General features: G+C 41.5%; 1 pseudogene; it reads right to left on the bottom strand.

Annotated features, from left to right (window-relative positions):
* Nucleotides 1-15,855: 15,855 nt before the first annotated feature.
* Nucleotides 15,856-69,187, bottom strand: LOC138089592 (hydroxyacyl-coenzyme A dehydrogenase, mitochondrial pseudogene; annotated as a pseudogene).
* Between the last annotated feature and the right edge of the window lie 2,902 nt (nt 69,188-72,089).

Below are 72,089 nucleotides of genomic sequence, written 5' to 3'. Positions count from 1 at the left end.
GCATCACCACCCTTGTGCTTTGGGGCCATTATTAAGTAAAATAAGAGTTCCGTGAACACAAGCACCTCAGTCCTGTGACAGGGGCTCTGATAATGGAGATGACTGCTAAGTGACTGATGGGTGTGGATGCACCAGACAGAGGGAGGGTTCATGTCCTGGGTGGGAGGGCATGAGATTTCATTATGCTACTCAGAACCATGCACAATTGAAAATGTATGAATTGTTTATTTCTGGAATTTTCCATTTAATATTTTCACACCATGGTTGATTGTGGGTAACTAAAACCTCAGAAAACAAAACCAAGGATAAGAGGGGGAGCCACTGTATTTTGAGAAGAAGTGTTTTTCCAGGTAGTTAGGTATGTGGCACTCATTGTCAGGGAGAAAGGGAATCTCTCTTGGGTCGGGGCCCAGGGCCTGGCTCTCTATCCACAGGCTGTAAACCAGGTTTCTCTGGAGCCTGGACATGCTGCTGGAACACAGACTCTGCTGCTGGGGGCGGGGCAGACTTTCAGCTTTCAGTTTAGTTCAGTTCAGTCACTCAGTCGTGTCCGACTCTTTGCGACCCCATGAATCGCAGCACGCCAGGCCTCCCTGTCCATCACCAACTCCCGGAGTTCACTCAGACTCACGTCCGTCGAGTCTGTGATGCCATCCAGCCATCTCATCCTGGGTCGTCCCCTTCTCCTCCTGCCCCCAATCTCTCCCAGCATCAGAGTCTTTTCCAATGAGTCAACTCTTCGCACGAGGTGTCCAAAGTACTGGAGCTTCAGCTTTAGCATCAGTCCTTCCAAAGAACACCCAGGACTGATCTCCTTCAGAATGGACTGGTTGGATCTACTTGCAGTCCAAGCAATTGGTATTATTGTCCTTGTTTTAAAATCACCAATTAATTTTTTGAATATCATTTTTTTTGAGTTGCTTAGACAAGAACAATAATTCTATAAACTTGGAGGAAGAACATTGTTTTGCAGAAGACTAAAATATAAATATTTGTAGGTCAGTTCTGCTATAAGATTTATGTTGAAATCATGAGTTTGTTCCAGTGCTAGCGATCTGTTAGGGAGTGATTTGAACACAAAGTGAATTTCGTTCATGTCGGCTTAAGTGTGATTTCATCAGGAAGAAACACTACGTGAATGCAGAAAGCTGCACCCAACTGAACCAAGCCTTAGACCCAAAAGGCACATGACTCAAAAAGTGGCCAGCCAACCTTGTCCACCACGTGTGTGATGGGCCACAGCCATGCACAAGGTGATCCATGTCACAACTTTCCATCTTGTTCCAATAACCTCCCTGATACCACTTCACAACAACTCACAAACAGCAGCCTCATGAAGCACACAACCTTAGGTTGGTAGTGTGCCATATTTATTGTATATATAACTTCTTAACCTTTTAACATAAATACTAATGTTTTATATAGGTTCTTATCTTCAAATTTGGAAAAACATGTCACTCAGTTTTTGAGTCTTGTGCCCTAATCTCATTTTCTCCATAAACCTTATATTTTTTTATTGTGTGACTTTGCATAGTACGATGACATGGTGATATTTAGGAGCACGTGTCACCTTATGGGCTTCCCTGGGGGTTCAGATGGTAAAGGATCTGCCTGCCACGTAAGGGACACACATTTGATCCCTGGGTCGGGAAGATCTCCTGGAGAAGGGATGGCTACCCCCTCGAGTATTCTTGCCGGGAGAATCTCATGGACAGAGGAGCCTGGCAGGCTACGGTACATGGGGTTGCAAAGAGTTGGACTTGACTGAGCGACTAAGCATTCACACGTGTCACCCTACAGTAGAACTGACTGTATTTGTGACAGTAATTCAGTAAAAACTCATTTTTTTCCATCTCTCTTCTTCAAAAAATGTGTTTTCTGGGTTTAAAGCCCCTTCTAGTTTTAATATAGAATAATATTCAGTATCATATGGATATTTAGCTTTGTAAAATCATAGATCTCTTCATACTGAGTGATCTGAATAAATGTTTGTTGAAATGATCTGAATTGGCTTATTCACTCTTTAAATAATAGAACCTATAATTATGGATGCTAAGATTCCTGTCTCAGATATCTATTCAACCTCACTACTCTCATACCCATGAATTTTCCAGAGCTTATTTGCAGAATTAAAATTCTATGGAGATAGCAATATTTCCAGATTGAGTTTAATAATGATATATTGAAAGCAAGATTTTAATAAAATCAGTTAAAGGATCAATTCACTTTCTCTTTGTTCTGTGAATGTTGTTGTTGCTAAGTTGTCTCCAGCTCTTTTGTGACCCCATGCTCCTCTGTTCATGTGATTTTCCAGGCAAGACTATTGGAGTGGGTTGCCATTTTCTTCTCTAGGGTATCTTCCTGATCCAGGGATAGAACCCAAGTCTTCTACATTGGCGGGCAGATGCTTTACCACTAAGCCAACCAGGGAAGCCTGTAAGTGTTACTAGTTTCAGCTTAGTCTAGGAGTGGGTTGATCAGACACTCTTGGCATGGTCCTTCCTATGCTAATTTCACTCTTACATTGGAAGTAGTTGCATTGGAGGCCCGGTCACAATGCCAGCACTGCAGATCATATTGACAAGGGCAGTTTACTTGCTGAATTACTGAATACAGGGCTTATGAACAGATCTCATTCTCTACTTATTTTCAGTTCTCTCATAATTCCCTTCTTTCAGAGGAAGAAAAACAAATTACAGTATGAAAATTCCCAGTACAGCAAATACAAGTTTCTAATCTTGGTACAGGAAGAAAGAAGTATTTTTAAGTAGATACTGGAGGTATTCTGAATTTTGAATTTGATGACCACCTTCTTCCACTGAGGTTGTATCAAGTAGCATTTAGTGCACTCCTGGAGCAGATCAAAATGCTCTATTTGGTAGAAGAATTTTGCAGGACTGATGCCTTTAAAGCACTGTATCCCCTCTCACTGAAATTTGAAATATTCAAAAATATTTCTGTGAGAATTTATACTTAAAATTTTTTAAATGTATTTTTGAAATTAAAAATTACCTGTATCTCTTGCATCTCACTGCATTGGTAGACAGATTTTCTTTTTACTACTAGCGCCACCTGGGAAGCCCTTAAAAAAATTGCTCTTGGGTCATTTTAATTCCTGGCATTGCTTTTTCTTGATTCTTTTATTTTTCTTTGCTACTTCATTATTTTTTGTATAGCTTCTATGCTGATTCTTTTTTTTTTTTTTATTGTGCCTAACTCTTTGTAAGAAATTATGGTGACTCAGAAATTAAGAATCTGCCTGCAATGCAGGAGACCCAGGTTTGATCCCTGGGCTGGGAAGATACACTGCAGAGGAGAATAGCTACCCACTCCAGTATTCTGGCCTGGAGAATCCCATGGACAGAGGAGCCTGGCTGTCTACAGTCTATGGGATCACAGAGTAAAAGACACGACTAAAGAGGTGAATCAAGTGAAGAGGTCAGAATCATGTTTGTTAGGAATTCTCATTTCATAAGGTCGTGTGTGAGAGGAGATTCTTTTATCCTTACTTCTCTTCAGCTAGCAGAATTTGGTAATCATAAGCCTGTTTACAATCTGACTTTCTCCATCACCGTTATCATTTTGACAGATTGCTTCCTGCAAATATGGCTTGTTTGTGTAATTCTTTGTTCAGACTCAGCTATTCTGCACCTGATAGAATGATACTGGAGAGGAAAACTCCAACAACAGGAAGCCAGCATGCAATTGGTGGTGAAGAGGGATGGATTAGAGGTAGGCATTCAAAAATACAGTACTCACATAACTTGGACCTAATTATACTTAGACTCTAAAGATAATTCTCCAAATTAGTTTAAGCAGTATTTCTTAGTTCCCCAATATTGAGACTTCATCAGAGTAGTCACTACATAAAAAAGGGACTGACGGTTCCAGAAATTCCTTTTGTCCTTTCATCACTCACCCTATGAAAACAGAGGTGACATTAGGCAATAAGAAGGCTGCAGGTAAAGGGAAATCAAATGCAAGTCACTAAGTCGTGTCTGACTCTTTGTGACCCCATGGACTGTGGCCTACCAGGCTGCTCTGTCCATGGGATTTCCCAGGCAAGAATCCTGGAATGGGTTACCATTCCCTTCTCCAGGGGATCTTCCTGACCCAGGGATCGAACTGGGTCTCCTACATTGCAGGCAGATTCTTTACCATCTGAGCCACCAGGGAACCCCAGGTCAGGGGAAATTGCAAAGTCAATAAACTAAACCCTAGTTGAGTTTAAAAAATGGACAGGTGTTATAGTCAGGAAATTTGAACCAAAAAATATGAGGGCAATTGAGATAATGTGTGACTCTTGGAATTAAAGAGTTGCAGATCATTCTTGTTATTCTGGTCTTAGTTTTGCTGTAGTCTTGAGTAAAAATCTCTTCTTATCCTCCTTAACATATATACCTTGGTTTTTACAGCCAGATGTTTCTCCCTCTAAAAACAATATATTGCTCTTGGTTCATGTGATAAACATGTAATAAAGTAGTTCTAGAGATTTCAAAAATCGAAAGTCCTAAATATCCATCATAAAATATATATATTGAAAAACTATGTTAGGTAATGATCTCAAATGTTCAGAAAAGAAGAACAGTAGGCAGTGGATGTTCAGAAATCGCAAATAAATTTCCTCAGCCAGGCTTGTTAACTTCCTCCTAGTTTGCTGAGCTCTCTTTTTTTTTTCCCACAGACTGAGAGAGAGAAAGACCAGCAGATAAAATCATTTTGCAATACAGAAGCAATCACACCAACATTGTGCCAGATAATAGCCCTGTTTAAGTCTGCAGGTGGGTCACTTTATTGACTGTAAACTCCTAGAACCTACGCACAAATATTGGCAGGCAGGTAACCAGTTAACAGCTGGAAAAGGTAGGCAAATAGATGAAGTAGAATCAGTCTGAAAAAAAGATCTTCACTGTTACAGCCACGTAAGCGGAGGATATTTTTGCTTATTCCTCTGCTTCTACCTTACTCCTTGGTCATCTTTCTTGAGTGATTACTTCTGGGCACACCTTTGGTCTACACCAGTGGTTTTCAATCCTGGCTGCATGTAAGCCTCACTTCGGAGGTTTTGAAAAATACTAACATTGGGCTGGCGCCTTGGTAGAGTCTGACTTCTTTGGTCTGGAGTGGGGCCCAGGACTGGGTGGGTTTTAAAGTTACCCAGGTGATTCTAATGTGTGGTCCATTCTGAGTGGCAGTGGTCCCATCTGTTTCCTGGCAGTGTAGCAGTTCTTGGGTCTAGAGAAGTGACTCTTAACCTTGGCTGCAGATTAGAATCACCTGCACCAGCTTTTTAACATGCCAGTGTCTAGGGCATGCCTCTGACCAATTAATTCAGACCCTCTGGAGTTGAAATCCAGGAATCATTATTTTTTAAAACTCCATGATTCAGTTGTGCAGCCAAGGTTAAGAACCGCTGATGCAGAATGCTGTGGGGGCCACGCAGGAGAATGGTCCAGGTGTGAGCGTACCTGTTTGTGGAGAGTTGTGCTTTGAGGGGATGACTGGCTCTGTCCGGAGGCAAGGAAAAACCCCCGACACCTAACAGAAAATGGAGAGCTGAATTGGCTTCCATAGTCTGTCCTTTAGGAAGCTGGGATTTTAAGGACTTTAAGAGGGCACCTGAGCTCCTTGGGGAGGATGATGGAGGAGGACAATGGGGGATGAGGAGAGAGAATCTAGCAGGTGTGGTTTCCCTGGGGGCTGCACCGGAGAGGCTGGGGGAGGCTGGGGCTCTCCGAACCCGAGGGCTGCGAGCATTCATTGCTCCCGCACCCTCACTGCTTCTCGTTCCATGCAGCACCCTTCTCCTCATTCCAGAAGATGTATGGCTGCCCCCAGTTCCCAAACGGCCCTTGTCACAAATGTGTCTCTAGAATACCCAGGTACCTAGATCAAAGCTATGGCAAGCCCTGTAGATGCATATTCATTAAAGAGTAAACAACCACGACCTCTCAACAAAAGAGCTTCCAAAGTCTGTGTGTCGACATAGGAATTCCTCACAAGCTGGTCTGACTTGTGGCTTCCTGGCTGCCCTTCTTGTGGATCCTCTCAGCCCATCTGCAAGGGCCCAGGATCTGCGTCTTGCAGTGGGCATCCAGGCTATCCCAATGGCCTCGGTTCTCCAACCTCGAGCAGAGACAGTGTAGCAGCACCTGTGGGTCTTTGACTTTGAGGGGAAACGGCTGATCACCCAAACGAAGATCTGCAAGTTTTTCCCTTATACCACATTCAACTTTATTTTTAACATCTGGCTGTTTCTGCGGGACAGGGTTTGAGCCCATATCTGTTGTGTATTTCTATGACATTTGTGGTTGTCTTGAGTCATAAGCTGTGTATCATGTGAGTGTAAAACAAGTCCTTGTCCCCAACCCCCCGCCCCCGATTCCTTAATGATGAGCCTCTCTTCAAAAGCATGGTTGGACAAACTGTACAGAGGCCTCACTAAAATTCTTGTGAAACACAAAAGTGGGGCAATAATGTAATTTTCTCAATAGTATGGTTCTCCCATACTATAGATGGATGGTTACATAGCATCACCAACTCAATGGACATGAACTTGAGCAAACTCTGGGATATAGTGGAGGACAGGGAAGCCTGGTGTGCTGCAGCCCATGGGGTCACAAACAGTTGGACACAACTCAAAAAGATCAACAAACGGTTCTCCCAGGCATGGTGGGGGGATGCCTAACAGAACTGACTCCCATGCTGGTCCTTGGACTGACTACCATGAGTGACGTCACTGGTCCTTTATGTGTAGATCTCAAAGATGTTTAGGCTTGAGAACATGGGCTGGGCTTTTCTTTGACGCGTGATCTTAGCCCCCTTCAGTCCATGCTAAACTTCTCTATATCTGAGGTTGGGTTTTCTTTAGCATGACTGGGGTCCGAGAAAATTGAGTGAAACTTGAGACTTTTTTTTTTACAGTCAAGTATATTAATATGAGGACTCTAAATCAGTATCACCAATTTTGGAGTGCCTGCTGTTGACCAGCCTTTGTAACAGAGGGATTTCAAGTTCATGTCTTGTCTACTCAACAACTCAGGATTACTCTAGTTTATTCATGAGAAAATGGAAGTGCAAAGAGGAAAGTAACCAGTTCAGTGTCAGGTAGATGACAAGTGGTCAAGTCATGATTCAGATCCAGATCTACCTGCACACAAGCCTGTGTTCTCTTTCTACTACCCAGTTTCTCTGCAAACTGCCCTGAATGAATGGAGAGTGGAAGTCTTGTTGTTTTTCAGTCTCTAATTCTTGTCTGACTTTTTGCAGCCCCATGGGCTGCAGCACAGCAAGCTTCCCTGTCCTTCACTATCTCCTGGAGTTTGCTCAAATTCATGTCCATTGAGTCAGTAATGCTATCTAACCATGTAGAATCTGAAGTCTACTCTAGACCGATGGAATTAAAATCTCCATGTTAAAAAGATTCCCATGAAATTCGCACACATGTCAAAGTTTGAGATTTCTTGCTCTTAAGTAACAGTTACTGGAAAAAGACTGGAATGTAGAATCAGAAACCTCTGATAGAACAAGAGAGTGGTAGATTTGTCTTAGATATCAGATTGTCCCACAAAACCAAATGAATTTTACGGTGTAAAGCTTAACAATACCAAGGATAGAGTTTACCTTCCAGTGCAGTCCCCCTCCTTTCCTCCTCTGCTTCCATCATCCTAATCCATAGGCAGAGACTTTCTGGAATGCCCAGATAGGTTGTTGTGATGTGGAACTCAATGTTGCGATATAAGGGTGGCTCAGTGAGGAAGATGAAATGTTTGGGACTGGCGAGGGCAAGGGGCGGAGAAGGCAATGGCAACCCACTTCAGCACTCTTGCCTGGAAAATCCCATGGATGGAGGAACCTGGTAGGCTGCGTCCATGGGGTCACTAAGAGTCAGACGTGACTGAGTGACTTCACTTTCACTTTTCACTTTCATGCATTGGAGAAAGAAATGGCAACCCACTCCAGTGTTCTTGCCTGGAGAATCTCAGTGACGGGGGAGCCTGGTGGGCTGCCATCTATGGGGTTGCACAGAGTCGGACACAACTAAAGTGACTTAGCAGCAGCAGCAGCAACAGGGCAAGGGAACAGGGTATCACCCTGGCTGTCAGTCACTTTTCAGTGTCTGAACAGCAAACCCAGGTGGAATCTGGTCTGAACCTGCAAAAAGCCTGGCTGCTTTGTTAGCAATAAATCATCACAAAGAAGGCAGGCCCTTAGTACCTGCAGCTGAGTGGAACTGAGGCCGGCCAGGCTGACTCTAGTCATTGGTGAGCATTAGTCAAGAGCTCACATGACTGGTGTGGGAAGAATGAGTCAAACTAGTCGCTGTAACAGACACTCCCTCTTGTCAAGATTTAACCTAATGGAAGTTTACTTCTTGCTTGGGTCCCAGCCTACCGTGGGTCAGGTGGCTAGCCCAGGCTTCACACTGGGGACCAGGACTGTTTCCTCTCTGTGGCTGTGCCATTTCCTGGCTTCAGGCCTCCTTGACCTCATTCAGAACTCAAGACAGGATTGTGTGGGATGCTTTCATGAATCAGACCTGAATTGGCATCTGTGGCTGCAACCTACACATCATCCAGAGTTTGGTCATCTGGTTCTACAAAATTACAGGAGAGCCTGGGGAAATGGCAGAGAGCAACTTGGCTTGGTGGCCATCCAGCAGAAATCTGCCTTTGTCTGAATTCATAGAGGAACCAGGACTGCCTCACTCATCGGGAAAGTGATGAAAAAAGTCCCCTCCTCTCCCTGTGTTTGTTCAGGTGAAACCCGTTTGTCTGAGATAATATGTATTTTTCTGCCTGTGTTCTATATAAATGAGTGTGGGGAATACAAATTTGACAATGTCCTACAACTGATGGATAAAGATTACATCCTGGGAAATTCATCCAAAGACCTGAAGGAAGAGAGAGGGACCCAGTTAGCATCCTTCATGCCCTTTGACATGCCCTTTAAAATCAAGAGGCCCCACTCTGCGTGGGCCTTCTTTAAGAAGATCATCTATGTGTTTCAGTAGTCAGAGGAGGGCAGGAGGCACAGGAGGAAAGGAGGAAGGTGGGGAGGAACGACTTCCAACAAGCTGGCTGGTCCAGCATGCTGCCCAGGAGAATCCCCGTGGCTGAATCAGGCTGGCCAGTCTTTGGCTCCTGGTTCTTCCTGGTTGTCGAGCGTGGCCTTGGTCCTGTGCTTGCTGTCTGCCTGTCTGCTGTGTCTCACACAAAGCACCAGACATACTTTCTGCCCCAGCTCTGTACTGCCCTTAGCTCCTTTTCTTCTCCTGGATCTCACCCTGAATTTCTCGTTTTCACACGTGGACTAGTTTAATGGCAGAAAGAAGGAAACCAGTCCTCACTGAGCACCTGTCATGTTCTGCCTCTGTGAAACTGGCATCATCATACCATCAGTCTTTGACATGGGTGTTAATACTCCCATTCAGAGGAAAATAGGGAAAAAAAACACACCAAAATCCTGACCCAGATGAAGGTTAAATTGTTTTTCTATGTCACCCTTCTAGTGAGGGCTGGAGTTAAACTTTGCGCCAGATGTTTGACTCCAGACACTGCCCTTTTCTATCCCAGTTCCGATCAGCCTGCCATGAACCCTCATTACCCCATCACCCCTACCCTGGAATTTGTCTTTATCAGTATCACCTTTGAAGCTCGGTTTTGATAGCCAGCTTTCTCAGCTGACAACAATAGAGGCAGAGTCTGGCCTAGACCAGGGCAAACACTCTGATGCTGCTGGAGACTCAGAAAAGAAGAGATGAAAAATCAGGCATGGGAGCTAGAAGGAAGAGGCCAGAGCCTTTATCTTTTGCTTCTTCTCATCTTCACTTGATTTTCTGTGGGAAGCACTCAATAAATTGTTGTTCAGTGAATGGACCCAAATCCCTGTGATGTTAGCCGTGGGGCTGACCAGAGGTGAATACCGGGATTTCCTGTCTGGGGCTTTGTTAGTGACCGACAACCAGCACTGAAGCTGTGGCGATTGGGGACCCAGAAAATCCTGACAAGGTCATTGCTTTCGGGAAGCCCTTCTGTGTGCTGCCCGGGGCAGCGGAGCCTAGCAGAGGAGCAGCGTGGTGAGAGGAAGCACACGGGTCTGCAGAAAGACAGATGGGTTTGAGTCTCGGCCTGACTCCTTGCTGACAGTGTGGCTTTGGGTAAGTCACAGAACAGGTGTGAGCCTCTGTTCCCTTATGTTAAAATTTTAATTAAGTAACAACTGTATTGAAAAGGCTATTGTATGGAGTGTGTGTGTGTGTGTGTGTGTGTTGGCAAACAGCAAGCTCTCAATAAATTGTAGCTATTATCTTTTTTCCAAGCAGATGCAGCCTCTGCCCTGTGGAAATGTGTTCTCTGAACCAGCTAATATTTACTCTGATTCCTTACTGAAATGATAAATGGCAGTGATCGGGAAAGGTCCACTTTATGTGCAATAGGAGCTGGTGCCATCTAAGGCTTTGCTACTCAAAATTTGGTCCATGGATCAGCAGCAGAAACATCACCCGAGAGCTTGTAAAGGCTTCAGACTCCCAGGCCCCACCCCCGGCCTCTGACCCGGAAGCTGCCTTGTAACAAGAACTGCATGTCATTTATAAACATATTAAAGACCCTGGCAGCATCTACAGGCTTAGACCCCTATCTTTAAACTGCAGAAAGGACAATGCTTAATTCATAGCACAAGGAAGAAATGTTGGCATTTTTCTAATTTTCTCCTTGGGGCACAGATTTGCTGTGTAGCCGGGCAACATCTGATGGGTTCTCTCCCACCACATGGAAGAGGTATCCACCCTGTGTGCAGTGCTCAATCTCGGTGTGGTAGAGTTACAGGGAAAGAAGCTTCTCGCCTACATTGACTCTGGGCCTCAATCTGACTGATTGCTTTTGGCGGCGCGTGGCTGGGATGCGTGGCCTCCGATGCTGAGTCAGGGCGTGCTGAGGAGGGAAGAAAGGCTTGGGTCTGCTGGTGGTGGCATCTGCAGTGGTGACCCGTGGCCTCCACGGAGCACAGTGCAATGGTTGCCATGGTAACGGCTGTGCATGGCCAGGGGTGACTGACTGAGCCGCAGGAGCTGGACCAATGGCCCCGCTGTCGCTGACACAGCAGTGTGAGAGCGGCTTGGGCTCCGCCCACAGGGGAATTTGACAGAGAGGCACATTGGAGCCTTCTTGTTCCTTGTTTGCTGTATGTCCTTCATTCTGGGGAAAACCCGGAGATCTAAAACAACTGAAATGAAAACAATATGAAATTGAAAGTATTCTGTGCTAAGCACGATGAACACAGAGCACATAATGGGGGTAGGAACTGAAGGCACAGAGGCAGGGGCAAGCCTGGCACCCCTGCTTCAGAGCTAATCAAGCTGAAAGCTCCCTGGGAGCTGCTGGGACCGCCTCCTCACCCCTCATTCTACAGATGACAAGTCTGAAGCCCAGAAAGGGTCAGCGATTTGCTCAACATCACACAGCAGTGGGTAGAATAAATAAAGGCACCTTATGGACGGAGGAGCCTAGTAGGCTGCAGTCCATGGGGTCGCGAAGAGTCAGACACGACTGAGCGACTTCACTTTGACTTTTCACTTTCATGCATTGGAGAAGGAAATGGCAACCCATTCCAGTATTCTTGCCTAGAGAATCCCAGGGACGGGGGTGCCTGGTGGGCTGCCATCTATGGGGTCGCACAGAGTCGGATACGACTGAAGCGACGCAGCAGCAGCAGCAGCAGCAGCACCATGGTCTTTAGAGGGCTTCCCTGTGGCTCAGCTGGTAAAAAATCCGCCTGCAATGCAGGAGACCTGGGTGTGATCCCTGGGTTGGGAAGATCTCCTGGAGAAGGGAATACTCCAGTATTCTGGCTTAGAGAATTCCATGGACTGTATAGGCCATGGGCTTGCAGAGTCGGACATGACTGAGTGACTTTCACTTTCATGGTGTTTAGAAGCTTTTGGTTTTGAGAAGCTTAAGAGAAGGGCCGATTCTAGAGCTCAGGGGTCCTTACTCCTAGTGCAGTGCTCTTTCCAAGGTAACACACTGCCTTTTTAAATTATGATTTATGTTTTTTGGATCTCAGTGTTTCCCAGGCAGAAAAGAATAACGTCACCTGGATCTGCTTTTCGGTGGTGTGGGCCAGAGGAGTGTAGGCCTGTAGTTGTGCTAACTTGGATTCTAGCCATGGGTGTGTTACCTACTAACAGTGACTTTGAATCAAGTTATCTTCCTCCTCGCAAGTCTTTATGTACACAGTGGAAATAACCAAAACGAGAACATCTCACTCCTAGGGGTGTGAAGATCATATATGTAAAGTGGCTGACGTAGTCAGTGTTCAATAAATGTTAGTTTTCATTCCTGACCTAACCTTGAGATGGAAGGGGCTTCCCCTTTGTGTACCTGACCTAATGACTAGGGAAAATTTGCAATGTTGAGTGGAGTGCATATTAAATGTATATCATTAGTGTGTGATTTCAGAAATGATGAAGTGAAAGGCAAAGAGTAAATGGGTGATAACCTCTAAACCTACAACAGTCTGTGGTTCCTATGTGACAATAGCTAGCACTTGAAACCATGATGATAAAGCCATACAGAAACGTACCAACAGCTTTCAGAGGTGTGAATAGAGTGTATTGAATTTGAGTCAAAGGGAATTCTTCTACCATTATGTAAAAGGACTAGCGGAGTCTCATTTAGAATATCATTTTCAATTCTTATCACTTTGGTGTAAAAAGGATGTTGTATTGAAGGAGAAGGTAAAGAAGAAGCAATGAAAATGATTCAGGGACAAGAGGAACCTGGTCAGATGGAAAAGTCAGAGAATCCAGGCTTGTGTTGAAACTAAGGTGATGTCAGAGAGGTGTAGGCAACCCTTTTGCGATCGTGATGAATCACCACTGCACAGATACTGCATTTGTGCTTCTGAGAGAAGGGATCATGCAGGGGGCAGAAATTAAGTTTTGTGCTACATCCAAGCAAATTCCCAGTGATTCTAGGGTTTATATGCATGGTATTAAATGCATTAGTTTCCTAAGGCTGTTTGAACAAAATGCCACAAACGGAAGACTGAAAACAACAGAAATTTAGTATCTCATAGTTCTGGAGGCTAGAAGTCCAAAGTCAAGGTGTTGGCCGGACCAAGGTCTTTCTGGAGGATCTAAGAGAGAAACTCCCTTGTCTCTGCCAGCTTCTGGTGGTTGCCGGGAATTCTTGGCGTCCCTGTGCTTGCATCTGCATCCCCTAGTCTTTGCTTCCATCTTCACATGGCCTTCTTCCCTGTGTGTGTCTGTGCGTCTCCTCTTCTTATAAGCACGCCACTCATATAGGCTTAAGGGCCCACTCTATTCCATTATGATTTCTTTTAACTAATTGTATCTCTGATGTCTCTATTTCCAAGTCAGATCACATTCAGAGGTCCCAGGACTTGAACATATATTTTTTGGGGACACAATTCAACCTGTAATACATAGAGATCATTCACTGAATAGTCCACTGAAAATTACTGTCTGTTCTCATGAGGGTGACCATGGAGATTTCTGAACACAAGATTTTTTTGTTTTACTTGAAAAACTTTTTATATTTTAAAAATTGTGGCAGAAAACACAGAACAGAAATTTTGCCATCTTAACCGTTTTGAAGTGTACAGTACAGTAGCATTACTACATGTAAAGACCACCGGGTGTCTGGGGGCCAAGTGGTGGCCAATGGGAGAAGACTCTGGGATGTGCCAGAGTCCAGCGCAGAAAGCATGGACAGAAAACCCCACCAACTCTATAGCACCGGGCAGCGCAACTTCACTTTTGAGTGAAAGTTGCGGAGTGGGCAAGAAAACACACTCATCTGGAGATTAAAAGGAAAGAGCTGGCAAAAACAACAGCTGAAATTCATTGAATGGGGAGTAGAGGTGGGTTGTTCGGCTGTGATTCCAAAGCAGAATGGAAGCTGAGAGCAGCGGGGGCTGGAGTCACTGGTTTCTTGGCTCCAGAAAGTTTCCCCCCCTGGGCATTCCCACATCCAGAGGACGTGTGGCACGCCACCAAGGAAGACAAGGGGCTTCCCGATGGTAAAGAATCTGCCTGCAATGTGGGAGACCCAGGCTCAATCCCTGGGTAGGGAAGATCCCCTGGAGGAGGGAATGGCCACCCGCTCTAGTATTCTTGCCTGGAGAATTCATGGACAGAGGAGAGCCCTCCATGGGGTCACAAAGAGTCGAACACGACTGAGCAACAGACACACACACACACAGACACACACACACCCACCCACCCACCCAAGGAAGGCAGGGGGAGAGAATGGAATCCTCCAAGATCCATACCAGCTTCTGAACTTTCTGCTGTGGTTTGGTGGGGACGGCAGGGAGGAACAGCGGGCAAGGATCCCCCGGCAGAGAAACCCCTCCTCCCCTTGACTGGAAGTGGGGGGCAAGAGTGAGGACCGCAGAGGGCGACCAAGACTAGGACTGCGTCCTCCATCTGCTTGTCCCCGCTCTGCTCTCCTTCCCTCTAAATCAGAAGCCTGCCATCCTTTTCCAGGGAGAGGGGGAGAGAAACAGGAGTCTGTCCACCGCCTCTTTCCCTTCCTTTATTATAACTGGGTTGCAGGAGGCAACCCTCATTATCTCATGAAGCTGGCTTGAAGGCTGTCTGAAGAGGAGGCAGGCACTCTGCTGTGTGTTGGGAGGCGAGGGTGCCTAGCACCCCTTCAGAGGGGTGTTAGGGACAGAAGGTGCAGGTCTGTATGGGAGAGGGCCCGGTGCTGGGAGCCCCGAGGGTGTATGTCCATCTGGTGGATGAGGCAGGGGCCCGAGTTGTGAGCAGGAGTACCCAGGTGAAGGAGGAGGCAGGGGTCGTCCCGTGTGAAGGGATAGCGCGTGTGTCCGGTGCGTGGAGTGTGGGGTGTGGGGGCGGTGGGCAGCCCCTGAGGCTGGAGGAGGAGGCGGCCTGGATGGCATCCGGGTGATGAAAGTCCACTTCTGTCAAGAGGGCGATGGTGAGAGAGATCAGATGACTTAGATCACAGGCAAAAAGCAAGGCTGTTCCAGTATATTGTCTAATGGCAGGCAAACTCTTAACAGGGTATTATGGACTGAATGTAGTATCCCCTCAAAATTCATAGTTTGAAGCCTTAACCTCTGATGTGATGATATTCGGAGATGGGGCCTTTGGGGATAGTTAGGTTTGGATGAGGTGAGGCTGGAGGTCAGTGTTCTAGAAGCACCCTCTCTCTCTCTCTCTCATATGAGGATAGGGGGAGAGGAGCTGTCTGCAAGTCAGGAGGAGGGCTGTCACCAGGAACCGTGTCTGCCTGCACCTTGACCTTGGACCCCTCAGCCTCCAGCCTGGTGAGAGGTAAATGTCTGTTAACACATTTTGTTACTGATCCCCTGAGCGGTTTGTGAATTGGGTCTAATGCAGAGCTCAGATTGTAATGGAGAATGCCCAGATCTGTCTGAATGGGCAGAGAGAAGAAGCCCCTGGATGTCCCCAGTGCTGAAACCCTGTGGCTTTGAACCTCATCTGAACAGTTCCCAGTGGAACTGCCCCCACCCTGTACTGCGAGCTTCTGCATCTCTGCTCTGTGTGTCCGGAGTCAGACCTGCCTTTCCCGGTCAGCGGGTCGGTAGCATCCGCTCCTCGCCCACCGCGGCCACAGTGCGTGGGAGGCCAGGTCGCGCCTTTAATGCACATGGCGTGGAGCCCTTCCATAGACTCAGATGAGATGGCTCCCTCCCTCTCCTCCTCTCCCTGCCTCTCTCCCTTTCCTTCAGTTCTGCGGTCTCGCTGGTCTCAACTCCTCACTGACCTGCCAATGACACCTCCCTCCCTGCTCTCCTCATCTGAAGCTTCATGCCCAAGGTGCTGGCGCTGCCTTTTCAAACCCTAAGCAGAGAACGGGTGCCGACCTGGTAAACAAGCCTTTCCTGCAGCGTGGAGGAGAGAGCTCGCCTCGCTTCCAGAGGCAGCCGAAAGCCAGCATCGCTGGGCTGCCCGGAGCCCTGATTTCCTGGTGTGTTTTTGACAGTGAACACATGAGTGCCCAGCACTTGCTGACATCGGGAGCTGTAAACGTGCCCGGAGAGGGGAGAGGCAGGCCGGCTGGGGAGCTGGGAGCCGGGCGGATAATACTGCAGCGTCGTGAATTATTTTTACGTGGATAATTAATATTGGAGAAACAATGCAGCGACACAGAGCCTCCCACGAGAGAACACTGTCAGTCTCCGTATTCATTTATTCTTTTCTAGCCAAATTGATGGGCCAGTCGACCGCCTTTCTAGATCCACGCGGATGATGAAACTGCAAACAAGTTTCATTTAAATAATGGGCAAATCTTCCAATTAGTCAAAGCCTAATCCTCATGCCTTAAAAATGACAAACTGCTCTTACCACGGTTTCTGTTTGTTGAAAAGGTAGAAAAAAAAAGTTGTGTGTGTGTGGGGGGAACCCAAATGAAAACATTGATTGAAAAAAAAAATTTAGATGCACAGATTCTATTGCACATTAATCTAGGGGGAGCTTTACAAAGTCAATAATTGTCATAAAGATTCATTGGTCAACATTTAGGGCCTAATTAAAAAATATATATTTTGATGGTTTTATTCCTTGAGCATCTGCCTTTTTTAAACTATTGGGATATTTTAATTTCCTTGTAAAACCATAGAGTTTTCAGTACAGGAGCATGTGTAACTGATATAAATAAGTAACTTTAGAAAATAAGTACCTTAAAGTGAATTAATTTACTATCTATATGTTTAAAGTTTTCTGCTGCTGATAAAGATAAAATGAATCCTTTACCAGATAACTGCTTCAGTTCTGGTTTAGAAATCATTCCTAAATATATAAGAACAAATACCCTTCAACATGTTCATCACTCCTCATCTACTCAGCAGGCATCTCTGAAACACCTAGTAAGTCACAGGCCCTCCTAAGAAACTTAGCAACACCAACTTCCTGTCTTCTAGGAGACTGATAGGTAAATAAGCAATTGCTGTACCTTTAAGTTGGCCAGTCCCCTGACTTGTAGTGCTTGGCAAACCTTAATGAGAATAGGGATCACTTGAGGTCTTGTTGAAATGCAGCTTCCAAGGTAGTTGGTCTGGAGTAAGACCCAAGATTCCACACTCCTAACAGAATCCCTGGAGATGCCAGGGACCACTCTTGGAGAACACAGTCCCCAAAGAGGCACAGGGGGTTGTAGGATAATGGAGAGGAGGGCACTTCAGCATGTGGGTTGGGGCTTGGCCACGGCAGTGCTCAGGAAATGGCCTCCTGGAAGAGTATACAAGTGAACTGAGAGGTGAAGGAAGGAGGCGGCAGGCCTAGTTGGGGAGCTCTTGGGAAGAGGGTATGTCCTCACATTCTAGCCTCAGTTTCAGAGGTCAGAAAACACCTGTGTTTGGAAAATCCCAATTAGCTTGACGTGGCTGGAATACAACCGAGTTAACCAGTTGCATCTGCCAAGGAATTCGTATCTCTAAATATATAAGCTTCATCAATATAAATTTGCCCTGGATAGGTTGATTTTCAAAGTGTGACCCTTGGGACTCCCCAAGACTGTTTTGGGAAGTCTGTGGGGTCAAAACTGTTTTCATAATAACATTAGATATCATTTGCTTTTTCTCACTGTTACAATGTTTGCAATAATGGTGCCAAAGCAATGATGAGACAGACTGTTGGTGCCTAACGGTTGAATCAAGGCAGTGGCCCCAAAGTGTGCTGGTATTCGTCCCATTCCTCACCACCAATGCCAAAAATTAAAAACAAATCTAGAGAACCAAAGAAATCCCAGTTCCATGTGAAAACATCTTGTGGATTCTTTGCCATCTGAGCCACCAGGGAGGCCACTAATATGGCATTAAAAAATTACTAACTTTATTAAAGTTTGGCCCTCGGTGCACTTCCATTACACCGCAGAGCCCCAGGGTTGTCTGTAGGAAAAGCAGTTGTGTGATTGAGTTCTGGGCTGAACTAGCTGCTTTGTTCCCGAAACACTGTTACTTGAAAATGTCTGACAGACAAACTGGTTATTCAGACTTGGATATTTGGCAGATGTTTTCTTTCAAAAATGAACGAAGGGAGCCTGTCACTTCTAGGAAAATAACTAACAGTATTTGTTGCCAATGATAAAATCTGAGCTTTCAAGTGAAAATCAGAATTTTGGGAAACTTGAATCTGCCTCTATGAGTTTGACAGCTTCCCGATGCTTATAGACATTTTTGGTGAGGTTCATGGTGATATTAATGAAGTTTTAAAAATATTTATTTATTGAAGTATAGTTGTTATACGATATTATATAAATCCGACTCTTTGCAACCCCATGGACTCTAGTCCGCCAGGCTCCTCTGTCCCTGGGGATTCTCCGGGGAAGAATACGGGAGTGGGTTACCATGCCCTTCTTGAGGGGAATCTTCCCAATCAGGGATCAAACCCAGGTCTCCCACATTGCAGGCGGATTCTTTACTGTCTGAGCCACCAGCGAAGCCCATTATATAAGTTACAGGTGTACAGTATAGTGATTCACAATTTTTAAAGGTTATACTCCATTTTATTTTGTTGTTGTTCAGTTGCTAAAGTCATGTCTGATTCTTTGCAACCCCATGGACTGTAACCCACCAGGCTCCTCTGTCTTCCACTATCTCCCGGGTTTGCTCAAATTCATGTCCATTGAGTGGGTGATGCTGTCTAACCATCTCGTCCTCTGCCACCCCCTTCTCCTTTTGTCTTCAATCTTTCCTAGTATCAAGGTCTTTTCCAGTGAGTTGGCTCTTTGAATCAGATGGCCAAAGTATTGGAGCTTCAGCTTCAGCATAGTCTTTCCAATGAATATTCAGGTTTGATTTCCTTTAGGATTGATAGATTTGATCTCCTTGCTGTACAAGGGACTCTCAAGAGCCTTCCCCAACACCACAGTGTGAAAGCATCAATTCTTTGATGCTCAGCCTTCCTGATGGTCCAGCTTTCACATCGGTACATGACTACTGGAAAAGCCATAGCTTTGACTAGATGGATCTTTGTCAGCAAAGTGATGTCTCTGCTTTTTAATACACTATTTAGGTTTGTGATAGCTTTCTTTCCAGGGAGCAAGCATCTTTTAATTTCACTCCATTTATAGTTATTATAAAATATTGGCTACACTCCTCACGGTGTACAGTATATCCTGGTAGCTTATTTTATGTCTGATAGTTTGTACCTCTTAGTCCCCTACCCTATCCTACCTCTCCCTCCTTTCATCTCTCCACTGGTAACCACTAGCTTATTATCTCTATCTGTCAATCTGCTTCTTTTATGTTATAGTCACTAGTTTGTGATATTGATATTTTTATGTTCCACATATAAGTGATATCATACAGTATTTATCTTTCTCTAACTTATTTTACTTAACGCAATGCCCTCCAAGTCCATCCATGTTGCTGCAAATGACAAAATATCATTGTTATTATGGCTGAGTAATATTCCATTGTGAATATATACACCACGTCTTCTTTATCCATGCATCTGTTGGTAAATACTTAGGTTGCCTCTGTATCTTGGCAGTTGTAAATAATGCTGCTGCTATGAACACTGGGGTCCATGTATCTTTTCGAAATAGTGTTTTTGTTTTCAGATATATATCCAGGAGTGGAAATGCTGAGTCACAGGGTAGTTCCATTTTTAGTTTTTTGGGAAACCTCTGTACTGTTTTCCATGGTGGTGGCACCAATTTACATTCCCACCAACAGTTTGTGAAATTTCGCCTTTCTCCACACCCTTTCCACACATTTGTTATTTGTGTTCTTTTTGAGGATCGTCATCCTAACAGGTGTGAGGTGATATTTCATTGTGGTTTTGATTTGCATTTCCCTACTGATTAGCGGTGTTGAGCACCTTTTCATGTGTTTATGCCTTTTTGATATTATTTAATAACAGAGCTGACAACTGGAAGGTATGCATAAATCAGTAAACTGATCTTTTCCAAATGATCAGTACATGAGTAAAAGATCCATTTGAAGTGTGATGAATGGATTTAATACAAACACACACAGGGAAAAGTTCATCAATATGGTTTTGGATTCCATATCACAACTAACCTTTAAGAAATGACCACTGTTGGGTTTCGGCACAGTATTGAAGAATATCCACAATTATCTGAAATGGCTATAAAATACTCTGCCCTTTTCCAACTGCACATCTTTGTCAGATTGTATTTTATTCATATGCATCAACCAAAATAAATATCTCAACAGACTAAATGCAGAGAAGAAATGAGAATTCAGCTATGCTCTGTTAAGCCAGATATTAATGAGGTTTGCAAAACTGCAAAGCAATGTCATCCTTGTCCCTATTTTCTGTTTAGAAAATAGTTGTTTTCTCATAAAATCAAATAATTTTGGCAGTATGTGATGGACTTATTATTTTTTGAAAAAGTAAACTAATCAATATTTAAAAATTACCAGTTTCAATTTCTATTATGTATTAATCAATATATAAAATCCCTATGAACCAAAATTCTTTGGGGTCCTCAATAAATTTTAAGAATTTTAAAAAGTCCTAAAACTAAAAATTTTGAGAGTAAATGTTTTGAATTACACATTTACAGAGACAGAGATGGGAAAAAGATAGATATTTTTGCTTTCCCTGTGTTCCACTTGTGAACAAGTATCATCAGCATCTATAGAGTTGCTCAAGCCTCATATCTAGAAATTATTCAGTGGTTAACCCCCACCCTAGTGAACTACCTGGTCCTGTTGGATCCCCTTCTCAGCCCTTGTGCTCACTGGCCTCACCCACAGCCCAGACAAAGCTGAGGAGGTGGCGGGTTTCTTCTCTCATCAGCAGGCAAAGGGGAGAACAGAAAATGGGGGAAAGGAAGGTCCCCCTTCCTTCCATGCCCAGGTGATAAAAATTTCAGTGGATCAACAGGTCCTGATGTGTATTATCTATTTAGATTTCTAGCATCATTCCTAGGAATTTGGGTGTCATTAAAATGTTCCCATAATAGCTGTGGACACTGAGCTAATAGGTAACGGGACACCCTCACCCCTTAGGTTTATTGAGAATGGAATGTGTTTTCAGTTTCTAAGTTACTCCATAAGCACTAGAGCTGAAGTCATGTGATGCCACACTGGGCCACAGATTTGATCAATGTAGTTTAATAACTGCTTCACAAGGGCAGGAGCTTTGTTGTTGTTGTTTAGTTGCTAAGTCATGTCCAGTTCTTTGTGACCCCATGGATTGTAACCCTCCAGGCTCCTCTGTCCATGGGCTTTCCCAGGCAAGAATACTCGAGTGGGTTACCATTTCCTACTCCAGGAGATCTTCCCAACCCAGGGTTCGAACCCACATGGCCTGCATTGGCAGGCGGATTCTTTACCATGGAGACACCAGTGAAGCCCTAGGACAGGGGCATCAGGTGTTTAATGGAATTACCTAGTAGTTGAGATGGAAGTTTGGGGGTTATTTAGCAGTTTGGCTGAGAACTGGTAGCTTAGTGAGGACAGCTTCTGAGTCATGTGCTTTATTTATATAATATGTGTGTGTGTGTGTGTGTGTGTGTGTGTGTGTTTTGGACTGTTTATCTGATACAGCATCAGGTAAAAGGTGGAAAGGATTTTAATAAAATGCTACAGTAATATAAGAATCTTAACTTCATTAGATGTATCAGAAGCCATAAGAGTGCAGCAAGTCTGGGGCATCATGAATATTTTGGGCTCCGGATCACCAGAGTGGACACTGTTAATCCTTATGATACTGTGGCTTTGAACCAGTTTCAAAGTTGTGAAAAAGACTGCTTTTGGGTCAACTCAAAAATAAAAGTATACATGCATGTTTAGAATTCAGTTCAGTTCAGTTCACTGGCTCAGTCATGTCCGACTCTTTGCAACCCCATGAACCACAGCACACTAGGCCTCCCTGTCCATCAACAACTCCTGGAGTTTACCCAAACTCATGTCCATTGAGTCCGTGATGCCATACAACCATCTCATCCTCCATCGTCCCCTTCTCCTCCTGCCCTCAATCTTTCTCAGCATCAGGGTCGTTTCAAATGAGTCAGCTCTTCGCATCAGGTGGCCAAAGTATTGGAGTTTCAGCTTCAACATCAGTCCTTCCAATGAACACCCAGGACTGATCTCCTTTAGGATGGACTGGTTGGATCTCCTTGCAGTCCAAGGGACTTTTAGAGTCTTCTCCAACACCACAGTTCAAAAGTATCAATTCTTCTGTGCTCAGCTTTCTTTATAGTCCAACTCTCACATCCATACATGACCACTAGAAAAACCATAGCCTTGACTAGACGGACCTTTATTGACAAAGTAATGTCTCTGCTTTTTAATATGCTGTCTAGGTTGGTCATAACTTTCCTTCCAAGGAGTAAGTGTCTTTTAATTTCATGGCTGCAATCACTGCAGTGATTTTGGAGCCAAAAAAAAATAAAGTCAGCCACTGTTTCTACTGTTCCCCATCTATTTGCCACGAAGTGATGGGACTGGATGCCATGATCTTTGTCTTCTGAATGTTGACTTTTAAGCTAACTTTTTCACTCTCCTCTTTCACTTTGATCAAGAGGCTTTTTAGTTCTTCTTTACTTTCTGCCATAAGGGTGGTGTCATCTGCATATCTGAGGTGATTGATATTTCTCCTGGCAATCTTGATTCCAGCTTGTGCTTCTTCCAGTCCAGCGTTTCTCATGATGTACTCTGCATATAAGTTAAACAAGCAGGGTGACAATGTACAGACTTGACCGACTCCTTTTCCTATTTGGAACTGGTCTGTTGTTCCATGTCCAGTCCTAACTGTTGCTTCCTGACCTGCATACAGGTTTCTCAAGATGCAGGTCAGGTGGTCTGGTATGCCCATCTCTTTCAGAATTTTCCACAGCTTATTGTGATCCACATAGTCAAAGGTTTTGGCATAGTCAATAAAGCAGAAATAGATGTTTTTCTGGAAGTCTCTTGCTTTTTTGATGATCCAGCGGATGTTGGCAATTTGATCTCTGGTTCCTCTGCCTTTTATAAAACCAGCTTGAACATCTGAAAGTTCATGGTTCATGTATTGCTGAAGCCTGGCTTGGAGAATTTTGAGCATTACTTTACTGGCCTGTGAGAACTGTGCAATTGTGCAGTAGTTTGAACATTCTTTGGCATTGCCTTTCTTTGGGATTGGAATGAAAACTGACTTTTTCCAGTCCTGTGGCCACTGCTGAGTTTTCTAAATTTGCTGACATATTGAGTGCAGCACTTTTACAGCAGCATCTTTTAGGATTTGAAGTAGCTCAACTGGAATTTCATCACCGCCACTAACTTTGTTTGTAGTGATGCTTCCTAAGGCCCACTTGACTTGACATTCTAGGATGTCTGGCTCTAGGTGAGTGATCACACCATCGTGATTATTTGGGTCATGAAGATCTTTTTTGTACAGTTTTTCTGTGTATTCTTGCCACCTCTTCTTAATATCTTCTGCTTCTGTTAGGTCCATACCATTTCTTTCCTTTATTGAGCCCATCTTTGCATGAAATATCTCCTTGCTATCTCTAATTTTCTTGAAGAGATCTCTAGTCTTTCCGATTCTACTGTTTTCCTCTATTTCTTTGCATTGATGCTCTGTTTCTTTGCATTGATATTTAGAATTACTAAATTGCATATTTGACCTTGGTCAAAATTAACATTACATTTTATACAGCACTCATCATGTTGATACATAACAATCACATTTAAACATTATGAAGTATCTTATTACAATTGCTTTGATATTTGATAATTTTTCCAAGCAATTAAATATGTTTCCCTTCCTTTGAATTTTCCTTTTTATTTATATCTAGTTGGGCCTCCCAGGTGGCCCAGTGGTAAGGAATCCACCTGCCAGTGCAGGAGACACTGGAGATGTGGGTTTGAACGCTGATGCAGGAAGATCCCCTGGGGTAGGAAATGGCCACCTGCTCCAGCATTCTTGCCTATGCAATTCCATGGACAGAGGAGCCTGGCAGGCTACAGTCTCTGGGGTTGCAAAGAGTCAGACATGACTGAGTGACTGAGCATGCATATTCTATGGATATACAAAGAGTATGACTTGGTTAAATTCCAGATTACTTTTTACTATCTAATTGCTCACAGAATGCTACTTTCAATAGAAGGCACCCTCCCCATATAAGTCTCACCAGACTTTATGGTCAGGGGAAGCTACTGCCATATTTGGAAAGGAATGGGCATTTTGTAGAATTCAGGGATGAGTGAAAATCAGAATAAGTGAATACATCATGTTAAAAAGAAAGCTCCTTAACATTCCTAGAAAAAAATGAGTGGTTTAAGTTTCAGCTCCTCCACACACATAATCAAGCATAATAGTAGGAAGAGAAGCATTTCACCAGTGGAACCACAGAGCCTGACACAAGGCAGAATTGCATCATTGTCTCCTCACTTCCTGCTGCTCCTGTTATGACCTCAGACTTGAGAGCATCTGCCTTAACCTCGGCAATGCTTCAGAGGGTTTTAGGTCTGACTCTGCCTCTCACTGCTGTGTATGAGTTGAGGTAAGTCAATTCAGAGCTCTAAAATCTCATTATTATTATTATTACTATTTTTTCACAAAATGAGGAGCTTGGACTAGTTTAGTAGGCTTCAGACTTAAAGAAATTCTGTAAGATTGGAGCAGATAATGGTGGGATGGTCTAGCTGAATGAAGGAGGTGAATGGCCCAGAAGCTTCTCTGATGAATGTTTAGAGTTCCAGGGAACTTAGTTTGAAGGTGTGTGGACAAGTCAGGCTCTAGGATCCTAATAACATGCCATCGAAAATAGGCATTGGTAATACGCCTCTATACTACTAGCCAGGTGGTTGGCATATGTAACTAATATTTTTATGGTAACTAACCCTGCCAGCCTAGCTATGTTCTATAATATGCAAGTATTGACCAACATCTCAATTTTTGTACAGCAGAATATATAGATTTGAAACAACTAACAAAAATATTGTCATAATACTTTTGGTGATTTTCTTACAGTAACTAAGAGAAGGATATATTTCTTACACCCATGTCTCTAGGAAAAGTGAACACATGAAAGGTAGATTAAGAGAGTCTGTGTTTCAAGAAAATGAAGATATTCCTATGGGTTTAATGTGCAAGCACACACACCATCACCACCACCACCACTAAAAATAACAAGGGAGAGTAGCATGGAAACATAGACATTACCATATGTAAAATAGAGAGCCAGTAGGGATTTGCTGTATGACTCAGGGAGCTCACACCCGTGTTCTGCGACAACCTAGAGGGGTGGGGTGGGGTGGGAGGTGGGAGGGAGGTTCAGAAGGGAGTGGGGATATGTATGCCTATGGCTGATTCATGTCGAAGTGTGGCAGAAACCAACATAATATTGTAAATTATCCTTCAATTTAAAATAAATAAATAAATTAAAAAAACCCCCAAACAAACAGAAAGAACCACAAGAAACCCCACAACCCTTCCCTACGTATTTTTCTCCCTTGGCTACCAGGGAACCACTGGTGACCACCTGCTTTTCCTCGGCTCGCCCCTTTTCAGTAGCTAGCTGTGCTTTCCGAAGCTGCACCTTCTTCCTGTTTCTCTCCTGGCCAGAAAGGCAGCTTCATGTGCTTTGCTGCAACAAGTCCAGACTCCTCCTCTGGCCTCACCCCAGAACCCCACCCTCCAAATCCAGTCCGTGCTTCTCTTCCAGGGCTAATTTTGAGGAGTCCCTCTTGTGCTTCTCTTGATCCAAGCAGGCTTATTTCTTCCCCCAAAGGCACAGATGCTCCCAAAGCCACCTTGCTTCCTGCCCAAAGGCCAGACTTCTGTTCTTTTCACTTGACTTGGGGCAGCCCAAAGCTTGTGTTAGGAAGAAGGACTATTGCTACTGGAAACCTCTCATAACTTAAAAAAACAAGTAGGATGTCAAAATTTATAATTATTGTAATTTTACATATGAGGAAATACTAGAAATAAATATTAAAAAAAACACATTAGTGATATTAGAAGGTAGAAATCAATCAGAGATTCTCTCTTTCATTATGTTTCTGTAAGATTCTTATATTGCATTGATAATTACACTGAAACAAAAGACAAGTAATGAGTTTTAACTTTGCATTAAATTCTGGACCAAAAACAGATGTCTAATAGTCCAAATTTAAAATTCTGTGGCTTCGTAAAATGAAGTAAAAATGTCTCAAGAAGATGAAAGGATGAATAAGCCAATAGATTGTTTATAGCCATCTACAAACACAATCTTCATATGTACAACTGTAGGTAATATATATTAATAAAAGATAAAGGTTAAAAATTTTCATCTATTGAATCAAGAACCTGGATGATCAACTATATTTGTTTAAGAAAGATTATTATTTTTTTCAGAAAAAGTTCTCTGCTTTTTCTTCCCAAGCTTGCTATTAGAGATGAGGTTTTAAGGCTTATCCTTTTCTTTTTTTTTTTAAACACACAAAGCCAACTTTAAAAAAAGAGGAAAAAGAAAAACCAGCCTCTGATAGATTGCCCAGTAGAGAATTATTTATATGAAAAATCCTGCCTAAGCATAATTTTTTGAGATGACATGTGCTTTGAAAATACAATGTGATTTCATCTTGAATGTAAAAGTAACTTTTTTTTTTTCTGCTGACACCAAAAGATACAGAACCTGCTGATATAACACAGATAGTAGTTGGCTCAATCAATCCTGAAGCCTATAAATCCATGTGATATACAGTATACAAAATGGTATTGAGGAAAATATCATTGATTTATGTAATTGGAAATTTGAGCAATACAATTTTACTTAATTATGTTTGGTTTTCCTCCTTGAGAGCCTGCGTCTCTGATGACAGGGATTGGCTGTGACCCTTAACAGAGGCTGTTTCTTCCATCCTGGTTCCTCTTTGGAGAGCAGTTTTGGATCTATCACAATTGTGTTTGTGGTCCACTGAGTGTGAGAGCATGCAGTGTGCTGGAGAGTAAAGATGGAAGTGAGTTTTAAGGGTTACTCATGAATAAAACTGCAGCACATGACACTCAGGAAAGGTGAAAAAAAAAAAACACCCCAAAACCACAAACAGATAAAAGCAGACCAGCCAGCTAGTCTCCTGAAAGTGTTCATATCCCGGGCTTCCCAGGTAGCTCAGGGGTAAAAGAATCCACCTGCCAAGCAGGAGACACAGGTTTGATCCCTGGGTCAGGAAGATCCCCTGGAGAAGGAAATGGCAACCCACTCCGCTATTCTTGCCTGGGAAATCCCACAGACAGAGGCAAATCTCAGTCTTACCTGTCTCCCTTAATGGGTATTGTGAGTGTGCTTGATCTTTCACTCTAGAAAGTATGTTGGATATTAGCTCTTCTCACGCCGAGAGAGCAGACTCAACAGGTGTATGTGGAATGAATGAATTCCTCTCCAGTGAAGTCTACATCCCTCTGCCAGAAAAACCATTCTTAAATGTTGCTTTCATTACTTCATTTCCTGTTTTCAAAACTTCAGAGGCCTCACTTCACCCAGAGCCCACATTTATCTTTCACGGTTCTGTGCAATTTGGCTTCAACTCTGATTTTCTAGCTTGACCACCTGCTCAACTGCTTCGCTAGGTCTGCCCCCTACTGTGCTAGACGTCCAGCTCCTCACAGACTCCTGGAAGGAAGTGCAGGCCAAGAGCCGTTGTTTTCTCTCAGCCGCTTACTGATCTCAGCTGCGCCTCTGCTCGATCCCTCCTGCTTCTAGGGAGCCTGTCCATAAACTTCCAACCCATGAGTGGTGCAACCCACCCGGTAAGTGGTTGCAAACCGCTCCTTTGAAGCTGTGCCAGAGGTACGAGTACTTCTCGGTTGACCCTTACTCTCTTACTTTGCCGTAATATCAGTTGTACACTTGGCTATGGTTATGCATACGTTTTGTCATGTTCTCAAATATGACAAATGTTATGAGACGGCCTCAAAATATTTTGAATTTCCAACAGAGCCTGGCACAGTGTTATGTACATAGAGTGTTATGAACTGAACTGTGTCTCAGCAAAATTCCTATGTTGAAGTCCTAACATTAAGCATGTCAACATGACCATGGTTGGCAATAGGGGTATTGCAGGTAAGTAGTATTTGAATCTCAATCAGGGTGACTGATGCTCTTAGAGAAAGGGGAAATTTGGAGACAGACACATACACAGGGAAAATACCATGTGAACATGAAATCAGAGAATGGGAATGTCAAAGATTGCCATTAGACCACTAGAAACTGGGAAGAAGACATGGAACAGTGCCCTCAGAAGGAACCAGCTCTAATAACACTTTGATCTGGACTATCTAGCCTCCAAAACTGAGAGACAATAAATTTCTGCTGTTTAAGACCTAGAAAACCAACTTATGGTTACTGGGGTCAGGGTTGGAGGGATAGTTAGGAACTTTGAGAAGGTCATGTACATACTGCTATATTTAAAATGGATAACCATCAAGACCTATTATATAGCACATGGAACTCTGCTCAGTGTCATGTGCCATCCAGGAGAGGAGAGGGGTTAGGGGGAGAATGGATACATGTATAGGCTGAGGCTCTTCGCTGTTCACCTGAAACGACCACAATATTGTTAATTGGCTATATCCCAATACAAAAAAAAAAGTTGAAAGCCCCCAAAAGAAAACAACTCTGCTGTTTAAGCCATGCAATTTGTGGAACTTTGTTAAGACAGCTCTAAGAAATTAATACCACATGCTTAATAAGCATTTATTAGATCAAAGTGAAAGAAAGGTCAAGGGCTCATGCTGGGTCCCCCCTTTAAAAAAAACCACACATTTATTGAAAGAAAATTTTAAAAAGTAGACTATTTTCAGAGCAGTGTTTTGGGCTTCCCAGGTGACTCAGTGGTAAAGAATCCACCTGCCAATGCAAGAGACATGGGTTTGACCCCTGAGTTGAGAAGATCCCCTGGAGAAGGAAATACAGCCCACTCTGTATTCTTGCCTGGGAAATCCCATGGAGAGAAGAGCCTGGCAGGCTACAGTCCATGGGGTTGCAAAAGAGCTGGGCTCAACTTAGCGACTAAAAAACAACAGCAAAGAGCAGTTTTAGGTTCACGCCAAAATCGAGTGGAAAGTTCAGATTTGCCGTTCTTTCTGGTCATGCATGCACACAGCCCTCCCCACTACTGTCATCCTATGCCAAGTGTTCCATTTGTTCCAGCTGGTCAAACTGCACTGATGCAGCATTCTCACCCGAAGTCCGTAGTTTACCTTAGGGTTCTCTCTTGGTGTTGGCAAATGTAGTCACTCTTATAGAATCATACAGAGTATTTTCACTAAAATAAAAATGAAAGCTTTTAGGATTTCACTTACAAATCCTCTGTGCTTTGTCTGCTCATTCGTCTCCCAACCCCAGTTCTTACAGCTCCTGATCTTTGCATTATCGCCATTGTTTTACAGCATGTAGCCTTTCACATTGGCTTCTTTCAGTTACCGATAATGTATTCAAGATTTGTCCATGTCTTTTCATGGCTCAATAGTTCATTTCTTTATAGTGCTGAATAATTTTCCATTGTATAAATGTACCAGTTTATTTATCCATTCACCTACCAAAGAACCTCTTGGTTGCTTCCAAGTTTTGGTAATTATGAATAAAGCTATGGACATTCATGCACATGTTTTTGTGTGAACCTAATTTTTCAACTTATTTGGTTATATACCAAGAAGTGTGATTGCTGGATTGTGAGGTAAGAGTATATTTAGTTTTGTAAGAAACTGCCAAAGTATTTTTCCAAAATAGCTATATAGTTCAGTTCAGTCACTCAGTTGTGTCCGACTCTTTGTGAACCCATGGACTGCAGCACATCAGGCTTCCCTGTCCATAACCAACTCTTGGAGCTTGCTCAAACTCATGTCCGTTGTGTTGGTGATGTCATCCAACCATCTAATCCTCTGTTGTCCCCTTCTCCTCCTGCCTTCAATCTTTCCCAGCATCAGGGTCCTTTCCAATGAGTCAGTTCTTCGTATCAGGTGGCCAAAGTGTTGGAGCTTCAGTTTCAGCATCAATCCTTCCAATGAATATTCAGGACTGATTTCCTTTAGGATTGATAGGTTTGATCTCCTTGCTGTCCGAGGGCCTCTCAGGAGTCTTCTCTAACACCACAGTTCAAAAGTATTAATTCTTTGTTGCTCAGCTTTCTTTATGGTCCAACTCTCACATCCATACATGACTACTGGAAAAACCATAGCTTTGAATAGATGGGCTGCTGCTGCTAAGTCGTTTCAGTCATGTCTGACTCTGTGCGACCCCATAGATGGCAGCCCACCAGGCTCCCCCGTCCCTGGGATTCTCCAGGCAAGAATACTGGAGTGGGTTGCCATTTCCTTCTCCAATGCATGAAAGTGAAAAGTGAAAGTGAAGTCACTCAATCATGTCTGACTCTTTGCGACCCCTTGGACTGTAGCCTACCAGACTCCACTATTCATGGGATTTTCCAGGCAAGAGTACTGGAGTGGGGTGCCATTGCCTTCTCCGTGATTAGATAGGCCTTTGGCAGTAAAGTAATGTCTCTGCTTTTTAATATGTTGTCTAGGTTTGTCATAGCTTTTCTTCCAAGGAACAAGCATCTTTTAATTTCATGGCTGTAGTCACCATCTGCACTGACTTTGGAGTCCAAGAAAATAAAGTCTGTCACTGTTTCCATTGTTTCTCCATTTATTTGCCATGAAGTGATGGGATTGGATGCCGTGATTTAGATTTTTGAATGTTGAGTGTTAAGCCAGCTTTTTCACTCTCCTCTTTCACTTTCATCAAGAGCCTCTTTAGTTCCTCTTAGCTCTCTGCCATAAGGGTGGTGTCATCCGCATATCTGAGGTTATTTATATTTCTCCCTGCAATCTTGATTCTAGCTTGTACCATTTTGCATTGCCACCAGCAATGAGTAAGAGTTTTCACTACTCCATCCTTACCAACATTTGGTGGTATTAGGATTTTGTCATTCTAGTAGATATGTAGTGGTATCTCTGTTGTTTTAAGTTGCATTTCCACAATGATATATGGTATTGAGCATTTTTTTCATATGCTTACTTACCATCGGTGTATCTTCTTTTGTGAAACATAAGTTCAGGTGCTTTGCTTATTTTAAAATCGGTTTGTTCATTTTCTGATTTCTGAATTAAAAGTTCTTTCTATATTTTGGATAACAGTCCTTCATCACATATATCGATTGCAAATAGTTTCTCCCAGTCTGTGGCTTGTATTCTCATTCTTTTAGCACAGTCATTTGCAGAGCAGATGTTTTTACTTTGTGAGGTCCAGCTTATCCGTTATTTCTGTTGTAGATCATGCCTTTGGGGTTGTATCTAAAAAGTCACTGGCAAATCCAAAGTTACCTACCTAGATTTTGTCCTCTGTTATACTTTAGCAGTTTCCTAGTTTTGCATTTTACATTTAGATCTATGAACCATTTTGAGTTAATTTTTGTGAAGAATGTAAGGTCTGTCTAGAGGGTTTTTTTTTTTTTTTTTTGCACTTGAATTTCCAGCTCCTCCAGCACTATTTGTAAAAGACTATCTTTGCTCCATTGTGGTAACATTTCTTTCTTTATTTCTGTAAATATATTTAGTTGAATAAAATTTTGTGTGGGTCTGTTACTGGGTTCTCTGATCTGTTTCATTATTTGTCTATTCTCTTGCTAATACTGTATTGATTACTGTGGCTTTAATGAAGTGAGTCTTGAAGTTGAGTAGTGTCAGTCCTACAATTTTATTCTTCTCCTTCAATATTGTGTTGGCTATTCTGGATCTCTCGCCTTTTCACATACATTTTAGCATCATTTTGTCAATATTTGAAAATAACTTGCTGTGATTTTGATTGGGATTCAGTTCAGTTCAGTAGTTCAGTCCTGTCCGACTCTTTGCAACCTCATGGACTGCAGCACACCAGGCCTCCCTGTCCATCACCAACTTCTGGAGTTTACCCAAACTCATGTCCATTGAGTTGGTGATGCCATCCTCTGTCATCCCCTTCTCTCGCCTTTAATCTTTCCCAGCATCAGGGTCTTCTCAAATGAGTCAGCCCTTCACATCAGGTGGCCAAAGTATTGGAGTTTCAGCTTCAACATCAGTTCTTCCAATGAACACTCAGGACTGATCTCCTTTAGGATGGACTGGTTGGATCTCCCTGCAGTCCAAGGGACTCTCAAGAGTCTTCTCCAACTCCACAGTTCCAAAGCATCTATTCTTTGGCACTCAGCTTTCTTTATAGTCCAACTCTCACATCCATATATGACTACTGGAAAAATTGCATTGAATCTATAGGTCAAATTAGGAAGAACTGATATTTTGACAATATTGCCTTTCTATCTATTTCTGTGAATGTGGAAATTTTTGTTAGATTATTAAATTTACACCCAAGTATTTCAATTCTGGAGTGTTAATGTAAAACATATTATATTTTAAATGTCAAATTCTACTGGTTCATTGTCAGTATATAGGAAAGCAGTTGACTTTTGTGTATTAACCTTGTATCTTGCAACCTTACTATAATCACTTATTAGCTCCAGGAGTATTTTTTGTCTATTATTAATTTTTAAATTTTCTACATAGACAATCATGTCATCTGTGAACAAAGTTTTATTTCCTCCTTCCTAATCTGTATATTTTTATCTTCCTCTTTTCTCTTATTGCATTAAGCTAGTACTTCCAGGATGGTACTGAAAAGGAGCTGTAGAGGGGACATCCTTGCCTTGTTCCTGAACTTAGTGGGATAATTTTGAGTTTCTCATAATTAAGTCTGATGTTAATTATAGGGTTTTTTGTTTTTAGAAATATCTTTATCAAGTTGAGAAATTTCCCCTCTGTTTCTAGTTTATTGAAAATCTTTATCATGAATGAGTGTTGCATATTGTTCAGTGCTTGTTATGAATTTTTTGATCCATTCATGTGATGTTTCCTTTTTGGCCTGTTGATGTTATAGATGACATTAGTTGATAATTGAATGTTGAACCAGCCTTGTATACCTGGAACAAATCCTACTTGGGAATGGTGTATAATCCTTTTTACACATTATTGGATTCAGTTTTCTAGTATTTCTTGATGACTGTACATGGCAGTGTATTGGGGAGGAGGAGCTGTGGCAGATGGACCTTTAGTGATGTGGAGGGGAGGTGTAGGGAGGGCAGTGTTCCGCTGCCCTCTGGTTAGGTTTTAGTCTCTCAGTGAGCCTGTTCCTCTGGGCTGGGAACTTCACAAGTGCTTCTTAATTTCCTACCACTTTTGATGGGATGTGATAGCCTGAATGAGCTAGTACTTCCCTTCCCCCAGGTCACTTAAGCTCTGATCAAACCCCAGTATTTTAGGGTCTTTACATAGTTTTCTTTTGAGGAAAGGCTTTGTTAAGAAAGCCAAAATGTTCTAGCATGTTCCTAAATGGTTTCTTCTTCCCTCCACCTCCCAGATACAAGGAATTTTTCCTCTGATAGTCAGAGCCTGGTCCATCTTGTGGAGGTAAAACTCACAAAAATGTGGAGCCCCTCCATGACTGAGCCCCCTTGGAGTTTCTGTCTCTCAGAGTTTTGTTTACAATGAATGTCCAGCAATTTCTCAATGATTAATCAGGTTTTTCTAACCCGGTAATAGTTGCTGTGAAATTTTCTGCTCTGTAAGTTGCGATTTTCAGCATCTTTCCCATTTTTGAGACAGCAGTTTGCACTGTGACCTCAGGTCTCTGACCTCTTATTGGAAGCGACACCTTCCAAGCTCCTTACAAATTAGACTGGAAACCAATAGTCCTGTGGACTTTTTCATTACTTGCTGGAGTCACACACAGCTACTTTGGCTATGTGTTCAAGGCAAAGATGACTCACAATTGTGAATATGATGCAGTTTTAAAATTATAATCTACTGCGGGAACTTCAGTAGGAGTTCATTAGACACAATATGAGTTTGCATTAAAATACCAATAAAAGCTTTCTCATATAAATTAATTGCTGTAAGAAATAAAATTTAATTCATCAAAACAGAACATTAAAAACACAAAATTTAGGTAGATTTAATCCTTTATATTTTATTAAGAGCCAATATATATAGAAATACAAAACATCGTTCATTTTGCTTTTTGCTGCTCTAATACGTGACATTAAAAAAACTCCATTCAAAAAAGTGAGAACAATTTGCCGTTTCTAGGCTCACATAGTCAGCTGATATCAAGAGTCACGCTGGGTCATATGCACGCTCAGATCTTCCTCCACCTCCCTTTTCACATTCATAGCTCAACAATCTAATTCTCATTTCACAAGAGTTTCTCTTTAATGAATGGAAGAGAAACATCACTGCACATTTTAGAGCAGTTGCATTCTTTTGAACTAGGCTGCTCCAAAAATTAATTGCTTCATTGTGTAGAGCTCCTCATGTGATTTTTTTAAGAAATGGGAGCTATAGCTTGCCTTCTTTGAAGTGTTTCATCATTTTGCTTGTTTTGTTCAGATGTTTTGAAAATCCCTGAAAGATTAAAGAAACTTAAATGTAAAATATCTTTTTTTTCAGTCATGGAAATATTTAATAGTAATATTAAATATGAAATAGACTGGATTCTTTACTGGCTGAACCACCAGGGAAGCCCCCAAAGAACCTAAAGTGTCCCAAATCTATATTGAGTTAACTGGGTGTCTCCAGTGGCTTAGCAGCAAAGAATCTGTTTGCAAGGCAGGAGCCATAGGAGATGCAATTTCTAATCTGGGTTGGGAAGATCCTCTGGAGATGAGAATGGTAACCCACTCCAGTATTCTTGCCTGGAGAATCCTATGGACAGAGGAGCCTGGTGGGCTACAGTCCATATGGTTGCAAATAGCTGGACATGACCAAAGTGACTTAGCAGAAGCATGCAACAACATAACTAGAGGTAAGTGGGTGACATTCATATGTCATGTGATTTCCCACACTGTTCTGGGCATGGTCTGCCTTTAAAGACATATTGTGTATACAATATATATTATACAATTGCAATTATACTATATACAATTATATATAATATACAATATATTAATTATAATATTAATATATAAATAGTATAATAAAATAATAATTGTATATAATTATTGTATAATTGTTTATTGTGTAATTGTACATAATTGTATAATATAATGTAGAATACAACAATATATAATTATGCATATATATGCAGCTAGTCAGGACTTTTATTTATCTTTAATTAATCTTTTGCCCATAGAATAGCTATTGCTGACTCATGGAATGCTCTTTCATCAGTGATTAGGAATCTTCTCCTCCTGGTTTGAGCACCTAGAGGGATTTATTTTTAATGACATGATTTATTTGCATATTTGAAAAGCTTTACTCAGTTGAAGTACATTTTATATATGTGTGTACAAAATCCATTACTGGGTTAAGCTATGGTTTTTGGGGAACAAAGAAATAAATCTCTCTGCATTGAGTTGTAGTTAAGCTCTGAATTTTCTCAATTTCCTCTCTGACTTGTATCCTAATTTCCCGTCCTCCAGTTTGATAAATAATATTGGCCTCATGGTTACCCATTTATCTGTTATGCCTTTATTTGAAGCTCTTTAGGAGATGCTATGTGTAGAAATACCTGGTCTCTCAGAACTGATGAAGTCTTTCTGTTTGACTTATTCTAGCTCAGATGTGTTAGTATTCATCACGTTTGTTTTTCAGGGGGTAGTTTGGAAGGTTACCTTATCTCCTCCGTGGAGGCCAGGGTCGAAAGAGACTAGCATGCTGAGTTTCCATTCAGCATGTGCTCTGCTCCAGCCTTTTCCTCCTCTCTGAGCTGACATGTGTGGGGAGACACAGAGACAAGTTTACAAAAGACTGTAGTCCTGATCTGAGGCCATCAGTTAAACCTTTTCCTCCAGCCCTCAGCACAGCATGGGTTCCAACTTGTCTAGGGCACACATCAGAAGAGGGGCAGGGAGGATGAAAAGGTGACACGTGTATGGAGCAGAAAGCCATCATGTCCTTGCATGCATCTCTTCCCTTATCCAACTTAACTCCGCCAAAAGAATCGGAAGCTCTTGGTGAAGATATATGTCCTAGACTCCTATGAAATAATAATCAATAGAGTAGTGGAATTTTTTTTTCTCAGGATGGATGAGTATTAGAGTTGTTCGATGAGATAAATCTTTTTTTCTATTTTGTTGTTGTTGTTCAGTCGCTAAGTCATGTCCGACTCCTTGGGAGTCTCCAGAAGGCTCCAGAGGAGCCCATCAGGCTCCCCTGTCCATGGGATTTCCCAGGGAAAAGTACTGGAGTGGGTTGCCATTTCATTCTCCAGGGGATCTTCCCAACCCAGGAATCCAACCCATGTCTCCTAGATTGGCTGGCAGATTCTTTACTGCTGAGCCATCAGGGAAGCCCATACCTCTCTCCAACTCTACCACTAGCCTCATAATTTTTAATCTGTGCTGCTGCCTTTACGATCCTGAATATGCATATATTTATATATGACTGTCTGATGTATGGCCATGACTTGAATAACAGTATCAAGTCACAACTGTCACTCAACTTTGTAGTATTTAGTTGTGTATGTGTGTTAGTTGGAGAAGGCAATGGCACCCCACTCCAGTACTCTTGCCTGGAAAATCCCATGGATGGAGGAGCCTGGTGGGCTGTGGTCCATGGGGTCACTAAGAGTCAGACACGACTGAGCGACTTCGCTTTCACTTTTCACTTTCATGCATTGGAGAAGGAAATGGCGGCCCACTCCAGTGTTCTTGCCTGGAGAATCCCAGGGACGGGGGAGCCTGGTGGGCTGCCATCTATGGGGTCGCACAGAGTCGGACATGACTGAAGTGACTTAGCAGCAGCAGCAGCAGTGTGTTAGTTGCTCAGCTGTGTCCAACGCTTTGCGACCCCTTGAACTGTAACCCGCCAGACTCCTCTGTCCATGGGATTCTCCAGGCAAGAATACTGCAGTGGATTGCCATTCCCTTCTCTAGAGGATATTCCTGACCCAGGGATCCAACCCAGGTCTCCTATGTTGGAGGAAGTTTCTTTACCATCTGAGCCACCGGGGAAGCCCTAGTATTTATTTACATGTGATCAATGAAATTACCCAATCTGACAAAAAGTCTATAGGATAGTACCTCTAAATGGTAAGTATATTGGTATAATTTAGAGATTATACATTACTGAAATAGAAAGGTACACATTTCTATCATTGTGATAGATGCAGTATTCCCAATTCAAATGTTTCTTCAGAGAAAAATATCAAAATAACATTCTCTTCTGCTCACCACCTCTCAATTTCTTTTATTTTTCTGCACCTAAATATATATATATACTTTGAGTATGGAAAGACCTATGATTGCTGACATATGAGAAGGAGCTTGTTTTGACAGTCTCCAGATTAGTTCAGTAGAGGAATTTCTTGAGCTTTGGTGAGCAAGATGATTTATAAAAATTCTAGGATTTCAGCAAACTAGTCAGGAAACATTAAAAAAAATTGAGTGTACATCTCCAATGTTAAGTAATTTTTTCTGTCATTCTCCTTTTTCCAAGACATACAAAATCAGGAATAAATAAGTCCCTGAGTAAAAATGCCAGTGGTTTTTGACCTCAAAGTACCAAACGAGTGGAAGTACTGGAATTCAAACACCGCCTTGTCCTTCTTTTCTCTGGGTGCCTTGGCACTTTCCTGATGGTCTTGGCATCCCCACAGTCTTGGGCAGCTTTACTCTGGCTCCTTGCTCTCTGCTTACAATGGGGCAGGCATCTCAGCCTTCCTGTTTCTCTCCTGATCAACTTCCAGGGGCGGAATAGAGGCTCTTTGAGTACATGCCCCAGTGCCACACACATCTCTCCCCATCAGATAAGACCTCAAGGTCTTCAGCTTATTCTTTCCGTTCAGTTCAGTCACTCAGTTGTGTGTGACTCTTTGCAAACCCATGGATGGCAGCATGCCAGGCCTCCCTGTCCATCACCAACTCCGGAGTTTACTCAAACTCATGTCCACTGAGTCGGTGATGCCATACAACCATCTCATCCTCTGTTGTCCCCTTCTCCTCCTGCCTTCAATCTTTCCCAGCATCAGGGTCTTTTCCAATGAGTTGGCTCTTTGTATCACATGGCCCAAGTATTGGAGTTTCAGTATCAGTGTCAGTCCTTCCAATGAATATTCAGGACTGACTTCCTTTAGGATTGACTGATTTGGTCTCCTTGCAGTCCAAGGGACTTCCAGGAGTCTTCTCCAACACCACAGTTCAAAAGCATCAGTTCTTTGGTGCTTAGCTTTCTTTATAGTCCACCTCTCACACCTGTACATGACTACTGGAAAAGATGATAGCGTTGACTAGATGGACATTTGTTGGTAAAGTAATGTCTCTGCTTTTTAATATGTTGTCTAATTTTGTCATAGCTTTTCTTCCAAGGAGCAAGTATCTTTTAATTTCATGGCTGCAGTCACCATCTGCAGTGACTTTGGAGCCCAAGAAAATATAGTCTGTCACTGTTTCCATTGTTTCCCCATCTATTTGACATGAAGTGATGGGACCAGATGCCATGATCTTAGTTTTTTGAATGTTGAGTTTTAAGCCAACTTTTTCACTTTCTTCTTTCACTTTCCTTTTTAGTTCCTCTTTGCTTTTTCCCATAAGGGTGATGTCATCTGTGTATCTGAGGTTATTGATATTTCTTCCAGCCATCTTGATTCCAGCTGTGCTTCATCCAGCCTGGCATTTTGCATGATATTATTTAACTCTGCATAGATGTTAAATAAGCAGAGTGACAATATACAGCCTTTCCCAATTTGGAACCAGTCGTTGTTCTTTGTCCAGTTCTAGCTGTTGCTTCTTGACCTGCATACAGATTTCTCAGGAAGCAGGTATGGTGGTCTGGTATATTCCCATCTCTTGAAGAATTTTCCACAGTTTGTTGTGATCCACACAGTCAAAGGCTTTAGTGTAGTCAATGAAGGAGAGGTAGATGCTTTTCTGAAATTCTCTTGCTTTTTCTATGATCCAGTGGAGGTTGGGAATTTGGTCTCTGATTCCTCTGCTTTTTCTAAAGCCAGCATGAACATCTGGAAGTTCTTGGTTCATGTACTGTTGAAGCCTGGCTTGGAGAATTTTGAGCATTACTTTGCTAGGATGTAAAATGAGTACAATTGTGTGATAGTTTGAACATTCTTTGGCATTGCCTTTCTTTGGGATTGGAATGAAAACTGACTTTTTCCAGTCCTGTGGCCACTGCTGAGTTTTCCAAATTTGCTGGCATATTGAGTGCAGCACTTTCACAGTATCATCTTTCAGGATTTGAAATAGCTCAACTGTAATTCCATCACTTCCACTAACTTTCTTCACAGTGATGCTTCCTAAGGCCCACTTGACTTCATACTCCAGGATGTCTGGCTCTAGGTGAGTGATCACATCATCGTGGTTATCTGGGTCATTAAGATCTTTTTTGTATAGGTCTTCTGTGTATTCTTGCCACTTCTTCTTAATATCTTCTGCTTCTGTTAGGTCCATACATTTCTGTCCTTTATTGTGCCCATCTTTGCATGAAATGTTCCCTTGATATCTCTAATTTTCTTGAAGAGATCTTATTCCTTAGCAAAAGCAAATTCTCTGTCTCCAAAGGACACATCCCACCAGACTTTGGGGAGCTGCTTACATTATTTTACTGGGAGAGTTAATTCTGGGCTTTAGAGGTTCAGTTCTCCATCTGACATTTTTCCAGGATTTCTCCCAAGGTGCCAATGAGTCTTCAACAATTAAAAAAAATTCAAATATTCAGTTTAGGAGTTTCCTTTTGCTACAGTTGAGGCTGTCCAGTTTATAATTAGTGATTGAGAAGATGCCTATATGTGTATGGGATAAATAGTCCTAAAAAGTTCAATATCAATCACCTGTTTCCCTAGGATCAATAATGATCTGTGTTTTGTTACCATGTTTCTGAACTATGTCCCAAGGGAACAACATTCAGAAGGAAGATTAGTCTCCTTAAATCATCTGTTCTTGTTTGTAGTGGTTTATACTATTAATACAACTGTAATAGGCATTTAAAAATTCATTTTGCCATCATTTCCTGTTTCAATGCCACTGAATCATTCTTTTTTTTTTTTTTCCCCCACTTAGTAGCTAGGTGTTGGGCATTTACTTCTTGGAGAAGGAAATGGCAACCCACTCCAGTATTCTTTCCAGAAAAAATCCCATGGACAGAGGAGCCTCACGAACAGAGGAGCCTGACGGACTACAGTCCATGGGGCTGCAGAATCAGACACATCGAAGCAACTGAGCATGCACACACACTGGACGCTTACTACATGATTGCACCATGATCTGTGCTAGCAAAGAAGATGGACAGGAACTTGACTTCATAATCTTATGGGCTATTGCCTGTTAATCATATAAATAGTTAACATCATTATTACTGCCCATCTCAACTTGGAATGATTCTTTTGTTAAGACCTGGCACTCCAGTTACTTTCAAGGTGAGAGCAAATACCATTTTAAAACACAGAAGTCAAATAATTTAGAAAGGCACTAGTATATATTACATGACCTTCTGAAAAATCTTAATATGCAGTGTGTTTCCATATTTGGCAGTATGCTCTGAGAGTTGTAACGAATGGTATCTGCTTATCAATGCAAAATGGTTAATTGTGAGTATAATATACTTGTTTGTATAAAGTACAAATTAAATATCAAGAATACATTTGATTGTTTTGAGAAGTCAACATAAAATGTAGAATGTTAATGCTGTAGGGACCTGGAGAATGTCTCATCTCATCCCCTTATTTTATCGAAAGGAAATAAAGAGGCGAGAGAGAGCGCCTGGTCACCCCTACCCCCTGCTTCACACAGAGGGTTTAATTGAGATCAGCTGAGGCCGAACGGCCTTACCACTGACTCCAACTATAAAAAGAGAATTGCAGAGGAAAACAAAAACTTAGAAGGGGAAGCTGGGTTTTCTTCAGGGAATTGGTCTAGCACAGAGCTTTGTTGTCCAGGACAGCTTAGAGAAGCCTGTTACGGAGATGTTGCTTTAGGAGGTCACTGGCTTGAGGTTTCCAGGAAGAGGAGATGGATGGTTTTGAAATCCTGAAGAATAAGGGGACCAAGGGCTATTCTCAAAATTTCACTCTAAAGGTAGTTAGTTGAAATTCCTTGGGAATTTTAGCCATTTAAGAATGAATTGCAAAATGTTTTAGAGAGAAAGGATTGGCTAAAATACACTTCTTAAAAAGCAGTTATCCATTTCATTAATTGTAAGTCACAATTGACTTAAAATTCTCCATATTTTATATGCCACTGAGAAGGAAAGAAACACGAAACACTGATGCAATGCTTTCTTACCACTTAGAATTCATTTTATACTCATTTGAAGTCTTTGGACTTAGATATAGGTTTTTTAAAAAATTAATCATTTATCACTCTTTTGCCTACAGAAGGAAGGAAAACAGAAGGGAACTGAGTAATTGTGGTATTCTGATGTTTCTTCCCATCCAGAGGCCAGTTCTTCTGCAACCCTGTTCATTCATCGTCATTAATGTCCTTGTTTGTGTGTATATCAGCCTCTTCCTTTGAAGACATTGAGGGTTGTTGTTTCTTAAAGAATCTGCAAGATAACCCAAAGCCATGGTGCAGGGCCCTTCGCCTGGCTTTGACTTCTAAGTCAGGAATGGGGCTCATCATTTAGTTATCACCCCAGATCCAACTCCCTACCAACATTTGATTGTAGGCTCTTTACAAGAGTGCCTTTCTCATTTTCCAGGAATTTTTTTCCAAGTTGTTGATGTTAGGTCACACCTGGGCAATGAGAACCCTGTCATGATTGCCACAGGTCAGACAGAGATTGTTAGATACCACCTAGAGACATCCTGATTTTGGATCTCAGGGAGTAAAATGTAAAGAAGTGTGACTCTCGGAACTAATGAAAATATGGCACTAAAGGACTCCTCGCCTTTATTGCTTTTCTCCCTTTGGTATTTGACCTATTCTGCAGACAAAGTAAATTAGCTGCTTTGTTTTGTTACTGTGAGTAATTGAGCTTGGGGCTGTGCATAGTGCCTGCCGCAGTTCTCTTGGTCAGCATTTTCTGTATGCCTCTGCAGAATGCAGGGGATCTCCCAGTGGTTAGCAGATTTCCTATGTGGAAAGAATTCTGTGGTTGCAGAAGTCTGAGAGATGCCACCCACCACCTTTATCTCTTGAAGAAGCACCATTCTAATGAGTAGCAAAGCCTCTGAGTTGTCCTACAGTAAAGAATCCCACTTAAAATCTCACCTCTGTGTTTTCAAATTTGTGTGACTGTAGAAGTCTTTTCCCCCATTTTTTATGAGTACACTCTAGCAGAGTTTGAGATATTCTCCTCTAGGTCCTTCTTAGCTTGTACCGTTCCTCTCATATGACCCGTTCTCACCTATGGGTCAGTACCCTAACACACCATTCCTGGATGGTCTTCTTAATGCCCAAGGCTTCACTGTGTACATCCCATTGAAGATTTTCAAAGCCACTTCACCCTGGACATGATCTGGAGACACTGGCTTGGCAACAGATCATCCCCAGGTCAGAATCTCCCATGCTCTTCCACCTCAATGTGTTCTAAAAGAAATTAATAATATTCATGTGTCCCCAAACCCAGGGTTCTTTGGTTCTCTCTCGATAACACCCCATCAAGGCACAACCATCCTCTGACTCAGTGCCCCATGGTCAGCCCCCAGGTCGTGTAAGTTCAAATCCTTGAGTCTCCAGCTGGGTCCTTCCCCATCTGGCCACTGCTGCCTTAATTCAGCCCCTCTTTGACTCCAACTAGAATACTGATGCCCTTGGAGTTCTTTTTCCTGGGATTTATCCTCCTTGTTGGGCTTCCCAGATGATTTAGGGATAAAGAATCCACCTGCCAAGCGGGAGAGGTGGGCTCAAACCCTGGGTTGGGAAGATCCCCTAGAGAAGGAAATGGCAACCCACTCCAGTATTCTTGCCTGGGAAACCCCATGGACAGAGGAACCTGGTGGGCTACATACAGTCCATGTGGTCTTGAAAGAGTTGGCCATGATTTAGCGACTAAACAACAAAAGCAGTTTTTGTTTTACCCAACCCCTCTAGTGGTTTTCAACTTAGTTATGCTGGACATTCTAATTTAATGGGAACTAGAAGGTTTGTTTTCTTTTTAAGAAGGAGAGTGGCATGATATTATTGTAAGGAAACAATCAGGCAACAAGAAAGATAGTTTTTGTTGTTTAGTCACTGAGTAATGCTGACTCTTTGCGACCCCATGGCCTTCAACCTGCCAGACTTCTCTCTCCATGGAATTCTCCAGGTAAGAATACTAGAGTGGGTAACCATTTCCTTCTCCAGCGGATCTTCCTGACCCAGGAATTGAACCTGCACCTATTACATTGGCAGGCAGGTTCTTTACTGTTGAGCCACCAGGGAAGCCACACCCCCCCAATTACATATGCATTTATGGTAAAATACTATGCAGTCACTTTGAAAGTTGTACTTATTTTTATATTTCTTGATATGGAAGACAGTTCAGGCTATATTTTTAAGTGAAAAAAAAATCAGATTACAAAATAGTTTGTATCATATATTCCTCACTGCTGCTGCTGCTAAGTCGCTTCAGTTGTGTGCGACCCCATAGACTGCAGCCCACCAGGCTCCCCCGTCCCTGGGATTCTCCAGGCAAGAATACTGGAGTGGGTTGCCATTTCCTTCTCCAATGCATGAAAGTGAAAAGTGAAAGTGAAGTCGCTCAGTCATGTCCGACTCTTAGAGACTCCATGGGCTGCAGCCCACCAGGGTCCTCCGTCCATGGGATTTTCCAGGCAAGAATATTGGAGTGGCTTGCCATTGCCATCTCTGATATTCCTCACTGCTGCTGCTGCTGCTGCTGCTAAGTCGCTTCAGTTGTGTCCGACTCTGCGACCCCATAGATGGCAGCCCACCAGGCTTCCCCACCCCTGGGGTTCTCCAGGCAAGAACACTGGAGTGGGTTGCCATTTCCTTCTCCAATTCCTCACTAGGGACACATAAATATTTTCCATATATATATATATGGCTTCCCAGGTGGTACTAGTGTAAAGAGCCTGCCTGCCAAGGCAAGAGGCATAAGGGACCCAGGTTCAATCCCTGGGTCAGAAAGATCCCCTGGAGGAGGGAATGGCAACCCACTCCAGTATTCTTTCCTGGAGAATCTTATGGACAGAGGAGCCTGGCTGGCTGCAGTTCATAGGGTCACAAAGAGTGTGACATGACTGAAGCAACGTGCCATGCATACCATATATATGTAAAGATTATGCAAGTATATAAAAATGCTAAAAATCATTTATCTGTTGGCACTGGGTATCACACATGGTTTTAATTTATTTTCCTCTGTTTTGCTTATGTGTTTTGAATATTTTAATTCTGAAGTGGTATACTTCTAAAATTAAAAAGTTAAAAATTATTTGAAAGATTTGATCCTAAAACACTATTCCCTGAGTAAGTTTCCCTAATGTGACTCTTCCCAGCACTCACCACTCACGTGCTGTGTTGCTCAGACAACAGTCCAGGCTGTGCTCACATCTGTTCCATGTGCTGGGCTGTGAACTCCTTGAGGACAGAAGCCATGTCTTAATTATCTTGTATCCTGTTATTTAGCCCAGTTTGACCCTCAGTGAGTGCTCAGTAAATATTTAATGAATGATTGAGGCTGGTTTTGTAAAGAAGGCTAGATTTAAGGTTCTTTCTTGCTGGTACATGTATGTGTGTGTGTATGTGCCTCTGCTCACTAATGCTGGGCCCTGCTCTAGGCACGTTATATGCATTCCCTATGAGGTAGATAATCCCATTATTACTGCTGTTACAGGGTATATATGAAGGCTTGAAGGTAAGATTGGCCTGTGGATTTGCTGAGTTGCATATGCCTTACTTGAAAACGTCTGCTTTTAAATGCTATGACACTGTCCCCTAAGGGATTCTCTGGTGGCTCAGTGATTAAAGAATCTACTTGGAGTGCAGGAGCTGCAGGAGATGCGGGGTTCGATCCCTGGGTTGGGAAGATCCCTTGGAGAGGGCATGGCTACTCACTCCAGTATTCTTTCCTGGAGCATCCCATGGACAGAGGAGCCAGGTGGGCTACAATCCATGGGACTGCAAAGAGTCAGACACTGCTGAAGCAGCTTAGCTACACTGTCTCCTGGGGCTCCACCATAACCACACAACACTTGGAAATAAATGCACTTCATGCAGCAAAGGCCTGGGATGGTGGCAGGCTCCTGATGAAGGGAAGGGTGATTCTGATCTGAGTGGAGACCCGTTCAGAGCCAACACTATTTTCCTGCCCCACAGTTCGGCCCAGAGTGGCTCTGTGTGTGGAACCTGATGTGGTGCCAGGTCACCATGCTGACCTGAAGCCACACCTGTGTCTTAAGTTGGCTCTTGAATGTGTGGGCCTGGCATTCATAGTTCCAGAGCCCTGAGGAGAAGAGAAAGCAAAGCAAACACATAAGCCTAGAATCTTCTATTCTGTGTGTGTATTAGTTGTTCTGTTGTGTCCGACTCTTTGAGATCCCATGGACTGTAGCCTGCCAGGTTTCTCTGTCCATAGAATTCTCCAGGCAAGAATACTGGAGTGGGTTACCAGTTCCTTCTCCAGGGTATCTTTCTGATCCAGGGATCAAACCCAGGTCTCCTGCTTTGCAGGCAGATGCTTTACTGTCTGAGCTCTACTATTCTGATCCAATCTAAAATCCTTTGTTGTCCATTCCGTCACTCAGTTGTAGCCAGCTCTTTGTGACTCCATAGACTGCAGCATGCCAGGCTTCCCTGTCCTTCACTGTCTGCTCAAACTCATGTCCTTTGAGTCAGTGATGCTTTTCCCAGCATCACAGTCTTTTCTAATGAGTTGGCTCTTTGCATCAAGTGGCCTAAGTGTTGGAGCTTCAGCTTCAGCATCAGTCCTTCCAATGAATATTCAGTACTGATTTCCTTTGGGCTTTAGGAGTGATTGGTTTGATCTCCTTGCTGTCCAAGGAACTCTCAAGAATCTTCTGCAGCCCCACAGTTTGAAAGCATCAATTCTTTGGCATTCAGGCTTCTTTATGGTCTAACTCTCACATTCATATGTGACTCCTGGAAAAACCATAGCCTTGACCAGATGGGCCTTTGTTGACAAAATGATATCTCTGCTTTTTAATATGCTGTCTAGCTTTGTCATAGCTTTTCTTCCAAGGAGCAAGTGTCTTTTAATTTTATGTCTGCAGTCACTGTCCACAGTGATTTTGGAGCCCAGGAAAAAGTCTGCCACTGTTTCCATTCCCCCCACCGCCCCGCTGCCATCTATTTGCCACAAAGTGATGGGACTGGATGCCATGATCTTTGTTTTTGAATATTGAATTTTAAGTGAAATTTTTCATTCTCCTCTTTCACCTCAAGACTCTCTTTAGTTCTTCTTTGCTTTCTGCCAATAGGGTGGTGTCATCTGCATATCTAAGGTTACTGATATTTCTCCTGGCAATCTTGGTTTCCGTTAGAGCTTCATCCAGCCCAGCATTTTGTATGATGTACTCTGCATAAAAGTTAAATAAGCAGGATGACAACATATAGCCTTGACATACCCCTTTTCCAATTTTGAACCAGTTTGTTGTTCCATGTCCAGTTCTAACTGTTTGACTTGCACACAAGTTTCTCAGGAGGCAGGTAAGGTGGTTTGCTATTCCCATCTCTTTAAGAATAAAATCCTTTTATTGCCTTGCCCTGAGTAAGCAACATGCCTCTGTATATGAAAAAAAAGAATATGGTGAGAACATAGAGTTGCTCTTACCTTTCCATGCATCTAGGGTGTTGCCTGGATTCCACAAATCTAAGTATCCTGAGCAGCTCATCAGGAAGAGTCAAGTGGCTCCCAGTTGGTGAGAACTATAATGGCATTGGTATGACTCCCCCTCCCAGCAGCATCTATGCCGTCCCCTCACCTGCTTTCCTATTGGGTGACCAGCCATCCAGATGTGGTTGGGACCGAGGGCTTTTCTGCAACCAGTTTTTGGTGTGAAAACTGGCATGGTGGGCTGCTCACCACCTCTTCCCTATGTAACCCCATTAGGCAGCTTCTTCTTACCCTTTCCACCACACACACACACACACACACACACAAACACACACTGCAAATACCATTTACTCTTTTTTCTCATTAAAAAATACTGCATTACAAGAGGTTTGGAAAATAAGAAAGGTGTAAAGAAAGACAAAACATGCACCCACAGAATCCTACCATCATCCAGGAATAACTACTATTAGCATTGTGATATATTTCCTTTCAGTTTTTTTTTTTTTTTCCTATATGGACAACCTTTCTGTGACTTATTTTCACTTTTCAAAGCTGCCTTCAATACTCATTCCAACCAAATTATCTTCATAAAATTATTTGTAGGTGTGAGGACAGCCTTGGATGATTTATTTCATCCCATAGTCCTGAGATATGGTCCTGGACAGATGCCCGAGGTGTAACATGCAAGAACTACCAAGGACTTCAGAACCAAGTAATTAAATTCTTAACAGAGGGTAGCAACCATTTTTGAGGTTCGTAGGTAAAAGAAAGCAAGGGAAGTTGCAGAGTGTTTAGCAGAGAACCACAGCAACCTTGGGATATTGCATTATGAGATTGCAGAGTTAATTCCATAATTATGATCAGTATGTGAGTATTTCTTATATGAAAGAGAGTGATAAATTATTGCCTGTACCTCTAGTGAACAGTCAGACAAAAAGAAATGAGTCTTGAGCATAGTGTGAAGGATTTAGGCTAGATAATAAGAAAAGTTATTAACTACCTTAGTGGGTTAGAGAGAGTCTAAGAAATCTTCTCTGAAAGTCTTTAAAAATGATAAGAGATTTTCCTATCAAGGAAGGATTAAGTGTGGGCCTGCCTAATGGAGAAGAATAAACAAAATAGCTTTGTCAGAGTCTTAGCCAGCCCTTAGGTTCTATGATTCTATATAGAACAGAGAGCACATAAATTACATGTAAAATTGATTTTTATTTCACATTTTCCTTTGAGAAACAAAGAAAAATATAGTGATATTTTCAAAGTCTGAGTCGAATTTTCAGATGGTGACAGAGCAACGTGTTGCTTAGGGTTGGATAGTAACAGCAGAGGAGGGGCGCTGGGCTGTGATGAAGTTGACTTTCATTATTTTTCCAAATTGCGTTCTTGTTGCTTTTCCCTGAAACTTTAAAATAGGTTCACTTAGTTTAGTAAATGTCTTAGCTGAGATTTTAAGCCCTATTTGTGTTTCAGGGGATTAAACAAATCTGCCTGGCTTGCAACACCGTGGGTGACTTCCGGCCTCTGCTTCTTCACGCCTGTTATGTAGATCCTTCTTAATTGTTCACAATGTTCAGCGCAACACGCTTCATATTTTCTGCTGGTCTTCCCCTCTCCTGCACAGTCATGCGAAGAGTGTATTCATGGTAAATATGGTCCATGGAGAGAGCAACCCTTTCTATGCAAATTGGTTGCTCAGGGAATAGTTGGGAGCTTACAATGTCATTGAAAGTCGCACAAATCAATTGGCAAACATTACTTTCTGTGATTATCTTGTTTTTGCACTTACATTTTTAATTTTGACAGTTTAAGTGTGTTTGGGGTTCATGGTAGTGAAAGGCCAAGTAGAATGTGGGGCAGGTCACTGCTGAGATTCCCGTCGCTTAGCTAATGAGGTTTTCTTTGGACCGTTGGTGTCATTTAATCTCATTAAGATTAAAGAGAGATGCTTTAGAACAAAACAAATGAACAAATATTTATTGGGTGTCTGTGATGTACAAGGGATGTATTAGGTAGAATAGGGCATGCAAATTAGAAGCACTTGCTTTTAAGAGCTTTACTATCTAATTAACAAGAAAATAAACAGGAAAAATAAAAGAATACAGACCACACAGAAAAAGGTGCCACAGAGCAGGACATGATTGAATGTCAGTTGAATTATTCAGGTGAAGATGACTTGATTTTGGAAAGAAAACTGTGTCAGGCTCCTTTCTTCAGGTTATAAGCTACAAGTTGGTCTCAAAAGCCTTGGTTAAACAGCAAAGGGACCTTTCAAGATAGCAAGTTAATGTGTGTGAAGGCTGCCTAGCAGAAAGCAAAAGGTATGTTCAGGAAGCAAAGAAGATATTTTGGTTGGAAAGGAAACCTGGAGCAGGAGAATAGTGGGAATGTTTGGAGAAAGATTCTCAGTTAATACCACATGAATTCATTTTCTATTGCTTTGTAATAAACTTCTGCAAATTTAAAAGCTTAAAACAGTACCCATTTATTAGCTCATAATCTTATAGGTCAATAGTCTGTGTAGGTGCAACTAGATTCTCTGCTTAGAGTCTCACAAAATCAAAGTCAAGGGGCCAAGTGGGCTAAACCAGAGATTCTGAAGAGAATGCTTCTGTTGCAGAAGAATGGAGAGAAAGCAGTCATACCCCAGGTCTTGGGTGAGTTCCTGGAACAGGCCACCAAGAAAGCCTCCTTGGCTTCACAAAGGAAGAATTCAAGAGAGAGCCAGAGTAGAGTGAAAGCAAGTTTATTTAGAGAGATACACATTCTGTAGGCAGAATGAGGTCTGTCTCAGAAGGGATGTGGGATGGTTAGTTTTTACGGGACAGGTAATTTCATACGCTAACAAGTGGGAGGATTATTTCAACTATTTGGGGGAAGAGGGGAGAGATTTCCAGGAATCAGGCCACTGCCCACTTTTTGGCCTTTTACGGTCAGCCTTGGAATTTGTCAATGGCACCTATGGGTGTGTCATTCAGCATGCTAATATGTTACAATAAGCGTACAATGAGGCTCAAGGTCTGCTGGAACTCGAATCTTCTGCCATCTTGGCCCTTAGTTGGTTTTAACCAGTTTTTATCTCATCCTCAATGGTCATGTCATTCTTTTACTGGTTGTGCCCTGACTCCTTCTCTCCCATCTCACGTCCAAGCTCATTCAGATTGTTTGCAGGTCAAGTGCTTGCAGGACTGAAATCCTTGTTTTCTTGCTAATTACTGGAGAGGTACCACCCTCAGCTCTTAGATGGCACACTCATGTCCTCACCTCATGGTTCCTTCCATCACAGGATAGCCAACCTCCCTCACATTGAATCCCTCTCCCTCTCCTCATCTCCCTTACTTCCTTTTCTGCTACAGCTGGACAAACTGTTTTTTTTTTTTTTGTAAAGGTCTCCTGTGATTAGTTGAGGCTCTTGCACATAATCTCCTTTTTTGATTAATTCAAGGTCAACTGCTTAGTGACTTTAATTATGTGTGCAAAATCTCTTTTCTCCATGAAATGTAACAATCACATTCACAACACAAGGAGATGAAGATTGGGAGGGGTCAACATAGAGCCCTGCCTCCCACACCCAGCCTCTAACATTCTGCTGCCATGTCCCCTTCTGTTACCTAAGAACTCAGATGCGTGAGGAAAAAGAGCCTAGTTTAAATAGAGACAGAAATATGGTGGAATTTGGCACTTTTGTCAACTCTGTTTTATTTTCAATCAAATATCTTTTTCAAGGAGGAAAAAATGAACATGTAAGGAAAGTTCTTAGATAGCCTCCCATTCATCTTTCAAGGTTATAAGCATGTGAAAGGCTTCCTTATGCCCATAAAGACTTTGGCAGCATTACTGACTTGACCTAGATGGGAAGACATACTTCAAAGAGTAAGAAAAATTCCACTGAGGGTGTGTATACTATTCATAAATCCTCCTTTTTCTTTCCCTGGCCCAAGTATTCTTATATTTGTTACATTTTTAAAGCGTCGTGTCATTCCACAAAAAGTGCAAAATCCTATTTCAAGGGATAGGCAGGAGAACTGGTGTCAGAATTTAGTTAAGAAAAAATAACTCTAGATGTTTATAACTCAAGTTTACCACGCTGATGGCATTCTCTGTTCCAACATGGCTGTAACATGTTGAATCATTCAGGGAAGAAACTGTTTATTTATATCTCGCTCACTGAGTCACTGCAGTCAGTCTGAATTTGGATAGTCATCAGAGTGGGCAGAGGAAAGGGGAAGGCTGGGTATAGAGTGCAAAGAACAAGGAGATTGTTTCTTGTATGATACCGCTGGACTCAGTTGCCGTGCAGTGTCACCAGCAAGTCGGATAAATATTGCCAGTTAATACGTTCATCGTGCCCCTACGAGTTTTGCAGAGAGCACAGCACAAAGTGTTGCTAGACTTTTTCAAAATTGTTTAAGTCCGTTTAAACTATAAAAGTAGCTCTTTCCCTTCACCGGTTGCTTAACTTCATTTCGGAAGAGTGTTAAGACCTTTCTCATAATCTATGAATCCCATGCTAATGGATGAATGCAAATATTGTTATCACCTTCCATTGACAGAGGACTCCATTATTACAGTGGAGAAAAGTGTTAATCCTTTTGTAATTAATGCCTTATTGGGGTCTGTACAGGTCAAGGATGTAGTTGGATTTTGGTAAATTAACTTTGAAGTCCTATCCTTAAATCCTCATTTTTTCTTTATCTTTAAAAATAACACTGCTATAACTTTGTTCTTTTTCTTTTACCAATGATATAAGATGTAGTTTATATGCTGAAATGAAACTAAACTGGACAAAAAGTGAATATGAAGGACACATTGTTCTTAATATAACACCTCCTAACAAAACAGGCAGGAAGATTTAATGTAGAGAAAGGACTATGGTGGTGTTATACTCGTGGTAGAGATGAACCACAAGTGTAACAACTTGGTCTTATTATACTGGTCTTTCCAAAAATGATAAGGAAGACTATTTCTCCCAAATATTGTCACTGACAATGTCTTAAACCCAAATGGAAGCTAAAACTCAATATATTAAGTAATGAGCTCATCAGTCCATGAATATTTGTTGAGGATTGTGTGACATAGAAATATGAAATGTATTGATATTTTTCCCTCTTGGTTGCAACATAGAATTGGAGAGACATGAAACCAGTAAAGAGCTTGATGGGGTGTTTGAGTCCAGGGATGCTAAATGTGGCTCAGACATGAGAGGCAGGTGTCCAGGAAGGTGCTCAGGAGGAGTCTCACTCACTGAGGAGTAGAATCTGGGTTGGTGGGGACAATACAAGGTGAGCTTAGCAGCCCAGAGAAGGGCAGGGCCAAAGGCACCATCACAATAGCTTTGTTATAACTGATGACCTTGTATGTATACGTATATGTTGACATACAAAATGGTGATGAGCAGTGTGGGCTTTGCACCAAGTCAGAGCTTGGTTTCAGTCCAGCGCCATCACTTATGAAATGGCCGTGGGCAAGTTATTTAATCACTGGCCTTCAGTTCCCATCTGTAGAATGAAAACGAAAATAACGATTACCTAGAGGTTGTGAAGAGGACTGAATGAGAGGATATCTATTGATAGCAATGTAGAAATATTCAATATTATTTAGCTTATTATTGGTTTTTTTTTTTGTAAAAGTAGTTATGGGATTGATCAACCAAGAGCTCCTGTTAGCTCGGGAATAGAGTAAAAATATCCAACCGCCGTTGTTTCCTGCATGCCAAACATTCTTTGGGAGTACCTAGCACATATTACCTTATGTACTACTCACACCATTGCTCTGCCCATGTGACCTGTGGGGAAAGCCAAGAAAGAAGTGTAGTAGTAACTTGTGCAAAGTCACAGTGTATAAGAGCTAGGATTTCCACCCAGGCAGTCTGGTGCTGGTATCTGGCTTTTGGTCACCATTCTGTGCCATCCAGGACTCCAACTCCATAACTGAGGCATTTAACCCAATTATGATTCCACTTCATATCAGAGAGGAAGGAGGCTAGCAGGCATCATCTCCTAGTCTATACTGAGTGTCCTGAGCATGCCCCATTATGGGGTACCAGCCTATGGCAGGATGCTCAAAGTTGTTTTTTTTTTTTAAAAAGATGTCTATCCCTTACTAAGAATGCCAGTAAGTTGTAATGGCTTCAAACATCTTTAAGAATTAGGTAGTTCATTCCAGAATAAGAATTTATCTTAGGAGATACAGGATTTTCTTCAATAAACATTTAAAAGATTTTTTCAAAAGAGCAGTAGAGGAAATAGGGTAATATACATTGAATCTACAAAGCTCATAAATCTAAATAGTCTGTTGTTTTATTGCGGATCTTATTAATGGACGTGTATGCTGAGAAGTTACCAAATGCCTGATACTCAGAAAAGCAAGGCAGTCTCTGATTCTTAAGGATGACCCATCTAGTCGAATGCATAGAATGCTAAAAGAGAGCTTGGTGTATGGATTACACAAAGACCCAGAACTGGCTTGCTAGCTGTGTGACCCAGACTTTGAACTTTCTGAGCTTTGGTTTCCTTATTGGTAAAATGGGGATAATGGCACCTACCTCCAGGGTTGTTAGAGCTGAATAAACTAAGGTTATATCTGCAAAGTACCTGGTATGATAGCTGGAAAGTAAAGGGTTCTTCTTAAATGGTATCTATTATGGTTATGATTAATATTATTTTGACATCCATACATAACCAGCCATTACAAATATATGAAATAGAGGTGCAAACAATAATTTTACTAGGTTCAGAGGGGTGAGGGCAATGGGATGGAGTATTCAGAAGTTATTTTTTGAAAGAAACTGAGTTTGAGTTCATGTTCTCCTGAGTGGTTTCTAAAATAATCCCTCTTTTGTTAGGAGTAAAATGATCCTGGGGCTTCCCTGGTGGCTCAGATGGTAAAGCATCTGCTTGCAATGCAGGAGAGCCAGGTTCGATCCCTGGGTCGGGAAGATCCGCTGGAGGAGAGAATGGCTACCCACTCCAGTATGCTTGCCTGAAAAATTCCATGGACAGAGGAGCCTGGCGGGATATAGTCCATGGGATCGCAAACAGTCGGACATAACTGAGCAACTAACACACACAAAACGGTCCTACAGGCAGAGACATTTAGGAATCACTGGCTGCTGCTGCTGCTGCTAAGCCGCTTCAGTTGTGTCTGACTCTGTGCGACCCCATAGACGGAAGCCCACCAGGCTCCCCCATCCCTGGGATTCTACGGGCAAGAACACTGGAGTGGGTTGCCACTTCCTTCTCCAATGCATGAAAGTGAAAAGTGAAAGGGAAGTCACTCAGTCGTGTCCGATTCTTAGCGACTCCATGGACTGCAGTCTCCCAGGCTCCTCCGTCCATGGGATTTTCCAGGCAAAAGTACTGGAGTGGGGTGCCATTGCCTTCTCCGAATCACTGGCTCGAAAGGTTAAATGAGTTTCTTCACAGCGCTGTTTCTCAGGGTCTTTTTATGATGAACACACAATAACTCTCCAAAAGGAACTCAACGTGCTGTGTTTCTCAAGCATTTTTATCTCTTTGTTCTGTCATGGAGTTCTCACAGGCTGGGTGGTGGAGCAGACTCTGGGAAAAGTGTGGTGGGACCCTGTCTGGAGGATGGACTGGCAGCTTTCTGGAGGGAGATGGGGCAAGGGTACGGGAGTAGTGGCTGGGGCAGGGTGCCCCATAGGAGATCAGACTGAAAGGGTAAACTTGGGACTTGTGGGCCAAAACAGCGGATAAGGGGAAGGTTTTGTTGTTGTTGATAAAGGTTGTTGTTTTGTTTTCAGAAGTTTTCTTTTTTCAAGAGTGTTCCCTGGTGGCTCAGATGGTAAAGCGTCTGTCTGCAATGTGGGAAACCTGGGTTTGATTCCTGGGTTGGGAAGATCTCCTGGAGAAGGAAATGGCAACCCACTCCAGTATTCTTGCCTGGAGAATCCCACGGATGGAGGAGACTGGTGGGCTACAGTCCATGGGGTGGCAAAGAGTCGGACATGACTGAGGCGACTTCACTTTCATTTTTCAATCTGACAGCATGGTCCAGAATGGTCTGGATGGGCCACGTCTGCAGCAGGAAAGCCCATCAGAAGGTTTGGGGTTAGTCTAAGCATCAGATGACCGGGTTTCCCAACCTTGTCTTTCTTTTATGAAGTCTCAGCTGACGATGGTGTGATGACTGCTGTGCTTGGATGCATCATTGCCAAGTGTCTGGCTTCATCAAGGGCACCCAGCATTTATACCAGGTCTGCAGTTCAGTGCCTTTGTTAGCTCAGGGATATGCCCTCTAACATTTCTGTTGCTCTAAGTCTTCTAAAAAGTCTTTTGCTTTGAAATCATTTAAAAAGGACATTTAAACATGTGGAGATATTCACTGTTAGGTACAGTTTCTTTCACAGCTGGCCGATCTAAAACTTGCAGAAACCACAACCCTTTATGGTACATTTCATATTTGCGTGTCTGTCATTTGAAATGCCTCCCAGAATATATTGGCAGCTCACCAGGCTGAGCACATAAATGGGATGGCCTGCCAGCCTTCATGGCCTTTTCCTTTGAATTATCAAAGAAACAAAATCAAGAGGTGGGTTTTTGTGTGTGTGTGTGTGTATGAAAATTAAAAAGATAACTGGAGAAAGAGCTGGTAGATCACAGTTTATAATTACTGGAAATCCCACCTAAGAAGGATGCAAATACTATGTGATGATCTGCATGGAAAGAAGAAATATTCTTGTTTTTTTTTTTTGAATCCTCTTTTTCTCTCTGTCTTGATGTTTCTCTATTCTCTGCATCCTCATATTACTGGGATTGACAGGTCAATGCTCATGAGTTCTAGATGCAAAGAGTTCCCTGTCTTCTCCCTTACTTCCTGGTTCACTTTGACCTTGACCTGGAAGATACCCTTCCACCAGGCCGGAATCTTCAGCAAAAGTGTTGTGCTTGGCAATAGCAGCAGTTTGGTCACATGGCTATTTGGTATGAATTGCTTTTTAAAAAATATACAGAGGATAATTTATTTATATTTCCTTATTTAAAAAGTGAGGGGTGAAATAAAGGAGGTCTTCATATATAGACACTGAAAAACAAACCAACAAATTCTAACCACCTTACAGCCAGCAGCCAACAGCTGCCTGTTGAATGTCGTATGCGTGGATAGCAGAAGCGGTCAGTGACAACACAGCAGAAGGCAGTTCAGGTCACAAATCCAGAACAGGAAATATATTTTCATCTTGTTATTTATGACCCAGCCTTAAAGGAAAACAGATGGTAGTACTTTCAGAGCTGTTTTGCTCTTGTTTCAAATGGCTAATTCAAATCAAACATGGGATTCTATTCTTAGTCAAGGCAGCTGCTGCATTGTCTGAACTGGGCTGTTTTTCCCAACCACCCCCCCACCCCCACCCCGCCCGAACAGAGTAGCCAGACAAGACCATAGTGAAGTTCCCATCACCCAGCAACCCTAAGAGAACTGCATCTGCCCGCAGCAGAACTGCATCTCCTGGGATGTCACCACTTCCCATAAACTGGCTGCATTTTGAGTATAATCCACAACTTCCACACCCTGCGCTCGTGCAGTTCACCCTGTCAGAAGCATAACTTGCCCTGTGAAGGCAGTGATTTGTTCCAATTTTAGAGCCGAGTGGCCTCTCAGGGACTCCTTTAGGGTGGGGAAGATTGCCGAGATGGGAATAGAAGGCAAAGAGGCCCAGAAGAGGAAATGGAAGATGAGATGTTCCCACAAGTTGAAGGAAGAGGTGAACACTGTGGAAGTGGCTTCACCCTGGGTGGCCATATTGCCCTGTTGATCTCCTTTAGCCAAAGGCTCTTTTATAAGACTCAGTGGCAAGCAGTTGAAAAGTAAATGCTTGAATTAACCACTCTTTTAAAAAATGAAATTTTGAGAACAAAGTAATATATGTACATCATTGAAAAAATAAAGCACCTTCCAGTCTTTGGTTTTCTTTCTTCACTCTCTGAGAGAGTTCCTTAGCTCCAGCCTTCCACAGAAACCTCCTCCCTGCCGTCCCATAGCCCGGAAGCAATCAGTTCAGATACTTCGGCTGTTAACTTCGGGCATTTACATCTGTACTTCTAAGAAGTACACTTACATTGTTGGTTTTTAAAATTTTAGACACTATTTCTTAATGTTCTCTGGTGATATTTGAGGATTTACCTCCCTAGAATTCCTTTCCCAACTTACCCATTCTCCAAATTGAGCTATAGTACATTTTTTGGTTAATTACCTGACAGTTTGTATATTATTACAAGTAAGTAAATATTTTTCATTGTCAAAATATATGTCACAGTATTATTAGACTTCCTTTCTTGTACAAAATTTTGCTTTTTTGTGCAGTTAATTATTGCTCAGCTTTTAAATTTTCTTTCTTTATGTTCTTTATAAACTTTTCTCCTTTGATATAAAAACTTATCCAACGTATAACTATAATATTTTTCAAATAATCCAGTATATCCAATAATCTTTCAGTATCCTTCTACTCCCTTATTCCCCCTTTCTTCTGGAAACCTTCCTTCTCCCTCTTTCTTCTTGCTCTGATCTAGGCTAGATCTTTTGTACAAGGCTTAATCTAGGACTTTTTGTTATTTTTACTTTGTGTTGGCTCCTTTCCCCAGGATTCCATGTCCTATGATACCATCTTAAACACAGATGCATGGGAAGTAAAACTTCTGATTCCTTGCATTCCTGAATCTATTGTTATTTTACCCTGACATTATACATATAATAGTTTGACATGGCAGTGATAATAAACTAAGATTAATGAACTTGAAGTCATACCAATAGAAACCTAAAACTATAAAACTTCTATAAGAAATCTTTATGATCTTGGGGTTAGACAAAGATTGCTGAGATATATCACTAAAAGCATGATCCATTAAAACACTGCATTTTACCAAAATAAAAAACTTTGACTCCTTCATAAGAGTAGGAAAATAAAAGTCACAGACTGGAAGAAAATATTTGCAAACCACATATCTGATAAAGAACTTGTAAGTGGAATATATTGTTAGCTTAATTAAACAAGAAAGCCATTAAGCTGAGTTGGTCTCGATGCCTTAGCAGCCTACATAAGCAAACCAAAACCTAAGCCTATAAATGCCTCAAGGTTAAGAAATCAACACCTAAGAACTACCAGTTACAAACAACCAACTAACCTTTTTCCAAATGAGGCAAAGGCTTAACCATTGTCTCATCAAGTAATTTCATGGCTTTGCTTCTGCTCTTTCTCTATAAGTCTATACCCTTGCTCTTATTGATGGAATATTCCTAAGCACTTCGCATCTGGCATCACCTGATTTAAATAGGTTTTTGCTTAAGTAAACCCTTAAAATGTTTAGTATGCTTTAGTTCATCTTTTCATTGTTCTGGTGCCGTAAGTGGAGAGCCCTGATGGCCTCCAGCAGCAACAAGCATAGAGCAGGCATAAGAAAGTCCCTGCGCCCTTTGTGCCCACTGTTCTCTTCCTGCTCTTGAAGATCACAGTAAGTCCTTTCCAGATATTTGTGCTACTGAACACAGGTTTGTGCCTGATGCGCAGTGAGACCAAAGAAACCAAATGTTAGAATTTGGAGCAGGGAAAGGTTTATTGCAGAGCCGTGAAAGGAGAATGGGTGGCTTGTGCTCAAAACTTCTTAACTCCCCAGTGAGTTTGGAGAAGTTTTTTTTAAAAATCATTTATTTATTTATTTTTGAAGGATAGTTGCTTTATAATATTGTGTTGGTTTCTGCTGTATATCAACATGAATCAGCCATGAATCAATAGGTATACATATGTCTCTTTCCTCTTGAACCTCCCTCCCACCTCCTACTCCATCCCACTCTGCCTCTAGATGGTTACAGAGCCCCAGTTCGAGTTCCCTGAGTCACACAGCAAATTCCCACTGGCTCTCTATTTTCACATATGGTAGTGTATATATTTCCACTCTACTCTCTCCGTCTGTCTCACTCTTTCTTCCCCGTACCCCACCCCATTTCCATAACTCTGTTCTCTATGTCTGCGTCTCCATTATTGCACTGCAAATGGGTTCATCAGTACCATCTTTCTAGATTCCGTGTATATGCCTTAATATATGATATTTGTTTTTCTCTTTCTGACTTACTTCATTTTGTATAATAGGGTCTAGGTTCATCCACCTCATTAGCACTGACTCAAATTCATTGCTTTTCATGGCCAAATAATATTCCATTGTATATATGCACCACAGTTTCTTTATCCATACTTCTATCAGTGGACATCTAGGTTGCTTCCATGTCCTAGAGTTGCAATGAACATTGTGGTACATGTGTCTTTTTCAGTTATGGTTTCCTCAGAGTATAGGCTCAGCAGTGGGATTGTTGGGTCATATGTTAGTTTTATTCCTAGTTTTTTTTAAGGAATCTCCATATTGTCTTCCATAGTGGCTGTATCAATTTACATTCCCACCAACAGTGCAAGAGGGTTCCCTTTTCTGGGGGGGAGAAGTTTTTACAGGCAAAATTTGGGGAGAGGGCTATAAGGTGTGTGACTTTCTTCTCATTGGTTGGAGGTGAGCTAACAGGGTTGTGCTCCAAGAATTTTGCATTCAGCCTGAAGTCACCATCCTTGACCTGGCTGGGGGCCTTCGTTCCAACAGAAGAACTCAAAGATATAGTTGTATATATTCCTTGAAGAGAAACCAGGACCCTGTCTCAAGGCTGCACTTTTATTTCTTGGCTGCTCTTCCCTTGTTCCTGCATTCACTCCATTCCTTGATGAGCAGCCTTTTGAATCTGCCCTTTGGAGCTCAGGGAAGAAGGCTGAAATCTTTTCCCTGAAAATAAGAAATGGAGGACACAGAAAGGGTTTGTGCCTAGGAGGGTCCCACAGTCATTGGTTTCACTGAGCCCCACAGATTTTGAGCTCTCAGACTTTATATGCACACTTCTTTTTCTGAACAGCATCCAAGATTGAGCTGCATCTAACTTAAAATGTACTTGGTCCAGTGTTAGGCCTCAGGTAATCAAAACTTTGTTTCAAGGGGGGCAAAAAAAAAGAGAGAGAATATGGGTTCCTATGAGTACAAAATCTCTGAGACTCCTCCACCTGGGACTCTGGCTAACTATCTGTATAAAAATTATGGCTCCACTTGTGTTTGAACAAGTAGATTAAACTTACTGAAGATAATCTTAATTACAGTAGCCACAGTAGGAAACTTTTAACCTAGATAAGCTTATCAATTTACTTGATGCCCTAGAGAAACAGGGATCTTAGCCAAGAATTCAATGTAAAGGGTAAAGAGAAAAATGTTTTTTTCTCCTCTACAGTTTCTGGTGACCAAGATGGGACCTGCTGAGACATCCCACTTGGTCTGGAGCTTGCAGATGGAATCCGAGGAAAACTGGCAGAAGCTGGTGAAGGGTAAGAGCTTTTATGAAAGTCGGCTGTTTCAAATCTCTGTCTATAGGGCCTGGTTGAGAGAGGAAGGTAAAATTTCATGTTGTCCTTTTCTTTTCAAATTCAGACTCCTGACACTTGTTTTTGGAGTATCTTTTGGTTATAGGTTCTTTCCCTCCCAAGGAGGGCTATTTTTTCTTCTTTGTATTGTTTGGTGTCCTTAGAACTTGGCTTTCTGCCATTTGTGGTTAGTACCCTGTGAACTGTTGCCCATCTCATGGGAAATGGCTAAATCATGCCGCCTTTTGGTTCTCTTTAGCAGTGGTTCTGGATCTTGGGGAGGCTGCATCTTTTGCACCCTCTTAGGTAATGCCTCTTGTATCCATGGATAAGCCTTACTTGGTTCGGTTTTGGGTAACTTAATAAATATATACCTTTTTTTTTTAAAAAAAGAAAAAAGTTCAATACTGCCAGGAATATTTACTGTTTGTCCCAAGTAGAACCTGGTAAAAACATATTTGAAAGCTTTTTTAAACATGAATTCTATGGGCAGAAGTTGGGCAAACTGGAAACTGATATTCAAAGTTTGATAGAAAAATTTTAAAGGCCTTTCCCCCTAACTTAGAAAGAAATTACATGCCCACAAGGGGAAAACAAAACAAAACCACTGAAGAAGAATTTACTTTTGAAGCCATTGTGAAACAATTTACTGAAGCATTCCAAAGACACATAACTCTAAATCTAGAACACAGAAATCTTTTGATTTCCATCTTAGATGGAATTCTTTTACGTTATATATAAGCAAATTGAAGATAATATAGTTCCTTGGGTGGGACAATTCCTTGATATCATCCAGGTTGCAACTCAATTCTCTGAGGAATTAAAAACAACTGTACTTGCCTTCCCACTCCAGTACTCTTGCCTGGAAAATCCCATGGACGGAGGAGCCTGGTGGGCTGCAGTCCATGGGGTCGCGAAGAGTCGAACACAACTGAGCGACTTCACTTTCACTTTTCACTTTCATGCATTGGAGAAGGAAATGGCAAACCACTCCAGTGTTCTTGCCTGGAGAATCCCAGGGATGGGGGAGCCTGGTGGGTTGCCGTCTCTGGGGTCGCACAGAGTGGGACGTGACGGAAGCGGCTCAGCAGCAGTAGCAGCAGCAGTATTTACCTTACAAATGGACTAACTATAGAAGAACAGAATTGTAGCTCTAGGAGCAATTCAAAGCTCACCTATCCTTTTTACCAATCCCCAAACATCCCCTATTCATCTCAAAGGTCTGCAGATATTGTAAAAAAGGTCTTGACTTAGGAAACAAAAGTCCTTTTGGAGGAACTTACATCCTTTCTCTGTGCCTTTGAGGTGTAAATGTTCTACCAGGTCTTCTCTAAGAACCAAGAGCCATCTCTTTGAAATGCAAACTTCTGTGGGGGTAATTCTTATCAGAAGGAAAAAGGAAGCTATCTGGAAACTAGGTGAATAAAATTGTTAAAAGTCTTCTCCACAAATATTAGTAGAAAGCTTAAGCCTTTTGAGCAGGAAACTTCAAATTATTTTCATCTTCCTGAAACATAATTCAGATTCAACTGTTCTTTTATAAACTAGTGAGTTTTGCATTATTGTACTTGTCTCATGACTAAAATTTTAAAATGAAATCTGTAGGATCTCTGTTTGAGTCTGTCTATATGTTTATGTATGTCTATATACGTATGTTATAGATGTGTGATTTTTCTACCCGTTGATAGTGTTTCCAAAATTTGTAAAAGAGCTCTATTTAATTGGCTTAAGGAAAAATAAACATATATATAAATTAAGTATTCCCTCTGAATTATAGAAAATAACTCAAATGGCTTTCAAGTTCTCATGATTTGGAATAATCTTTAGCAAATAAAAACTGGTTTAGGTGTTGCTTTAATTAAAATAGGCATGTCTTCAGAGTTATCAAGATTAAATATAATGCAGACATGAAACTTTTGTTCTACTTGGATTTCCCAAAAGTCAGATAAGCTCATGTTATGTGTTATAAAGTTTGTCAGCAAGAAAAATTACTTATGATGATGGTGGTTTACTGTCTCATGAAATTTTTATGAGTAACCCAAATGTAATTGTTAAGAATAAGAATTTAAATAAGAGTAAATAAAAATAAACATTCATTTAAAAACTTTACAATAATAATTATGTTTTATGGTATCTTTACATAAAAATAGTTTCCAAAATCTTTTTGGTAACTTGAAACATTAAAGTTATATTAAGTTAAATAAAGCATATTCATTGGGTATCTAGATTGTTTCCAAAAATATAAAATACTGAAGCATTAATTACTGAACAAAAGTTAATCTACTTTTGGTATTTTGTTAGAGGAATTTAAGATATTTTTGTTTCTGACAGCCAAAAATTATAATCAATACATGTAATTAAAACTTCTAGAAATAAAAAGGATAAAAGGAAGTAACTGTGTTTGAAAAATACATAAGAAAAGTAGAACACGTTTTTTGGATAAGCCAAGGTATAAACGGCATGTTGTGGTTAAGGTAAAAAATCGTTTTGCCCTAAGTAGGATGACTGGTTGTTCCAGATTAAGAAGGAGGAAAAAATATAGGACAATAACCTGAATGAATATAAAAAGGTTATAGAAGATTTATGGAAAAGGAGTCTTGGAAAAGAAATTTTATGAATGGTCAAGATGGCTAAGATTGTGTTAGATTTGTTTAAGTATTTTAAGAATGAGTCTTAATATAAAAATATCCTGACAAAATTAGAATTTGGTTGTCTCTATGTTAAAAGAATGGTTTATTTGGACTATTGGTCTGCTCTTGACAGTGATTCTGAAAGGGTTTTTCTTTACCCTTTGAGTAGTCTGCTTGAAAAGCATAGATTTTGAATGTCTTACCAAAATAACTTTTCTAGGCTTCATACCGTCTTTATCAAGACTTAGATTACTTGGGAGAACTGAGTTTTCTCAATATTAAGAGAAAAAAAATTTTTTTTAACAACCATATAACCTTCTGTATTTGCCTTTAAGATCTTCTACTGTCACTTTTGGAGAAGGCAATGGCACCCCACTCCAGTACTATTGCCTGGAAAATCCTGTGGATGGAGGCCTTGGTAAGCTGCAGTCCATGGGTTTGCTAAGAGTTGGGCACAACTGAGTGACTTCACTTTCACTTTTCACTTTGATGCATTGGAGAAGGAAATGGCAACCCACTCCAGTGTTCTTGCCTGGAGAATCCCAGGGACGGGGGAGTCTGGTGGGCTGCCGTCTATGGGGTCGCACAGAGTCAGATATGACTGAAGCAATGTAGCAGCAGCAGCAGCAGCACTGTCATTTTGGTTAAATAAATAATTGAGTCTTATTTCATAATTACCTGTGGTTTTACATAATCAAATATAAAAGCCTTTTGCCCTTTTGACAACTTCCCTAAATCATATTCTAAATGGAATCTTTTTGACAGTAAACTAACTTTGAGAATTCCTGGGGGGTCCCTGAGGAATCTCAAAGGTTTTGTGTCTTACCTTGTGCAAGACAGATATTGAACTGATTAGGTTTATTTGGTATGTTAATAATTTACCAAAGAGGCATTATCAAATAAGAAGTGATGATAAACCTCAGGTTATATGTGTACAGATATATGTTACTAATATAGATACTCCAGAAATTGCAGTTCATAGAAATTGGTCAATACTCTCATTGCTCAATTGTTATGTTAAACTGTTGTATGCTACAGAAATAACTATAGTTTTATATCAAACTCTCATCATATGTTTAAACATTGCTGTTTTTTTCAAAGTGTTTTGTAGACAGTTATTGTTTTATTTTCATGCTTTTATAGAAGACTTTGTTTTCAGAGAGATTTACTGAAAGGACTCTGCTAAATATCCTAGAATACAGATTTCTGATAACTTTATGATCATATCGCTGAACTGGGTAATAATTTCTAGAACCTTATAGGAAAATCTAGATTCAAGCACAAGAATTAATAACCATGGATTGACTGAACAGATAAGGATGATTGTAAGTTTTCATGAGTTTTTGTTAGAAAGATTGCTGTTTCTTTAATGTTTTGGCTTTCTAAGTTTAAGGAAATCTTTTCCTCTTTTCTCTTAATCTATCTATGAATTATAGTAGTTTGGCATATATACTTTTGTTAACAGAATTGAAACATTTATTTTTTTTTTCCCAACCTGATCCCTCCTCTATATTTTTAAAAATTTATTTACTTATTTTAATTGGAGGCTAATTGCTTTACAATATTGTAGTGGTTTTTGCCATACACTGACATGAATCAGCCATGGGTGTACATGCGTCCCCCATCCTGAACCCCCTTCCCACCTCCCTTCCCATCCCATCCCTCAGGGTGGTCCCAGTGCACTGGCTTTGAGTGCCCTATTTCATGTATCAAACTTGGACTGGTGATCTGTTTCACATACGGTAATATACATATTTCAATGCTATTCTCTCAAATCATCCCACCCTTGCCTTGTCCTACAGAGTCCAAAAGTCTTCTTTATATCTGTGTCTCTTTAGCTGTCTCGCATATAGGGTCATTGTTACCATCTTTCTAAATCCATATATATGTGTTAATATACTGTATTGATGTTTTTCTTTCTGACCTACTTCACTCTGTATAATAGGCTTCAGTTTCATTCACCTCATTAGTACTGATTCAAATGTGTTCTTTTTAATCGCTGAGTAATATTCCATTGTGTATATCTACAAGACCTTTTAGAACTAACACCCAAAAAAGATGTCCTTTTCATTATAGAGGACTGGAAAGCAAAAGTAGGAAGTCAAGAAACACCTTGAGTAACAGGCAAATTTGGCCTTGGAATGTGGAATGAAGCAGGGCAAAGACTAATAGAGTTTTGTGAAGAAAATGCACTGGTCATAGCAAACACCCTCTTCCAACAACACAAGAGAAGACTCTACACATGGACATCACCAGATGGTCAACACCAAAATCAGATTGATTATATTCTATGTAGCCAAAGATGGAGAAGCTCTATGCAGTGAACAAAAACAAGACAGGAGCTGACTGTGGCTCAGATCATGAGCTCCTTATTACCCAATTCAGATTTAAATTGAAGAAAGTAGGGAAAACCACTAGATCATTCAGGTATGACCTAAATCAAATCCCTTATGATTATACAGTGGAAGTGAAAAATAGATTTAAGGGCCTAGATCTGATAGATAGAGTGCCTGATGAACTATGGACGGAGGTTTATGACATTGTACAGGAGACAGGGATCAAGACCATCCCCAAGGAAAAGAAATGCAGAAAAGCAAAATGGCTGTCTGGGGAGGCCTTACAAATAGCTGTGAAAAGAAGAGAACCGCAAAGCAAAGGAGAAAAGGAAAGATATAAGCATCTGAATGCAGAGTTCCAAAGAATAGCAAGAAGAGATAAGAAAGCCTTCTTCAGTGATCAATGCAAGGAAATAGAGGAAAACAACAGAATGGGAAAGACTAGAGATCTCTTCAAGAACATTAAACATACTATTAGGGAACATTTCATGCAAAGATGGGCTCGATAAAGGACAGAAATGGTACGGACCTAACAGAAGCAGAAGAAATTAAGAAGAGGTGGCAAGAATACACAGAAGATCTTCACGACCTGAATAATCACGATGGTGTGATCACTCATCTAGAGCCAGACATCCTGGAATGTTAAGTCAAGTGGGCCTTAGAAAGCATCACTACAAACAAAGCTAGTGGAGGTGATGGCATTCCAGTTGAGCTATTTCAAAACCTGAAAGATGATGCTGTCAAAGTGCTGCACTCAATATGCCAGCAAATTTGGAAAACAGCAGTGGCCACAGGACTGGAAAAAGTCAGTTTTCATTCCAATCCCAAAGAAAGGCAATGCCAAAGAATGCTCAAACTACCACACAATTGCACTCATCTCACATGCTAGTAAAGTCATGCTCAAAATTCTCCAAGCCAGGCATCAGCAATATGTGAACCATGAACTTCCTGATGTTCAAGCTGGTTTTAGAAAAGGCAGAGGAACCAGAGATCAAATTGCCAACATCCCCTGGATCAAGAAAAAAGCAAGAGAGTTCCAGACAAACACCTATTTCTGCTTTATTGACTATGCCAAAGCCTTTGACTGTGTGGATCACAAGAAACTGTGGAAAATTCTGAAAGAGATGGGAATACCAGACCACCTGACCTGCCTCCTGAGAAATCTGTATGCAGGTCAGGAAGCAGCAGTTAGAACTGGACATGGAACAACAGACTGGTTCCAAATAGGAAAAGGAGTACATCAAGGCTGTATACTTTCACCCTGCTTATTTAACTTCTATGCAGAGTACATCATGAGAAACGATGGACTGGAAGAAACACAAGCTGGAATCAAGATTGCTGGGAGAAATATCAACAACCTCAGATATGCAGATGACACCACCATTACGGCAGAAAATGAAGAGGAACTCAAAAGCCTCCTGATGAAAGTGAGAGGAGAGTGAAAAAGTTGGCTTAAAGCTCAACATTCAGAAAATGAAGATCATGGCATCTGGTCCCATCACTTCATGGCAAATAAATGGGGAAACAGTGGAGACAGTGTCAGACTTTATTTTTTTGGGCTCCAAAATCACTGCAGATGGTGACTGCAGCCATGAAATTAAAGGACACTTACTCCTTGGAAGAAAACTTATGACCAACCTAGATAGCATATTCAAAAGCAGAGACATTACTTTGCTGACTAAGGTCAGTCTAATCAAGGCTATGGTTTTTCCTGTGGTCATGTATGGATGTGAGAGTTGGACTGTGAAGAAGGCTGAGCACCAAAGAATTGATGCTTTTGAACTGTGGTGTTGGAGGACTCTTGAGAGTCCCTTGGACTGCAAGGAGATCCAACCAGTCCATTCTGAAGGAGATCAGCCCTGGAATTTCTTTGGAGGGAATGATGCTCAAGCTGAAACTCCAGTACTTTGGCCACCTCATGTGAAGAGTTGACTCATTGGAAAAGACTCTGATGCTGGGAGGAATTGGGGGCAGGAGGAGAAGGGGACGACAGAGGATGAGATGGCTGGATGTCATCACTGACTTGATGGATGTGAGTCTGAGTGAACTCCGGGAGTTGGTGATGGACAGGGAAGCCTGGTGTGCTGCGATTTATGGGGTCGCAAAGAGTCAGACACGACTGAGTGACTGAACTCTACTGAACTGAATATTCTATTGTGTCTATGTACCACAGCTTTCTTTTCCATTTGCCTTCCAATGGACATCTAGGTTGCTTACATGTCCTGCTATTGTAAATCGTGCTATGGTGAACATTGGGGTACACATGTCTCTTTCAATTCTGGTTTCCTCAGTGTGTATGCCCAGCAGTGGGATTGCTGGGTTGTATGGCTTTGAGTTCCAATTTTTAAAGGAATCTCCACACTGTTCTCCATAGTGGCTGTACTAGTTTGCATTCCCACCAACAGTGTAAGAGGGTTCCCTTTTCTCCACACCCTGTCCAGTATTTACTGTTTGTAGACTTTGCCATTCTGATCAGCGTGAGATGGTACCTTATTGTGGTTTTGATTTGCATATCTCTGATAATGAGTGATGCTGAGCATCTTTTCATGTGTTTGTTAGCCATCTGCATGTCCTCTTTGGAGAAATGTCTGTTTAGTCCTTTGGCCCATTTTTTGATTGGAGCGTTTCTTTTTCTGGTATTGAGCTGCATGAGCTGCTTGTATATTTTTGAGATTAATTCTTTGTCAGTTGCTTCATTTGCTATTATTTTCTCCCATTCCGAAGGCTGTCTTCACACCTTGCTTATAGTTTCCTTCGTTGTGCAAAAGCTTTTAGGTTTAATTAGGCCCCATTTGTTTATTTTTGCTTTTATTTCCTTTACTTTGGGAGGTGGGTCATAGAGGATACTGCTGTGATTTATGTCAGAGAGTGCCTTGCCTATGTTTTCCTCTAGGAGTTTTATAGTTTCTGATCTTATGTTTAATCTTTAATCCATTTTGAGTTTATTTTTGTGTATGGTGTTAGAAAGTGTTCTAGTTTCATTCTTTTACAGTTGGGTGACCCGTTTTCCCAGCACCACTTGTTAAAGAGTTTGTCTTTTCTCCATGTATATTCTTGCCTTCTTTTTCAAAGATAAGGTGTCCATGCGTGCATGGATATATCTCTGGGCTTTCTATTTTGTTCGCTTGATCTATATTTTTGTCTTTGTGCCAGTACCATACTGTCTTGATGACTGTTGCTTTGTAATATAGTCTGAAGTCAGTCAGGTTGATTCCTCCAGTTCCATTCTTCTTCCTCAAGATTGCTTTGGCTTTTAGATGTTTTCTATATTTCTATACAAGTTGTGAAATTATTTGTTCTAGTTCTCTGAAAAATACCGTTGGTAGCTTGATAGGAATCGCATTGAATATATAGATTGCTTTGGGTAGTATACTCATTTTCACTATATTGATTCTTCCAATCCATGAACATGGTATTTTCTCCATTTGTGTCATCTTTGATTCTTTCATCAGTGTTTTATAGTTTTCTATATATAGGTCTTTTGTTTCTTTAGGTAAATATATTCCTAAGTATTTTATTCTGTTGTAAGCAACAGGATGCTTTCCCAGGGCTTTGCTGAGGTCTAGCAGAGATTCAAAGGTCTTCTGGCTGGTCATTGGTGTTTTAATGACCTCTACAATCTTCATCAAAGGCACTGGGTTGAAGAAATGGAGCCTGGTGAATTGGTCCTGTCTGGTGGTGGAGTTGGCTAGGCTTGTGATCTGCAATGAAGAAGTGTTGCTGGCAAAGACTTGTGTTCCACAGCAAACTTGTCTAGCCTCTTGAAGAGCTCATTCGTCACCTGTAGATTCTCTACAGTGGCCTCTACCAGCAGGTCTGTGCTGTGGACCATGGATGCTGCATCCATGCTGGGCGATATGCTGCTCAGGGTCTTTGCCACAAAAATATCAGCACTCTTGGGGTTTTCTGCAAACTTTTTGGCCACTTTCTGAAGACTTTCCTCAATACCCTTTCTAGATTTTGCCAGGATGTCCTCTGTTTGGTCCACCAGCACTACTGTGTGGTCAGTTGCTGCAGCAACCTGGGCAATTCTGGAGCCCATCAGCCCACCATTGATGACCATCACATGCTTGACGAGGATTTTATTTGCTGAGGCTGTGGCAGTGGAGGAGGAGGACATGGAACGCACGAATTGCCTGGTTATGAAAGCCATAGTGCAGATGGTGAAGGCAACAAACAGGGACAAGACCTGGCAGAGAATGATTCCTCTTCTCTTAATCTATCTACGAATTATAGTAGTTTGGCATATATATTTTGTTAACAGAATTGAACCATTTATTTTTTCACCTTCCTGATCCCTCTAGAATTCAAGAAATTATTGAATATTCTTATTTTCAGGGTAATATAGTTATTTGCATAAGTTTAATAGGAACTTGTTTTACTTGTAACAGGACACAATTAGAAACACTGATTACATTACTAAGACTTTGACTGGAATGTCTTCTCTGTAAATGATGTGCGTAAAATCACATATGTACAGATAATTTAAAGGAACTAAGGTTGAATTTCTGGAAACAATAAAGACCCTTGGAAAACTAGTTTACAGAATTCCAAGCCTTACAAAGTGAGGAAGAAAGGTCACTTCCTGGAAGCCCTAAAACTCTCAGGATATTTTGGGGACCTTGAGAAAAGTGGAATTAACCCAAATCTCTCTATCTGTATCTCTCTATAGAGATCACAGGCAAAGTCTGATGGTGTTCTGGGCTTGGCTTCTTAGCCTCAAGAGATTTTAAAAGTCCAATTTGAGATTCCTCATGAAAAGTTCCAGCAAAGATGATTTAAACAAAGTCTATAGGGTCAATCACTATTTTTGCTTCACTTATGCAAATAGTCAGGTCAAGTTTAAAACAAATGAGTCTTACTATGAGTATCTGATAAAAAAGATGGTGATTGTACAGAAAAGAAAATTAAGTGTCGGTAGGAAACTATAGCACAGTCTTGTGGATATTAAATTCTGGTCCTATCAATTGTTTTGTCATATACCTGTACACCAAACTAGATCCTGAATTATTCTAATTTCCTTAAATATTTGGCTATGACTCTCCAAACTAATGTGTCTGACTTTTCTCTCATCTTTTGATTTGGAATCACTAAGAACAATATTTGCCATTGAATTTTGTTGGGAAGGGCTGTACCTTGTCCTCCTCACTATTCAGACTGCAGTCAGACTTGAACCTTGTGTCTGCATGGCCCAATTACAAATGGCTTCTCCAGATTCTTGGACTTATATACCAGCTAGAGATCTAATATTAAAATTGACTAGAGATGTTCTTCCTCAGAGGCAGATGGCATCTTGAGGTAGATAGCTTTCCAAAGATCTCAGAGCAACATTTTCGTCTTCAATATGAAACCTTTATTTCTTTTTGCCTTTTCTCAATGTATGCTTTCTCTTTGTCAGTGCTTGGCCAGAAAATATACCTTAACTCTAAATTATCCTTGAATCTATTGCTAAGGCCACATCTGTACAACAGAAGTCACTAGACTTTCTTGCTAAGGTGGTTTTAGATGATCAGATTGCTTTAGATTACTTACTGGCTGAACAAGGAGGAGTCTGTGCTATGGCAGATATCACCTGCTGTGCCTGCATCAACACCTCTGGTACTGTAGCAAAATACAACAAATTAACAAACGCACCATTTGGCTAAATCAAGTTCACACTCCTTCAGGTATATTTCCTGATTTATTTGATAATGAACTGATTTGGTTCATAAGGCCTTCTGGCTAAGAGTAGTAATTCAGTCTGTTGGTTTTATTCTCCTGATAGTCATTATTGTAGTCTCTCTGGTGCATGGTATTCTCTCAAGGGTCTTAGATACCCATTTGCAGCCATCAGCAGTGAATCAGATGATCTCTCTGTGCCTGGACAAACAGAAACAAGATGAACAGCAAAGACAATTTTTCCATGAATCTGACATTATAACCTATGAGTTTCATGATGAGACAAAAACAACCCTGATGGTGAGTGGGAAAGTTGCTAATAACAAATTTTTGGTCAATTTCTCATGTATGCAAAGATGTTCAAAATGGGGGAGTTATTAAATAAAGTGAACAAGGAGGCCATTAGATTGAGGTGCTTCTAATACTTAGCAACCTATGTAAGCAAACCAAAACCTAAGCCTACAAATACCTCAAGGTTAAGAAATAAAAACCTAAGGACTGCCAATCAACAAACCTTTTCAGAATAAAGTAAACACTTAAGCTGTGTGTGCATGCATGCTTAGTCATTTAGTTGTGTCCAACTCTTTGTGATGCTATGGACTACAGCCTCATCAGGTTCCTCTGTCCATGGGATTCTCCAGGCAAGAATACTGGAGTGGCTTGCCATGCCCTTCTCCAGAGGATCTTTGTGACCCAGGGACTGAACCCGTGTCTCCTGAATTGCAGGTGGATTCTTTGCTGCTGAGCCACAGGGAAACCCAACACTTAAGTGATAGCCAATCAAATGATTTCCTACCTTTGATTCTGCATCTTCTCTATGAAAGTCTTTCCTCTTATTTCTGCAGAGGGAGCGCTCCTACTTTCAAGTTAAAGTGCTGCCTGATTTGAATTGATTTTTTTCTCAAATAAACTCTTAAAAAATTTTAATATGCCTAAGATTTATCTTTTAACTGAACAGTAAGAAAACAACCCAATTAAAAAATTGTACAAAGATTTGAACAATTTACCAGAGAAGATATATGGATGATCAATAAGCACATGAAAAGATACTCAACAGTAGTCATTAGGGAAATGTAAATCAAAGTCACAGAAAGATAGTACTTCATACCTATTAGAATGAAAAATTAAATAGACTGACCATATCCAGTATTAGCAAGGAAGTAGAAGAGCTGGAACTCTCATACACTGCTGGTGGAAATGTAAAATGTCCCAACAACTTTGGAAAGCAGTCTGGCAGTTTGTTAAAAAGTTAAAACTTATACCTATTATGTAATGGTCAGTTCAGTTCAGTCACTCAGTCATGTCCGACTCTTTGTGACCCCATGAATCGCAGCACACCAGGCCTCCCTGTCCATCACCAACTCCCGGAGTTCACTCAGACTTGCGTCCATCAAGTC

Source organism: Capricornis sumatraensis, chromosome 13 (genome assembly GCF_032405125.1).
Source record: "Capricornis sumatraensis isolate serow.1 chromosome 13, serow.2, whole genome shotgun sequence".
NCBI lineage: Eukaryota > Metazoa > Chordata > Mammalia > Artiodactyla > Bovidae > Capricornis > Capricornis sumatraensis.
This window is presented reverse-complemented; position numbering and strand designations above follow the sequence as displayed.